General features: G+C 44.2%; 2 protein-coding genes across 4 annotated transcripts in view; both read right to left on the reverse strand.

Moving 5' to 3' along the window:
- Nucleotides 1-9,883: 9,883 nt before the first annotated feature.
- LOC121568260 (G-protein coupled receptor 4-like) lies at nucleotides 9,884-40,541 on the reverse strand. The gene is made up of 3 exons (XM_041878816.2): nucleotides 40,216-40,541; nucleotides 12,212-12,299; nucleotides 9,884-11,756 (listed from the first exon to the last, which is right to left on the reverse strand). The coding sequence occupies exon 3, from the start codon at nucleotides 11,556-11,558 to the stop codon at nucleotides 10,434-10,436; it is 1,125 nt and encodes a 374-aa protein (XP_041734750.2). The 5' UTR covers nucleotides 11,559-11,756; nucleotides 12,212-12,299; nucleotides 40,216-40,541; the 3' UTR covers nucleotides 9,884-10,433.
- Nucleotides 40,542-61,361: 20,820 nt separating this feature from the next.
- LOC121567423 (echinoderm microtubule-associated protein-like 2) overlaps nucleotides 61,362-72,089 on the reverse strand; it is a 26,327-nt gene continuing 15,599 nt past the window's right edge. For 2 of the 3 annotated variants that reach the window (XM_041877453.2, XM_041877455.1), the window contains 19 exons: nucleotides 70,803-70,825; nucleotides 69,826-69,955; nucleotides 69,226-69,375; nucleotides 68,208-68,277; nucleotides 68,022-68,036; nucleotides 67,769-67,879; nucleotides 65,690-65,785; nucleotides 65,319-65,453; nucleotides 65,091-65,190; nucleotides 64,748-64,902; nucleotides 64,363-64,488; nucleotides 64,006-64,137; nucleotides 63,683-63,750; nucleotides 63,416-63,504; nucleotides 63,128-63,225; nucleotides 62,936-63,023; nucleotides 62,745-62,840; nucleotides 62,228-62,358; nucleotides 61,362-61,987 (listed from right to left, as the gene is read on the reverse strand). In XM_041877453.2, coding sequence (XP_041733387.1) covers nucleotides 61,862-61,987; nucleotides 62,228-62,358; nucleotides 62,745-62,840; nucleotides 62,936-63,023; nucleotides 63,128-63,225; nucleotides 63,416-63,504; nucleotides 63,683-63,750; nucleotides 64,006-64,137; nucleotides 64,363-64,488; nucleotides 64,748-64,902; nucleotides 65,091-65,190; nucleotides 65,319-65,453; nucleotides 65,690-65,785; nucleotides 67,769-67,879; nucleotides 68,022-68,036; nucleotides 68,208-68,277; nucleotides 69,226-69,375; nucleotides 69,826-69,955; nucleotides 70,803-70,825 — 1,939 coding nt within the window. In that variant the 3' untranslated portion in view covers nucleotides 61,362-61,861. The remainder of the gene's footprint in view (nucleotides 61,988-62,227; nucleotides 62,359-62,744; nucleotides 62,841-62,935; nucleotides 63,024-63,127; nucleotides 63,226-63,415; nucleotides 63,505-63,682; nucleotides 63,751-64,005; nucleotides 64,138-64,362; nucleotides 64,489-64,747; nucleotides 64,903-65,090; nucleotides 65,191-65,318; nucleotides 65,454-65,689; nucleotides 65,786-67,768; nucleotides 67,880-68,021; nucleotides 68,037-68,207; nucleotides 68,278-69,225; nucleotides 69,376-69,825; nucleotides 69,956-70,802; nucleotides 70,826-72,089) is intronic. The other variant, XM_041877454.2, reaches the window with a different exon arrangement.

The raw sequence follows: 72,089 nt of genomic DNA on the forward strand, positions 1-72,089 counted from the left end.
ACTCTGAGACATACCAGAACCAGGGCAAATAGAAGGCCGCCTGTGAGATACTCCAGAGACTATGTTGTTTAATCTAAAAGGTTAGATATTTGTTGTATTTTCTTTGTATGAGGAGTCGAGGAATAGATCTGCTTATTGACTTTAAAGTTGATGCTTATTGAAGGTACTTGAATAAGAACACAGTTCTATGTTTTTGTTACCAATGTAATGTTTTCACTGGCAAGGGTCTAACCCCAGTTCTCCTGTTTATGAGTCGAGGAATAGATATCTTCATTTGTTGGGTAAAGGAAGATGTTACTAGATGTCGCTAAGCCAATAGATGGCTCTGCTGTTATGTGTATCTGAGTGTGATACTATATAGTACTAGTGAGCCAAGTGAGGCATTACTTACTATGCGCTGAATGGAGCTGTTTGCATGCTACAGAATAATGCTGAAGTAAAGACTTTCTAATCAACATTACCTTGCTCTTGTATAGAATAAACACCATACAAAACAAAGTTCAATGGTTCTGCGTGTTCTCAGTTCTCTCCTTCCTGAAGTCTCCCATTACTGCAAGACCCATCATTCACACCAATTTAATCAAGATGAAAGAAAGAAAGATTAATTAATCATCACCATGCAATTGCATTGTAAAGTCATCATTGGCATTTCAAAATGTGAGAAGACAGCTTTATAAGTCTTTATCAAGACATTGTCAATTTGTAATGTACTTAAAGAGCCATTGAACACACCGATTGGCATGTGTGTTTTTCTGTTGCTCATTAGAAAAACAAGATTTTAGTCTTGGAGGTGTTTCCTGACCTCAAAAGTTTATTTCCTCAAAATCCCCAGAATAAATGTAAGATAACTCAAGAAATCTGTATTAAATGTCTGTCTCATGGTCTATGCTATTGGATAGAGACCAATCACTGCAGCTGTTCATGTTAGTGGGCAAATAGACATCGTCAAATCAAAACCCAACCTTAATTTACCCGTTGTGACGCACAGATGTTCCAAACTCTGTTTTAGACCAGACTGACTTTATGACCAAAATTATCCTATTTACATTTTGTAGTCAATTTTGACACTAGAATAACTGTTTCTGACTCATATCGATGCCACATTTGTTGCTTTTTAAAGGCAGTCGCTCTTTAAGGCCATGCAGTACAGTATATGAATCCAGGCAGGAAGTAATTACAACAACACAAAGAGGTCATACCCATCTCCAAGCCTGTACTGTGTGCTGAAGAGATTGTCAAGACTTAGAGGGGCATACGTTTTCACATTCACTTTTGACATACAATTAGCCACACGAGTCAGCACAACTTCCAAAGCAAACCTGTTGATGAAAGTACCTTAGGTCTCACCAGTAAAACAGTCTGACCATTTCTTTGTTAGGGGATTTAGGCCTGTCGCTTGTACGCTTCGTCATCCTCCACCATTCACCCTCTCTCTCTCGCTCTCTCTCTCTGTCTCTCTGTATGTCTGTCTGTCTGTCTCTCAGGCCCCCCACTGGTGCAGTCACTGAGTTCTTGGAGGGTGTGTTTACAGAGGGGATGGGAATGCGGGAAACATGACCGAATCCTGAATCTGTCTCTGTCTCCCCTGGTCCCCCTGGACTCAACACTGTGGGACCAGCTGGAACCCCGGTGACCCAACAGTGTGACAAACCACGAGCCATCACCATGACGATGACACCAGCAGGAAGTGGGGATGCGCCCTAGAGCTGACTTCCTGCTCCTTCTCTTTGGCCCACCATCATTCCATAGACCACCAAGAATGAGCAGCCTACACTTTGTAGCTCAGTTGGTAGAGGGTTCAATTCCCGGGACCACCCATATGTAAAATGTATGCACACGTGACTGTAAGTTGCTTTTGATAAAAACGTCTGCTAAATGGCTTATTATTATATTATATTATTACACGACAAAAGGGTTCTTCAGATGTCCCTGTGGCAGAACCCTTTGAAGAACCGTTCTGAGTTCCAAGTTTAACCCTCTGTGGAAAGGGTTCTACATGGACAACAAAAGGGTTCTTAAAGGGGTTCTCCCATGGGGATAGCCCAGTGGGGAACAGTGAGGGCCTTCTATGCCTAACGATTTATAAAATAATTGTAGTTTTAAGATGTAAATGTCCTTTTCATTTATCTTTTATATTTTCAATAATACTTCAATGATTATATTATTATTTTTAATGATATTCTGATTTAATCTCTTTAGTTTGTGTTGGAAAGGGTTAACACTGAAGAGAAAAAAAAATATCCAATCAGGATTTTTCCTTGCTGGTCTCTGGGGAGATAAATCTAGCTAAGTCAGCCATTGGCTAGGCCCTCGGAAGCTAGATAAAAGGCATCTGACATTCAAATGTATTAGGGCAGAAGCGACTCGAAGGAGTCGGAGGTTCACTCCAAAAACTCTAGTCTGCACTCAACTCTGCAGATGTGGTATTGTGGAGTTGAGATATACTGTACTTGGCTAGGATAGCACCTGCTGCAGCCGCTAGCTAGCTAGACTGTGGGAAAACTACTGCTCGCTATTGCGCAGTGACCTGTCGGCCTTCGAAAAGGCAGACGATTCCATACATTTTTGTAAAAACAGTCCCACCCATTACAAGTCAAAATGTGATTGGTTGATTCCACTGTCACTCTAAAATTCTGCCTTAATAAAGTTGAATGGCAGATGCCTTCTATCTACAGTGCCTTCAGAAAGTATTCATACACCTTGACTTATTGCACATTTTGTTGTGTTACAGCCTGAAATAAGAATTGAGTAAATTTGTTTTTTCTCTCTCACAATCTACACACAATACCCCATAATGACAAAATGAAAACATGTTTTTAGACTTTTTTGCAAATGTATTGAACATTTCTAAAATATTGCTAGGCAGCCATTTTACATTTACATTTACATTTTAGTCATTTAGCAGACGCTCTTATCCAGAGCGACTACAAATTGGTGCATTCACCCTATAGCCAGTGGGATAACCACTTTACAATTATACTTTTTTTTTTTTTTTTTTTTTGGGGGGGTAGAAGGATTACTTTATCCTATCCCAGGTGTTCCTTTCAAGTCTTCAAGTCTTCATGTCTTGCCATAGGTTTTCAAGCCGATTTAAGTCAAAACTCTAACTAGGCCACTCAGGAACATTCAATGTCCTCTTAGTAAGCAACTCCAGTGTATATTTGGCCTTTTGTTTTAGGTTATTGTCCAGCTGAAAGGTGAATTCATCTCCCAGTGTCTGGTGGAAAGCAGACTGAACCAGGTTTTCCTCTAGGATTTTGACTGTGAGATCCTAAACTCCATTCCGTTTATTTTCAATCCTGAAAAACTTCACAGTCCTTAACGATTACAAGCATACTCATAACATGATGCAGCCACCACTACGCTTGAAAATATGGAGTGGTACTCAGTAATGTGTTATATTGGATTGGCCCCAAACACAACACTTTGTATTCAGGACAAAAGTGAATTGCTTTGCCACATTTTGTTGCATGTTGCAAAACATGTTGCAAACAGGATGCATGTTTAGGAATATTTTTATTCTGTTCAGGCTTCCTTCTTTTCACTCTGTCAATTAGGTTAGTATTGTGGAGTAACTACAATGTTGTTGATCCATTCTCGGAGTTCTCCTATCACAGCCATTAAACTCTGTAACTGTTTTAAAGTCACCATTGGCCTCATGGTGAAATCCCTGAGCGGTTTCCTTCCTCTCCGGCAACTGAGTTAGGATGTGTCTTTGTAGTGACTGGGTGTATTGATACACCATCCAAAGTGTAATTAATAACTTCACCATGCTCAAAGGGACATTCAATGTCTGCTTCCCCCCCCATCTACCAAAAGGTGCCCTTCTTTGCGAGGCATTGGAAAACCTCCCTGGTCTTTGTGGTTGAATCTCTGTTTGAAATTAACTGCCCAACTGAGGGACCTTACAGATAATTGTATGTGTGGGGTACAGAGATGAGGTAGTCATTCAAAAATCATGTTAATGCGTGTCCATGCAACTTATTATGTGACTTGTTAAGCAAATGTTTTCTCCTGAACTTATTTAGGCTTGCCATAACAAACGGGTTGAATACTTATTGGCTCAAGACATTTCAGCTTTTCATTTGTTATTAATTTGCAAAATTTTCAAAAAATATAATTCCACTTTGACATTATGGGGTATTGTGTGCAGGCCAGTAACACAAAATCTAAATGTAATCCATTTTAAATTCAGGCTGTAACACAACAAAATGTGGAAAAAGTCAAGGGGTGTGAATAATTTCTGAAGGCACTGTAGCTTCTGAGGGCCTACCAATGGCTGACCTAGCTAGCTTGTGTTTTCGTATTCTTATGATTGGGACCTACTGGCTTATTATGTCCACAGGAATGTGATGCTTATTCTTTAACATCATGCTGTGTGTTACTGCTGTCTATCTATCAGCCCTATGTGTTTTACAAAAAGGTGCGCTCTCCTACATGGAGTGCACTGCATATTACGGTTGTTGTCCTTTCAGCATCACAAGCCTGTCACACTCACATCCTTTCATGTGTCACTGTTGTCGCTTTTGGTGATAGTGTGATAGTGATGGCGTTAGGCTACAATAGGTTTTGTAAGCAGTGGGGTTGTTGTTGCTGGTAGCATTATCCGTGCTGGTGCCGTCTCTGTGTGAGTGGCAGTCCAAAGCGTGGCTCAGCATCAGGCCTGTTTGATTCAGTTGGACGCATTAATAAGTGATGCTATGTTTCTGTAATTTCTCTTGATTTTTGAGTTTGGTACAGCGTGTTGGAAGATTTTTATTCCCCCACTGAAGGCCTAGGTCCAATAGCCATGGTTCGCTACTGTGTAAAACCATTTTAGGTTCTAGGTAGAACCTTTTTTCTAAGAGTGTACAGTCTGTCTTGATGTTAAATTGCTTCCAAGGTCTCTGCTAATGCTATTCTACATTTGTACAAAATTATATTACATTTTGCCCATACAGTGCATTTAGCTAATTTAATAGGAACCACCAAACTAGATCACAATGAAGCATGCAGAAATAATTAAGCAATTTGTATTACTGGGTAAAGGATCCATTCTAATATCTGTCATATCAATAGAAAAATACATATTCTGTTATATGTAAATATTTTATACCTAAAATTATTCCACATTTCAGTCATGTAAAGAGACGTTATTCTAGCTGGATATCAGATTTCATGGAATGGATATGAATACGAAACCTTAGATTAAAAAATTGACATCTGGTGAAAACAACACAGTTTCCATAAATACAGCGCTGTTATCTTTTGACAGCACGTGCTGGAAAACAAACCCCTGGAGCATATTGGTGTGCGAGACTCAAGGCCACACTTTTTTGTTTTTACAGAGGATTTCACAAAATGCTGTGGTAAAGAAGATGATGATTGTGTGAATGAAAAAGCAAGCACAATGAGACAGTAATTACATAAGAGGTTATTTGTAGCTCTGCATGAAAATTCACAATATCACACGTCACTGCTTTAAATGTATCCACTGTGTATCATTGTGATATAGTAAACAGATTCACATATGGGGGCCTACTATATTTATTCAGAGAAAATTACTTAATTCCATCAGACCAACAGCACGGGGAAAAACACACTAAAAGTTGTGTTGACTTTGACACAACACCCCAAAAGGGCCTTTGACCATTGTTCAAAATCCAGTGAGACACGACAAAACCTGATTACGGTGCTCAACAGCACACCAGTTTAGCAAGACATCATGAAGGAAAGCAAAAACAGACATTGTTTTCACATTTCCCTGACCACAATCTTACCAGGCACACCTCTGACCAACCTGGACTCAAATTAGCATGATATGTCACGTTTGGTATGGTATGTATTAATTTGTAGATCCATTTCATATGATATGTTACAAATTACTATTTGTATGATGTGTTACGAATTGCAATTCGTACAATATGTTACAAATTTGCAATACGTATGATAAGTTACGAATTCCCATTTGTTGTGGCTAACGTTAGCTAGGTGGCTAGGTGGCTAACATTAATGCTAGCTAGGTGGCTAACGTTAGCTAGGCTAGGGGTTAAGGTTAGGTTTAAGGTTAAGGTTAGGAGTTAGGTTAAAGTTAGGTTAAAGTGTTAAGGTTAGGGTTAGCTAACATGCTAAGTAGTTGCAAAGTTGCTAAAAAAATTGTAAGTGGTGTTGCTAATTAGCTAAAATACTCAAGTTGTCCGTGACGAGATTAGAACATGCAACCTTTGGTTTGCTAGACGTTCACATTATACATCCACCCATCCACCCTCCTTTTGTTTGTGCCCTAAGTAACCTTCTGTCTTATGTACTGTAACCATACCAAACGTGGTGGAGCTTATGAATGTGCAGGCTCTATTTCTTTTATACTGACTTTCTTCGGCCCTGCACCCCACTAAAGGATGTGCGTTTGATCACACTTTACTACCATACCAAACATAAAAATATGATCCTAATTTGAGTGTCCCAGATTTTCGTTTACTATGTTATGTCTAGTCTATGATCCCAGGCTGCTCTGACAGTGTGTCCTACTGTACCATGCAAATTAATGGGTTCATTTGGGTAAAAGCTTACAGTAATTTCAAGCTTGGGTTCCTCAGAGAGTAATATAGTATACCAATTATCATATGCATGACAATCCCAAATACAGTAGTAATACACGACAAAGGTCAGTACTCTGTGTTAGTTATTTCTGATTGATATAGGAAAACTGGGGTACACTAACACCTTGTCTTATCACTGAGGATATCAATCAAATGAAATGCCTCCGTAGATAGTTTATCTTATTTTGTATCAGTGTCAAGCCAGTGATTTGGTTTGTGGGAAATGTCAAATGAAATTATAGTTCTGAATAAACTTGGGTTTATGATGCCAATGAATTAGCAATGGAAGACCTTGTTTCTGCCGTTTGTGTTTTATCTGTAGGTTGGCAGGATGCATTGGAGAGACCTGTTTGTGGTAAGATGAGTTGAAAGCAATGCAGCCGATTCTAAGCGGTGCTCACTAAAGCAAGGGGTGGGCTGTCATGCTAAGATTACACAAGCATAAGAATAGAGAAATTACTGTTTTGGCTACAGCATGGCCATTATTAAATCTGATTAAGAGGCCTACGCCAATAACAACAACAAACATCACTGGAATGGAATAGTCTAGGGATGTGATATTTTACTGGTCATTCTTTCCCAGAGTATTTTTGTGACAAGCTCCTTTAGAAATAACATTTTGTACAGACTCCAGGTAAACCTAGTGTATGTGGGCGGCAGGTAGCTTAGTGGTTAAGAGCGTTGTGCCAGTAACCGAAAGGTCGCTGGTTCTAATCCCCGAGCCGACTAGGTGAAAAACCTGTCGATGTGTCCTTGAGCAAGGCACTTAACCCTAATTGCTCCTGTAAGTCGCTCTGGATAAGAGCGTCTGCTAAATGACCTATTTATTATGTCACTTGCTTACGCCTCCTCCTGAAACTGCCACAATTGGGTGATTCAGAATCCATATAGCTTAATCTAATTTAAACACTATTTCGTATTTCCATATTGACTTAACAAAGTAGGTCACCAGGCTCGCTTTAATCCCATTAATATCAATGAAAACATAACCTGCCTCTCGGAGATAAGAAGCCCATTGTATTTGGACTATTGACGTTAATCATTTCCATGTCATTGAGCAACAACATTAAACCATGGAGGCAGAGTGAGAGGCTGCAGATGGCCCCAATCTGATCTGGGAAACATTTTACAGGCAGAGCTGTGATCACATCTGATTAGGAATCTCACTGGCTCATTAGCAGGTAAGCGGTGGTGATGAGGGTGATAGCTGCCTTGCCCTGCTTCCTTTAAATAGGCACATCATGCAGGTCTTGCAATGCCAATGTAGTGCGGACCTGGATCGCACTGTACGGTTTCCATTAGAAGGAATTACAGTTGAAGTCGGAAGTTTACATACACCTTAGCCAAATACATTTAAACTCAGTTTTTCAAAATTCCTGACATTTAATCCTAGTAAAAATTCCCTGTTTTAGGTCAGTTAGGATCACCACTTTATTTTAAGAATGTGAAATGTCACAATAATAGTAGAGTAGAGCTTTTATTTCTTTCATCACATTCCCAGTGGGTCAGAAGTTTACATACACTCAATTAGTATTTGGTAGCATTGCCTTTAAATTGTTTAACTTGGGTCAAACGTTTCGGGTAGCCTTCCACAAGCTTCCCACAATAAGTTTGGTGAATTTTGGCCCATTCCTCCTGACAGAGCTGGTGTAACTGAGTCAGGTTTGTAGGCCTCCTTGCTCGCACACACTTTTTCAGTTCTGCCCACAAATGTTCTATAGGATTGAGGTCAGGGCTTTGTGATGGCCACTCCAATACCTTGACTTTGTTGTCCTTAAGCCATTTTGCCACAACTTTGGAAGTATGCTTGGGGTCATTGTCCATTTGGAAGACCCATTTGCGACCAAGCTTTAACTTCCTGACCGTGCTTCACGGTTGGGATGGTGTTCTCCGGCTTGCAAGAAACCCCCTTTTTCCTCCAAACATAACGATGGTCATTATGGCCAAACAGTTCTATTTTTGTTTCATCATACCAGAGGACATTTCTCCAAAAAGTACGATCTTCGTCCCCATGTGCAGTTGCAAACTGTAGTCTGGCTTTTTTATGGCGGTTTTGGAGCAGTGGCTTCTTCCTTGCTGAGCGGCCTTTCAGGTTATATTGATATAGGACTTATTTTACTGTGGATATAGATACTTTTGTACCTGTTTCCTCCAGCATCTTCACAAGGTCCTTTGCTGTTGTTCTGGGATTGATTTGCACTTTTCGCACCAAAGTACGTTCATCTCTAGGAGACAGAACACATCTCCTTCCTGAGCGGTATGACGGCTGCGTAGTCCCATGGTGTTTATACTTGCGTACTATTGTTTGTACAGATGAACATGGTACCTTCAGGTGTTTGGAAATTGCTCCCAAGGATGAACCAGACTTGTGGAGGTCTACAAAAAATTTTCGGAGGTCTTGGCTGATTTCTTTAGATTTTCCCATGATGTCAAGCAAAGAGGCACTGAGTTGGTAGGCCTTGAAATACATCCACAGGTACACCTACAATTGACTCAAATGATGTAAATTAGCCTATCAGAAGCTTCTAAAGCCTTGACATCATTTTCTGGAATTTTCCAAGCTGTTTAAAAGGCACAGTCAACTTAGTGTTTGTAAACTTCTGACCCACTGAAATTGTGATACAGTGAATTATAAGTGAAATAATCTGTCTGTAAACAATTGTTGGAAAAATTACTTGTGTCATGCACAAAGTAGATGTCCTAACCGACTTGCCAAAACTATAGTTTGTTAACAAGAAATTTGTGGAGTGGTTGAAAAACGAGTTTTAATGACTCCAACCTAAGTTTATGTAAACTTCCGACTTCAACTGTATGTCTCCCTGACATCTCAAGAATACATACCCACCCTCTGCATGGAACAATGTGACAGTCCCATCGACACACCATAAATATTGCGGTCCATCAGCCAAACGGCGGGGAACACACTTTTTCTTGCCAGTGGAAACACCCATCATCCTCATAATCACATCAAGGAATGGTGTGATAGGCGGTGTGAAAGTCATTTTATGTGTGACTTTCAGATATGACAGACAAGACACAAGAAATATTGATGGGGACATTAATCATAAGGGTTTGTTATTCTATCAATTCAAATAGGCACCAACTGCAAGACAATATACAGTAGCTTCAAGAGTATGAGAATGAACATTGAAGAAGGACACCGACACAACACTGTTATCAGGCCCATGGTCAACACTCTAATGGTTTTACGGCAACACATCAACCATACAGAGGCCCCCCCTGTCTTCGGTTTCCTGACATGATATTTGTTCAATGTACTGTTACAGCAGACACAACACAATTGAAACGATGATATCCATAATTTATTTCCCATTGAAATTGATGAACAAAAACACGTAGCATTGTGCTTCACTCTCGGGCTGACAGAACACATTTAGGATCTTTGGAGCTGTTACAAGGCATCGAGCTCATTGAAAGATAAATGTAAACAGGTCAAATCCAATGTTAGATAACCTTGTCCCACCCAGAACACATACCTGCTATAGATGGCGAGGTGGAGAAAGAAACAGTTTGGTGGCAAACATCCTTAGTTTCACTTTGCATCACATCTATACCACTGAACTTACTGTTGTCTTTCTTACTGTCGTCACAATGTACTCATGGTCCATCTTGAATTGATTATTTTCGTCTATATCAAACACATTTCAATCACAGTTTACCATATGAGGTACATAATGAGGTGTCATCCCCAAAACTGATAAAACAGCTAAAACATTTCACATGAGCATTATCAAATCTCTCCTATTTTCTATTCTACATAAAATGTATCATCCCCCACTTCCCCATAGTCTTGTGTTTTCTCATGTCCACCCAATGGTGGATCAGGATGGCTGTTTATTTCTTAACACTGAGTATGGTCATCTGAAGGCACTCCTCTTTGAGGGCCACCAGCTCTGTCTTGTAGGTGCTGGCCTTGACTTCACTGTACAGGCCCATCTGCTTTTTGGTGGACAGTGGTGTCTCCAAGGTGACAGATCCAGCTGTCATTGCGTCAGCTGGCGAGGGCGAGTTCCGCTTGAAGACCCCCAGCAGGTTGGTGAGTGCGTGACCAATGTCATGGCGTGCGCCCTCGTTAACAAAACAGTAGAGGATGGGGTCAGCCACACAGTTCAGGCTGGTGAGGGCCAGCGCCACGTGGTAGGCTACAAACAGGTCCTCCTCTGCGCCACAGTCGCAGGGCTTCTGGAGGAAGAGGATGCTGCGAGACAGCAGGAGCACGTGGTATGGCCCGAAGCATACCAATACGATCAGGATTAGGCTCAGCGCCAGGCGCTTGATCTTGGCCTTCTCGTGGCACTCAGTGGACACATTGCCACGCACCGCCCGCAGAATGCCCCGGTACGCACCCAGCATGAGCAGCCAGGGCATTAGGAAACCCAGAAATGTCCGGTAAAGGTTCATGCCCGCCACCCAGTCCTGCATGGGGTACTTCTCGAAGCAGAAGGTGTGGTTAAAACGGTCCTGGAAGAGCTCGTCGTGGAAGAGGGGCGCAGAGTTGGCCACTATCTCGATGGTCCACACCACCGAACTGACCAGCACGGCGGTTTTGACCCGCCGGACCTTGGCGAACTTGAGCGGGTAGGCCACGGCCAGATATCGGTCGATGGAGATGCAGCAGAGGAAGGCGATGCTGACGTAGATGTTGGTGTAGAAGATGAAGCCGAAAAGCTTGCAGGAATTCTGGCCGTGAATCCAGTCGTCGTGCTGGAGGAAGTAGTCGATCCATAGGGGCAGGGTGCCGATGTAGAGGAGGTCAGCCACGGAGAGGTTGATCAAGTAGATGCCCAGCTCGTTTTTCTGCTTCACCTGCAAGTAAGCTGCCCACAGAGCCATGCAGTTTGTGGGCAGGCCCAGGACGATGACAATGATGTACAACGTAGGCTGGAAGTACTGGTCGATCTTTGAGTCGACATTGCAGAAGGATATGTTGCACATTGTCCTCGTATTCTGTAGGTGCATTGTTATTTTGGCACTAAGTATTTACAGGGTTAGGACAATCCAACATGTTGTTGTTAATGAGAATGAAAGAGGGAAAACGGCATTCTGTACAGTGACGTTTCCTTCTTGTTGTTGAGTAAATCCTTATATCCAGGCCTGAAAGCACACGTTTTCTCCAGGCGGGCTTCACATGTCAAACAGCCGTCTCCCATTTCACTGCTTTTTCAGATGAGGAAGAGACAAGAAGAGAAAAAAAGGAGAAGTGGTGAAATAAAACCCCTCTTATTGACAAAGAGCCAGGCCTCCACTCCGGCATAAGGACCTCATAAATCTTGGAGAGATTATTGACTCTGTACTGGTACCCCCTGTATATAGCCTAGCTACTGTTATTTTACTGCTTTAATTATTTGTTATTTTGTTATTTTTGTAATTTTTTTATTTGTACTTATCTATTTTTTACTTAACACTTATTTTTCTTAAAACTGCATTGTTGGTTAAGCGCTTGTAAATAAGCATTTCACTGTAAGGTCTACACCTGTTTTTGATTTATTTGATTTGTCCGGGGTCTGTCGCTATATGTGGAGAGGGAGGTGGGGAGGTTGATGGGGTGGAGGGGGAGGACGGGGCCACTCTGTGCTGGTGAGAGGTCTTCAAAGGCCAAACAACAAACACACTTCCTCCAAGACTGTCACTGACGATCCATGCCATGCACACAGCAGCAGCAGGCGATCTGTTAACTCAGGCCTCCTCGGCTCTGCCCATCTGAAACAGAAGAAAGGAGAGTGTGTGAGATAGTGTGTACTGCCAATTTCAATCCGTTTCAGTTTTTGCAACCCAATCGGTTTTTCACATACAGTTCATGTTTATGCACTTGGATTGAATTGTCAGATCCATACAATTCTCAAGTTACTCTATATTAGCTTTCTGTTTCCTATTATTTATGGCATGTAGTCTAACCTTGAACTTCCAATACTCCTCACCTCTGCTTGTTTTCACGTTGGAAAAAAAAAAATGAAAAGAATGTATGCACTCACTAACTGTAAGTCGCTCTGATAAGAGCGTCTGCTAAATGACAAAAAAATGAAAAAATGAAGCGATTTTTATATATTCTTAGATCATTCCGGTCTGACCAATGGTCTTTCTCACACTCATATGCTTTTACTCATAGTGTATGCTTTACACAACAGTATAATGACATACTTGATACAAAAGTGTTTACTTTTCTATTGAAAACACAGCAATCACCATAACCACATTCCAAGGTCCTCCTTCTTGAACAGAAATACGGACGGATTGGTCCAATTAGTCACAATTCTGATGGAAATGACATCACTAGTAGTATAATATTCTGCGGTGTTGAACAGCAGTTACAGTATGGCCCTGAAAGATACCATGCTAGTCTTTGTAGTGAAAGGAAGGATGGGCCACTCCTATGGTGACCTTGTCAAATACAGTTCAATGGGAACACTCCTATTGATATACAGCAGAATAACTGGGTCACAAAACAAGTAGTCAGCAAGCCATAATCAAAAGTGGTTCGTGCTACGGCTCCTGTAAGTACACACAATAGGAGAGATACAATTAGGGACCAATAATGTCAATCATTCTCATCAGTTCGCACGTGTGTCTGTGTGTGTGTGTTTGTGTGTGTGGTCTACGGGTACATTTATCCCTGTGAATATCCCCAAATGACTAGGGTATGGAAAAGTAAGAGAAAGGTCATGTTAATAATTCAACATAATTCTACGTACCCGGGTAAAACATGGTGTAATTCCACTATGTGTTGCATCCAGGTGTCATTTTCCTATCACCATTCAATTACAGGCACATTTTTTTTGTTTTCTTGTGGAATTCAACAGCATGCTTATAGCTATTGCACCCTAGCCTTCATACTTGCATTGTAAAATTATGTAAAGAATTTTCCCTCTGTTTATTGACTTATCTACCAAGGGGAGGAGCAGTGGAGAGGTGCTGAGTAGCAGAGATAGGCTAGAGTAATGCTGTAAGGAAAATAATGCAAGTAGGCTTTAATTCATCCTCAGAAATGTCTAATGACATTTCCATACATCAGCACCAGCACTAATATTATGATGGTGGGATTTTACATGCTATGCTGTTGGGGTTATTTTAGGTCTTGTTTCAAAGTTTTCACAGATTTAAAGCGTATGTGGATCTGGTTTCTTTCCAGGAAAAAAGTATGAGCAATGACACTGAAGAATGTGGTTTGTGCCTACTGTCAATTTCAGATGCTTATCTCAGAGTGTTTGCATGCAAGGGAGGAACCATAACACTGCAATGTCAACAACAATAAAATGTAGTTGTGATCTCTACCTGACCCTGAGACAAACTGGACTTAACATGCTTGGTATTTGGTTGACTTTGAAGTTAATCATGCACAGGTTTTTCTATTAATGTTCTTTAATGTAGCCAGTACGTTACACACCCTGGTGATTAGGATTTTTAATATTGTATTTTTACATTCTTTGCCTGGGTATATACATGTTCTGTACTTAGACTGTGTTGACTCTTCCTTCATGGCTCAGTGACCACACTGATGTTATCATCATACCTGCGATAGTCTTTTGAAGGTTGTAGGCGTACTGACAACATTCATCAGGTTCAACGTCTGCCAACAGTTCACTTTGGCTTATGAGCCTTCACCTGTATGATATAACTCATCAGAAGAGTGTTTTGTCCTGTGTCCTCCTACCTGGTCAGTCAAGCCCAGAGGCCTGCCTGGCTGGATGACCCCTGGAATTGTGCTCTGGATAAACCTGTGCCATATTGGACGTTATGCTAGCCAGTGGTTTGTGAGGGCTGGACATTGTTGGCCACACAGCCTATAGATTCCAGTGGGAGCAGCAGGGAGAACTAGGGGAGCCATGCTAACCTGGAAGACATTGTGCAACAAAGCGTGGTGTTTGATCAGCTGCCAGCTAGGATTATTGAAGCCACGCCACACAAAGCCCGCCACGTTGGCTGTCGCACCCAGCAGCCCCGCACAATGCATTTGCCCTTCACTCCCATAAATGTGCTTAGCTCACTCTTACAAATGTCATTTCCGTTCAAATGATTTTGGTCTGTAGCTCTTTTGTTTACTTTTGCCTCACGGATGTCCATTGTCAAGGGGGTATATGTTGGATGTCTTTGCCTGGGTATATTCAGCTATTGTTTGAGTGAGAGTGTGTTCTCACACCATAATACAGTGTGTAACTGAAACTAATTGAAAACATTAATGTGGATCCTTGATGAATGATGGATCCCAACTTAGTCTAATTTCACAATGTCATTGTGAGCCCCACCACGTCTTGGCGCCACCTTTGTGTAGAACTTATCATGATGTCCTAACTCACACAGAGTGCCGTTGGTCTGTGCCATTGTACACTGGTAATTCAAGCACATGTAGGTCACCCTGTATAATTACTTAATTAATTATAGACCAGACTTTTCCATAGAACTACAGCATAACAGGTCTCAAAGCGTGATTAAGTACAAGTGCTCACACAAGGAGTTCTAACATTACAGTAACTTCCCAGTGAGCATTTCTGGATGTTTAGTTGTTTAACCATGAAGAAAAGCTGATGGACCTAACATAGTGAGAAAGCTCTCACTCAGACACAAGATTACGGTGTGTTCAGGAGCATCAGAAACTAGCTGGCGGTTAGCCAAACACTCATGTTGACAGTGAAACACTGGAGTAAAAATACTACTCCTAAGAATTCAATGCATAACACAACAGCACAAGAAAATTCAGGACAAAGGAACCCATTAGACTCTATACTGTACCATCATGAACTAGTGAAAATGTTATATAGCCACAGGAAAACCACTAGGATACATCTATTGAGATTAGCATCTATTTGGTCAGCTTTGTTAAACTAATCCTAATGCCAATGAAAACAGAGATTGCACAGTATTGAACTCACTAAACACATCGGCCTTTCTTTGTTTCTTTTTTAAATGTAGGTTAGCGGAGCATTAGCTTCAGGAGTCACACAGCTGAAGCACAGCGGCCTCCATACCTCTGTGAGTTATTTATTTGATCATATCAGATAACTGTGATTTATTGTTCACATTTATATCTAGTTGACCAACCTTCATACGTTTCATAATGCTGACTTGCGATCTTTAGATTCAACAACAATCGCCATTTTACCACACATGAATAGGTACATTTGTTCAACTGAATTAGCAGTGTCCCCCGGCTAATGTTCAAACGGCACGTATACTTAAAACTGCCAGACACTGTTAAGCCTGAAAACCATTTACCATAATATCATAATTTGATCTATTTCAGCCTGGGAGAAATTGTCAGTCTTGCTTGGATTGAAACAAGAAACACATGAGGACGTGAGCCCCATTCAGACAGTTATATCTCCCATGGCGATTTTTGTTAGTTTTTATTTTATTTCACCTTTATTTAACCAGGTAAGCCAGTTGAGAACAAGTTCTAATTTACAACTGCGACCTGGCCAAGATAAAGCAAAGCAGTGCGATAAAAACAACAACACAGAGTTACATATGGGGTAAACAAAACATAAAGTCAAAAATACAACAGAAAATATATATACAGTGTGTGCAAATGTAGTAAATGATGGAGGTAAGGCAATAAATAGGCCATAGTGCAAAATAATTACAATTGAGTATTAACACTGGAGTGATAGATGTGCAGAAGATGATGTGCAAATAGAGATACTGGGGTGCAAATTAGCAAAGTAAATAACAATATGGGTATGAGGTAGTTGGATGGGCTAATTACAGATGGGCTGTGTACAGGTGCAGTGATCGGTAAGCTGCTCTGACAACTGATGCTTAAAGTTAGTGAGGGAGATAAGAGTCTCCAGCTTCAGAGATTTTTGCAGTTCGTTCCAGTCATTGGCAGCAGAGAACTGGAAGGAATGGCGGCCAAAGGAGGTGTTGGCTTTGGGGATGACCAGTGAGATATACCTGCTGGAGTGCAGACTACGGGTGGGTGTTGCTATGGTGACCAGTGAGCTAAGATAAGATGGGGATTTGCCTAGCAGTGATTTATAGATGACCTGGAGCCAGTGGGTTTGGCAACGAATATGTAGTGAGGGCCAGCCAACAAGAGCGTACAGGTCACAATGGTGGGTAGTATATGGGGCTTTGGTGACAAAACGGATGGCACTGTGATAGACTACATCCAATTTGCTGAGTAGAGTGTTGGAGGCTATTTTGTAAATGACATCGCCGAAGTCAAGGATCGGTAGGATAGTCTGTTTTTTTTCGAGGGCATGTTTGGCAGCATGAGTGAAGGAGGCTTTGTTGCGAAATAGGAAGCCGATTCTAGATCTAACTTTTGATTGGAGATGCTTAATGTGAGTCTGGAAGGAGAGTTTACAGTCTAACCAGACACCTAGATATTTGTAGTTGTCCACATACTCTAGGTCAGACCCGCCGAGAGTAGTGATTCTAGTCGGGTGGGCGGGTGCAAGCAGCGTTCGGTTGAAGAGCATGCATTTAGTTTTACTAGTGTTTAAGAGCAGTTGGAGGCTACGGAAGGAGTGTTGTATGGCGTTGAAGCTCGTTTGGAGGTTTGTTAACACAGTGTCCAATGAAGGGCCAGATGTATACAAAATGGTGTCATCCGCATAGAGGTGGATCCGAGCGTCACCAGCAGCAAGAGCAACATCATTGATATACACAGAGAATATAGTCGGCCCGAGAATTGAACCCTATGGCACCCCCATAGAGACTGCCAGAGGTCCAGACAACAGGCCCTCCGATTTGACACATTTAACTCTATCTGAGAAGTGGTTGGTGAACCAGGCGAGGCAGTCATTTGAGAAACCAAGGCTATTTAGTCTGCCAATAAGAATGTGGTGGTTGACAGAGTCGAAAGCCTTGGCCAGGTCGATGAAGACGGCTGCGCAGTACTGTCTTTTATCGATCGCAGTTATAATATCATTTAGGACCTTGAGCGTGGCTGAGGTGCACCCATGACCAGCTCGGAAACCGGATTGCATAGCGGAGAAGGTACGGTGGGATTCAAAATAGTCGGTGATCTGTTTGTTAACTTGGCTTTCAAAAACTTTCAAAAGGCAGGGCAGGATGGATATAGGTCTGTAACAGTTTGGATCTAGAGTGTCACCCCCTTTGAAGAGGGGGATGACCGCGGCAGCTTTCCAATCTCTGGGGATCTCAGACGTTATGAAAGAGAGGTTGAACAGGCTAGTAATAGGGGTTGCGACAATTTCGGCGGCTAAATTTAGAAAGAAAGGGTCCAGATTGTCTAGCCCAGCTGATTTGTAGGGGTCCAGATTTTTCAGCTCTTTCAGAACATCAGCTGTCTGAATATGTGTAAAGGAGAAGCGGGCACCCTCCGCTGCAACTTGCCCACGCTTCTCCTTTACACATATTCAGACAGCTGATGTTCTGAAAGAGCTGAAAAATCAGAACCCCTAAAAATGGCTGTCCAAGTCACACAGCAACCACTCAAACTACTCAAACTATTCCTTTTCGGACAGAAAAGTAACAATTTTGGTGAACTCTATGATGAACGGACAATTGAGAAGCTAGGGACACAATAGACAGTTCATAATCGATTTACAGTCATTTAGCCTGTGACGTTTTCATAGGGAAACTTTGAGATTGTAATAAACTTCTAAAGAATAATTGCTTTGACACAAGTGACATAGTGAATACACTCCAGGTAATATATGCTTCAAAGCACAGATCTAAGATCAGTTTTTCCTAGTCCATTCCTTACCTCAACAGTAGTGATCGACCTCACTCCAGATCAGTGCTGATAAGCAATCTATACCATCGCCGTACTGACCCAACATTACTTAATATTAGAAATGTTAGGGATGGTTGTTCCCTCCCTGTAACATAACCAGTTGGACAAGTGACATTACCAATTGGACAGTGTCGCAGGCATTCACAAGTCTGTGTTTTGGACAGGTGTTCCAGTGGACGGCCCAGTTGGTCCCAGTTTAATAATGAGCATAAACACATAGGCTTCCTGATGGCCTCGGCGATGACCCCTCTCTGTCAACTCCCGGAGGTCTGGTGGGAAAGACCCTGAGTTATTGAATCAGTTGCACAACAATAAACACGGTAGGGGTGGTGAGCACGGACCTGTCAGTCTTTCAATCAGCCCCCAGCAATGCCCGGGAGAGAGAGAGGCGCTTCTGTTTCCCCCTCACTTAACGAGAGAGAGCGAGAGAGAGAAACAGGAATGACGGGTCTAAAATTGAACTGCATGATTATTCATTCATTAGGGCAGATCAGTGAGAGGATACTATGAGATGGCTTGGCAGGTCTCCTAAACAGGCAACAAACAGAGGGGTCCGCTAAGGGTTATTTGTGTTCGACTGAATGCACAGAGCACAGGGAAAGGTCAAAGGGATCATGTTGTCTGCACCTCCCTGACTCTGGTCTCTGAAGAACTTGAACTTTTACTTTGTATTCTAATGGGAATGCATTCATTAGCAGTTCCACAAGTGTGAATAAGACATGGGTTCATCAGATAGTTATGATTGTGATATGATAATTATTCAAATAACCAATCAAAGCGCAAAAAATATCAATGTTAAAAACAATGTAAAACAAAATTGAAATGTACATTATTCTGGTATGTGTAATTTCATCCCCAAATACATATTTTATTACCCACTGGTTGGGCAGGGGGTCTGGGGGACCTACAAGTCTTGCCACAAAAAAAATTATATTGAAAAAGCGTTTTAATGACTAGATTACTAATCTACTCCCTTTCCTGAAAATCCCACCCCCAATAATTAATTGACAGGTCTGAAACCCTACCAACCCTGTGACTCAAAAATATCCTGCTCCTCCCCTGACAATCCCACCTACGGTGATAGATTGACAGGCCAAACTCTTTAAAATGTGGCCAGCATAACGCAAGACGATGAGGAAATGACATAGAAAATGGGAGCAATAAAACATTTGTTTTAAGAATTAGAATGTTGTACTTGGTAGGTTAAGAAAAAGCATTGATAAATTGCACATTAAGTTTTCATTTTCTTATTGTCACAAAAAAATGCAATCACAATAATGTAGTACAATTACAAATGTGAATTTTGATTTCTCTTTTAACAATTTTCTTTCTCAATATGACAGTTATCTGGTAGGGCATTGAACAAGAACCGTCAACTTGAAAATGCAAACTGGAGTTTTGCATTTACATTTGGTCACATAAAAATAATATTGCTAACGTATTATTAATTTTATCGTTATCATTATCAAATATGCATTTTTTTTGCCAGCTATATCTATACACATAAATTGCTGGCCTGAATCTGCAATAAAAATAATCAAATGTAGCTCTGGTATTATAGGTCATATTTGAACGGTTTGTGCTAAAGCAACCATCTCCAACCTACTTCATACTAAAAAATGTTAAGCAAGCTACTCATGTACAGCCTGCATATTTTCTTATTGTGTAGGCCTAATTTGATTAATAGAAACAATGAACAGCACTGCATACATAATGTAATTGTGTTTTGGTTCTTAAAACCACACAATTTGAACAAAAATCATTCTACTGTAGCCTACCTTATAAACCTTTCCTTTTTAAGATGAGGAAATAGAAATGTTTTACATTTTAACAAATATGTAGCCTGCAGTTACAGGACAAGGCTACTATAAATTATTTTCCAATTATTTTTAATAGTGGCCTTTTAAACAACACAGTAGGCTACATATTTGACATCAAAATCGTGAAGAAACAGAATAATCATGAAAGGTTTGAGGAATAACAAAAGTGTAGTCTCAGCAAGTACATTACTTGACCATTCCGCTTTTCCTCCGATATTTTTTGGTGCTGTTGTTTGAAGTGATGTCACATTACAGTGTCACCATTCATTTTTCAAATTAACTTGTCTAAGCAGCATACACATTTGAAGCAACGAGAGTAGAAATGGCTTATTTGGTCGATATTACTTACCGAGCCAACCAGAGCTGTTTAATCGAGATACAAATATCCTGTGCTTTTTTATTTTGTGCATAGGCGCATACAGACACAGCTACTGGGCATGCAGTTTTCTGCAAAGTTGCAACCTTTGGTAGGCTAAGCTACTCAGAGTCAGATGCTGCGATACAGCAAAGCCTAATCAGACATGCCAGGCTGATCATGGTTCATACAGGTGAAGTGAAATGATACAATGAATTTGCGGTGCATGTGTAGTCTACACTACATTTTAGTCATTTAGCAGACGCTCTTATCCAGAGCGACTTACAGGAGCAATTAGGGTTAAGTGCCTTGCTTAAGGGGACATCGACAGATTTTTCCCCTAGTCGGCTCGGGGATTAGAACCAGCGACCTTTCGGTTCACTGGCACAACGCTCTTACCCACTAAGCTACCTGCCGCCTAAAATGATATGTAACAAGACCCTGAGTGCATCGGACATTAAACAACGATACAAATGTAACAACAGCACAGCAAATGAAAAATATTTGTTATGTTTCTACGTCGAATTTTCAACGCAATTTCAATGTATACATCGTTGTGATGATTATGTTGAAATTAGATTGATGTAACAATTTTTATTTTTTCTGGGGGTAGATCAGCTTAATATTGCAGATAGATTGTAACTTCTATCAATGTAATTGTCTGCATCACTTCCAATCCCCCATGTTTTTTATATATATACTCCCCTTTATTACTTTTCAACCCCGCCATCCTTTCCCTACTTGGGGTAAATTAGTGAACAACAATGCCCAGGCCTCTACTTCCAGCCTATACTTACTATCTACACCTTATGGACACAGTCAATTTTACAATAATTCTATTTTATTTGTTTTTGCGCCTGAACTTCTTCTACTCTCAACCTCTCCGATCATTTTCATGATGTCCATCCGGTTTGCTTCTATATGTATGTTAGTCAGGTTAAGTTAATGTATTTAAGTTGAAGTTTTACCCTAATTTCAATGTTTACAACACTGGTTGAAATGAGATGAAAACAGTGCTGGTTGATGACTTTTTTCAAATCCAATGTATTTTCCACATTGATTCCACGTCACAATACATTGACAAATGACGTTGAAACAACGTTTATTCAACCAGTGTGTACCAGGTGGGTAGGTAATGACATTAGATAACTCAAGCTAGCAGCTGCTGCTGACATAATATCTAACCAACATAATACAGATGCTGCCACTCATACGTCTAGCTATGAATCACACATCTTTTTCACATCAAAATAAATTACATTTAAATTTTAGCAGACGCTCTTATCCAGAGCGACTTACAGTTAGTGAATCAAATCAAATCAAATCAAATTTTATTGGTCACATGCGCCGAATACAACAAGTGCAGACATTACAGTGAAATGCTTACTTACAGCCCTTAACCAACAGTGCGTTTATTTTAAACAAAAAAAGTAAGAATAAAACAACAACAAAAAAAAAAGTGTTGAGAAAAACAAAGAGCAGAAGTAAAATAAAGTGACAGTAGGGAGGCTATATATACAGGGGGGTAACGGTGCAGAGTCAATGTGCGGGGGCACCGGCTAGTTGAGGTAGTTGAGGTAATATGTACATGTGGGTAGAGTTAAAGTGACTATGCATAAATACTTAACAGAGTAGCAGCAGCGTAAAAAGGATGGGGTGGGGGGGCAGTGCAAATAGTCCGGGTAGCCATGATTAGCTGTTCAGGAGTCTTATGGCTTGTGGGTAGAAGCTGTTGAGAAGTCTTTTGGACCTAGACTTGGCACTCGGTACCGCTTGCCGTGCGGTAGCAGAGAGAACAGTCTATGACTAGGGTGGCTGGAGTCTTTGACAATTTTGAGGGCCTTCCTCTGACACCGCCTGGTATAGAGGTCTTGGATGGCAGGGAGCTTTGCCCCAGTGATGTACTGGGCCGTACGCACTACCCTCTGTAGTGCCTTGCGGTCAGAGGCCAAGCAGTTGCCATACCAGGCGGTGATGCAACCAGTCAGGATGCTCTCGATGGTGCAGCTGTAGAATTTTTTGAGGATCTGAGGACCCATGCCAAATCTTTTTAGTCTCCTGAGGGGGAATAGGCTTTGTCGTGCCCTCTTCACGACTGTCTTGGTGTGCTTGGACCATGATAGTTCGTTGGTGATGTGGACACCACATACATATATATATATTTTTACATATATATATATTTTTTATACTGGCCCCCCGTGGGAATCGAACCCACAACCCTGGCGTTGCAAACGCCATGCTCTATCAACTGAGCTACATCCCTGCCGGCCATTCCCTCCCCTACCCTGGACCAATTGTGCGCCGCCCATGAGTCTCCCGGTCGCGGCCGGCTGCGACAGAGCCTGGATTCGAACCAGGATCTCTAGTGGCACAGTTAGCACTGCGATGCAGTGCCTTAGACCACTGCGCCACTCAGGAGTCTGAAATCCGTAAGATAATAATCATCTTTAGAGGGATTACTTGCCTCTGATTCTAAACCCACAGGATGCAGCTGTACACTAGGGCTCCACATGGCCATCTCAAGTCCAACTGCCATTGGAAATAGTTATTGTGACATCACAACATACAGTATACTGTACAAATTGAAACCCTGATGAGGGAAGCATAGCTGTCAAACTTTGGGTATCTATTACATGTATTGTATAGGAGACATAAGAGTGTGGGGTTTTTATTTTCTTAATGTACTGTACCATAACACAGCAATGCTATCTACAGAATGTGGATAAGAGTTGAGATCTTCTTTAGGTTCAACACATTGAAGTTCATATGTTGTTGTACTCTCCAGGGAATCCTGCTCTTCCAGCTGGTGGAGAGGCCACACTGTACTGAGTCTCTGGTGTCACACAATGTCCTGTACTGAACTCAAATGAACCAAGCTAGCTGACTGCTGAGGGCATCTGTTTTTAAGAGTCTCTGTCACCACTGTTTGGAGTATGTTTGCCAGAGGCCAAACTCAGATGTGAAGATACAGGCACTTTGTGTGGCCTCACTGGCCTGGTGATGGCTTTGAAGTGATCTAATGTTCGCCTTTTTGCAACGGTCAACACAACATCTTTTCAAATGAAGAACTGCTCACAGCACGTAGTTTGGTTTGTCACAAGGAAGCAGAGCAGTCCACAACTCTACAAGCCCCACAATGAATAGATGTTCACATTCAAAATATTCATATAATGGAAAATTTGACTTGGCCTTTTTCAGGGCTGTGTAAGGTGACTTGGTAACAGGAAGTATATTATATAATGTGCCAGGTTTACATTCTCAAAAAAATGCCTTTAAAAAGGCCCAGTGCAGTCAAAAACATGATTTCCTTGTATATTTCCACACTATGAGGTTGGAATAATACTGTGAAATTGTGAAAATGATGATAATGCCCTTTTAGAGTAAGAGCTGTTTGAAAACACTGCCTAAAATTTCAACCTGTTTAGGTGGGATGGAGTTTTGGCCTGCCTGGTGACATCACCAGGGGGTAAATTAGTTAATAGACCAATAAGAAAGAGAGTTCCAAACCTCTCTGCCAATAACAGCTAGTTTTCAGTTTCCCCTCCCCACTCAGACCACTCCCAGACAGTCCTAGCAAAATTCTTATTTAGAAATTGCTCTTTGCTAAGAAGCTATTTCTTTTTTTCTTTTTTTTAAACCATTTTAATTGAAAACAATCACAGTAAGGTACTTAATTGTTACCCAGAATTGTGTTTTCATATTTTATTGTTTTATAGACAGTGATAGTCGGAAATGTAGGCTAAAGGGGAGACAGATACAGAGAGGAAGGACTGAGATGGGATTCGTACCCACGTCACCAGTGGTATATGGTCTAGAGTCTGGAGGACTAACCACTAGGCCAGACTCCTGCACAAACGCAATCCTTTCTTAACGTATAGGTGATGACAGAGACTTATCAATGGTTCACATCTAGTCTAACTGGATACCAGAGTTGACAATGAATATACTTCAAATGTTAGGCTACTCCTTTTACAAGGGAGTCATGATTATGCATTCTTTAGATTAGATTACTGATAACTAGGTGTTTGGATGCCTCCTACATCCTACCAGCTGGGGTTGTACAGGAACTGAAAAATGTACCTTATAAGAGAGATTGTTGAAAAAGTACATTACACGGCCAAACAAAACCGCAACTCATGACCAAAATATATGTAGCACAACAAGCAATCCTAACCCAGTACGGTGGGCAAGAGATAGTTATCACACTTGACATATGATAATCATAATTATCGTCACTCAATTTGACCGTACTGTCTTTAAGTATGAGTTGTTGACTGTCACAAAACCAAAGCTTTGTGTGTGTGTGTGTGTGCGTGCGTGCGTGCGTGCGTGGTGCGTGCGTGCGTGCGTGCGTGTGTGTCATTTCTATCAAATAGGAAGTGGTTGGTGAAAATATCAAGATGAGAAGTGCCCAAACCAAACCAGGAACAAGAAAATTCAATTCAGCGAGGAACAGCGAGAGTGAGATGGATAAGGCATTAAGACCAGGACAAGGACACATTCATTACCCAGTCTCTACTCTCCTGACAAAAGCAATGCTCTACTTTAGGCTGGCTTTTGATCATGGTCTCATCTGTTTCTTTTTGTTTCATCCGACTCACTGATCATCTGAAACGTGGACTCAATAGGGGCAGCAAATAAATCTTTCATGTGCATGAGATCCTGTTTCTATTAAAAGATAATTGGAAGCTATGTGTTTGCTGCTCAATAGACACCTGGTTTCAGTTCCTATTTCATCGATGTAAAGCAGCTCAGAATGGGCGTTGGAGGCATGATGACACAGTAAATCATTACAGCCTTGCTAACCATAGGGGTAGTCTAGGTGTCAGGGCAGTTATCACCGTCTAGACTATGTGGTGTGCTCAGTCGTCATCATGCACTTACAGTGGCTTGCGAAAGTATTCACCCCCCTTGGCAGTTTTCCTATTTTGTTGCCTTACCACCTGGAATTAAAATTTGTATCATTTGATTTACACAACATGCCTACCACTTTGAAGATGCAAAATATGTTTTATTGTGAAACAAACAAGAAATAAGACAAAAAAACTGAAAACTTGACCATGCATAACTATTCACCCCCCCAAAGTCAATACTTTGTAGAGCCACCTTTTGCAGCAATTACAGCTGCAAGTCTCTTGGGGTATGTCTCTATAAGCTTGGCACATCTAGCCACTGAGATTTTTGCCCATTCTTCGAGGCAAAACTGCTCCAGCTCCTTCAAGTTGGATGGATTCTGCTGGTGTACAGCAATCTTTAAGTCATACCTCAATTGGATTGAGGTCTGGGCTTTGACTAGTCCATTCCAAGACATTTAAACGTTTCCCCTTAAACCACTCAAGTGTTGCTTTAGCAGTATGCTTAGGGTCATTGTCCTGCTGGAAGGTGGACCTCCGTCCCAGTCTCAAATCTCTGGAAGACTGAAACAGGTTTCCCTCAATAATTTCCCTGTATTTAGCACCATCCATCATTCCTTAGATTCTGACCAGTTTCCCAGTCCCTGCCAATGAAAAACATCCCCACAGCATGATGCTGCCACCATCATGCTTCACTGTGGGGATGGTGTTCTCGGGGTGATGAGAGGTGTTGGGTTTGTGCCAGACATAGCGTTTTCCTTGATGGCCAAAAAGCTAGATTTTAGTCTCATCTAACCAGAGTACCTTCTTCCATATGTTTGGGGAGTCTCCCACGTGCCTTTTGCTTATTTTTTTCTTTAAGCAATGGCTTTTTTCTGGCCACTCTTCCGTAAAGCCCAGCTCTGTGGAGTGTACGGCTTAAAGTGGTCCTATGGACAGATACTCCAATCTCCGCTGTGGAGCTTTGCAGCTCCTTCAGGGTTATCTTTGGTCTCTTTGTTGCCTCTCTGATTGATGCCCTCCTTGGCTGGTCCGTGAGTTTTGTTGGGCGGCCCTCTCTTGGCAGGTTTGTTGTGGTGCCATATTCTTTCAATTTTTTTTATAATGAATTTAATGGTGCTCCGTGGGATGTTCAAAGTTTCGGATATTTTTTTATTACCCAACCCTGATCTGTACTTCTCCACAACTTTGTCCCTGACCTGTTTGGAGAGCTCCTTGGTCTTCATGGTGCCGCTTGCTTGGTGGTGCCCCTTGCTTAGTGGTGTTGCAGACTCTGGGGCCTTTCAGAACAGGTGTATATATACTGAGATCATGTGACAGATCATGTGACACTTAAATAAGGTCCACCTGTGTGCAATCTAACTAATTATGTGACTTCTGAAGGTAATTGGTTGCACCAGATTTTATTTAGGGGCTTCATAGCAAAGGGGGTGAATACATATGCACGCACCACTTTTCCGTAATGTATTTTGTAATTTCTTTTGAAACAAGTTATTTTTTTCATTTCACTTCACCAATTTAGACTATTTTGTGTATGTCCATTACATGAAACCAAAATAAAAATCCATTTAAATTACAGGTTATAATGCAACAAAATAGGAAAAACGCCAAGGGGGATGAATACTTTTGCAAGCCCCCTAATTAGGATTATGTCAGGATTTTGTCTTGGTAAAGATCTTAAGCGCAAACAGCCCCCTCTTGCCCTCAATTTGGCAAATCTGACCATAACTCTATCCTCCTGATTCCTGCTTACAAGCAAAAACTCAAACAGGAAGTACCAGCTCAAGCTATAGGAGTCAAACAGCTGAAGCACAGCGGCTTCCATACCTCTGTGAGTTATTTATTAGATCATATCAGATATAACTGTGATTTATTGTTTATTATATCTACAGTATTTGACCAACATTAATACGTTTCATAATGATGACTTGCGATTTATATATGCTGGCCCTCAACACGGGGGCCCCTCAGGGGCGTGTGCTTAGTCCCTTCCTGCACTCCATATTCACCCACGACTTCGTGGCCACGCACGACTCCAACACGATCATTAACTTTGCCTACGACACGACGGTGGTAGGCCTGATCACCGACGACAATGAGACAGCCTATAGGGAGAAGGACAACAACCTCTCCCTCAAAGTCTGGAAGACAAAGGAGCTGATCATGGACTACAGGAAACGCAGGTCCAAGCACGCCCCCATTCACATCGACAGGGCTGTAGTGGAGCGGGTCGAGAGCTTCAAGTTCCACGGTGTCCACATCACTAAGGATCTATCATGGTCCACACAAACCAACACAGTCGTAAAGAAAGCACGACAACATCTCTTCCCCCTTAGGAGGCTGAAAAGATTTGGCATAGGACCTCAGATCCTCAAAAAGTTCTACAGCTGCACCATTAAGGGCATTTTGACTGGATACATCACCGCTGCTTGGCAACTGCTTGGCATCCGACCACAAGGTGCTACAGAGGGTAGTGCGTATGGCCCAGTACATCACTGGGGCCGAGCGTCCTGCCATCCAGGACCTCTATACCAGGTGGTGTCAGAGGAAGGCCCTAAAAATTGTCAAAGACTCCAGCCACTCTCTGCTACCGCACGGCAAGCGGTACCGATGCACCAAGTCTGGAACCAACAGGACCCTGAACAGCTTTTACCCCCAAGCCATAAGACTGCTAAATAGTTAGTTAAATAGTTAACCAAATAGCTACCCGGACTATCTGCATTGACCTTTTTTGCACTAACTTTTTTGACTCATCACATAAGCTGCTGCTACTGTTTATTATCTATTCTGTTGCCTAGTCACTTTTTCCTAGTTATATGTACATATCTACCTCAATTACCTCGTACCCCTACACATCAACTCGGTACTGGTACCCCGTGTATATAGCCAAGTTATCATTACTCATTGTGTTTTTATTATTACGTGTTATTACTTTACCATGACAAAGTCTGACAAATTAAAAGGACTGACATATTGTGGAGGTCAACTACCTATACTAGCTCCAGCATCCCATTCCACAGACATTATGATGTGAAATACTGTACTGTCCATGAGATGAAGGGCAGGGTAAGCTGCCATCACCCTTGACCCCACGTTTGCGGTGCAAACCTTTGCAGCACAGTGTCCTTAGCTCCCTTCATCACCCCTGTGACTTATACAGCCAGTGACTGATGAGGGGGAGCCCAGCCCGTGTGCGTTGTCAGCAGCAGCAACCTTCACTTGGCCCTAAGCAGAGAGCAGGTATTTAATCCTGGCCTAGCAGGCTGCTCATTTCACGCTCGGCTGGAGAGCCAACGTCAGGTCTCTATAAAGCCCAGGGCAGGCGTCCTGCAGGGAAAATTAATGACTTCAATAAAAGTGCCACATTTTCCACTCAAACTCCCACCGGAGGGTTTTATTGGCTGAGCCTTAATTTGGCCCAATCAGCTTGATGTGCCGCAAATGAATGAATGCGTGTTGGACTGTGGCCACACTCTGAGCTGTAGACCCTTTACATTTTACATTTTAGTCATTTAGCAGACGCTCTTATCCAGAGCGACTTACAGTTAGTGAATATTTTTTTTTATACTGGCCCCCCGTGTGAATCGAACCCACAACCCTGGCGTTGCAAACGCCATGCTCTATCAACTGAGCTACATCCCTGCCAGCCATTCCCTCCCCTACCCTGGACGACGCTGGGCCAATTGTGCGCCGCCCATGAGTCTCCCGGTCACGGCCGGCTGCGACAGAGCCTGGATTCGAACCAGGATCTCTAGTGGCACAGTTAGCACTGCGATGCAGTGCCTTAGACAACTGATGTATCACCCTCTCCTCTCTCTGAGGTAGGGTGCTAAAGTACCAGTCACCTCCAGGGACACACCGGGGCATTCAAGTTGCCACAAATAAACAAGGTCTGGGGGATTTTTGTAAACACCAGCACTTTATGACAGTCTGAGTGATCACAGCTGAACATTCCTTTTGTTTTCTTTCTGAGTCTGAATTCAGGCTTTGAAATCCTCCAGGAGGTGCAGAGTCCCTGAACCAAAGTCCCACTAGTCACTGTTATCAGCCTGCTGGTTGACAGGCTTGAAGTGGCAGCAGACCCAGAGTACACAGTGGAAGAATGCCACTGACACTTCCTGGACAAATAAAACAGCTGCCCGCAAGATGAAATACACGGTGGTACTACAAGGTGAATGCCAGAGTGCAAATGGATCATTTCAAATCAAATCAAATCACATTTTATTGGCCACATGCGCCGAATACAACAGGTGCAGACATTACAGTGAAATGTTTACTTACAGCCCTTAACCAACAGTGCATTTATTTTTAATAAAAAAGTAGAATAAAATAACAAAAAAGTGTTGAGAAGAAAAGAGCTGAAGTAAAATAAAAGAACAGTAGGGAGGCTATATATACAGGGGGTTACCGGTGCAGAGTCAATGTGCGGGGGCACCGGCTAGTTGAGGTAGTTGAAGTAATATGTACGTGTGGGTAGAGTTAAAGTGACTATGCATAAATAATTAACAGAGTAGCAGCAGCGTAAAAAGATGGGGTGGCAGTGCAAATAGTCCGGGTAGCCATGATTAGCTGTTCAGGAGTCTTATGGCTTGGGGGTAGAAGCTGTTGAGAAGTCTTTTGGACCTAGACTTGGCACTCCGGTACCGCTTGCCGTGCGGTAGCAGAGAGAACAGTCTATGACTAGGGTGGCTGGAGTCTTTGACAATTTTGAGGGCCTTCCTTTGACACCGCCTGGTATAGAGGTCCTGGATGGCAGGAAGCTTGGCCCCAGTGATGTACTGGGCCGTACGCACTACCCTCTGTAGTGCCTTGCGGTCGGAGGCCAAACAGTTGCCATACCAGTCAGGATGCTCTCGATGGTGCAGCTGTATAATTTTTTGAGGATCTGAGGACCCATGCCAAATCTTTTCAGTCTCCTGAGGGGGAATAGGCTTTGTCGTGCCCTCTTCACGACTGTCTTGGTGTGTTTGGACCATGATAGTTCGTTGGTGATGTGGACACCAAGGAACTTGAAGCTCTCAACCTGTTCCACTACAGCCCTGTCGATGAGAATGGGGGCGTGCTCAGTCCTCTTTTTTTTTTTCCTTGTAGTCCACAATCATCTCCTTTGTCTTGGTCACGTTGAGGGAGAGGTTGTTATCCTGGCACCACACGGCCAGGTCTTAAGAGAGTTCTGGCTCTGGGGTGGAGGAGGTATGGGTGCCACCGGGATTTGTCAGTCCCTGTGTGACTTCCTGTTCTGTCAAACTTAGTATAGTTTATTAGTACTCTTCTGGGGGAAACAAGCCGCTTGCCATGAGGTCATAAAAGGTCAAACCAAACTCAATGATTGCAGATCAAAGCTCTAATTCATACTGTTTGTGTGAAGAGAGTCCTTTCTCATAATGCTGGTGACCAGTGTTGTCTGTGAGAGGGGCCAGGCATGCAGGCGCCTGGATAGAGAATGAAACCTAATGAGACATGACCGTAATACACAGACTATGGTGCTGTTGTGGGTTGATGAGCACGGTGCTCCCTAGTTCGTTTGTGTGTGTGTGTGTGTGTGTGTGTGTGTGTGTGTGTGTGTGTATTAGTAACCAGCTGTGTGATCCCATGGGAGCCCAGAACCAGAATGAGCTTTATATTATCACAAAGGAAGTGCGGGTCTGGTGCCCAAATTAACCATACATTACTTGATCAAAGGTCAAGAAAACAAGTCCCCAACAAGCTTTACTCTGTCCTCACATTGAGAAAATAGGGGTTTAAAAGGAGGAAAGAGGCCTAGCCCACCATTAAGGGTTTCTGTGAAGTGCCAGGGAATCTGAGGCAGTACTAACTAAAATTGAAATCCTCCAGTTTACAAGCAGCGTTCCCCCTGCCAGTGAAAATGAAATAAAAACACCCTCTGACAGGAATGATAGCCCCCGGCCCCTATAGAAATGGTCCCTCAATTAGATTTAGTATAGTTTAGTTTTCACCCAAACTAAACCAACCATTTTGCTATGCCAATCCACTGCCCCTCACTTTCACAATACAAATCATAATGTATGTCACAACAGCGCTCATGGATAAAGTACCCTGGATCTACGACTGCATTTTCCAACCACAGAAGAAGAAATCTTCCTCCTCTAACCCCAAAGGCTTTCTTCCTATATGATATTTCATCCACATGCACTTACATTTTCAGAGTGCCGTGTAATCGATGGCCTTCAGATTAGGCAAAGTGCTGGTAGCAGGTGCAGACAGAGTGCAGACCACTCAGAGGCTTATATTCCCTCTCTGATGTCTGTGTGAAAGTGCTGACAACCTGACGCCATCTCGAAATGTTTGTTGTCAAGAGTTCATCATCCCTGTCTCTGTAAACACACTATTCTGCCACAGCGTTCCTCTCTAGGAGGCTGATTCTTTGTTCTGGGGGCCATCGGAGACACATGTTTAAATATTTACACAAAGGTGCACAGAGACACGGTCAAAGAGGTTTTGAAATATCTGTTAGTATTGTTTCTTACATGGTAATCCCGTTTACATAACACATCTGAGACACTGAGAAGGACTGTACAATTCGATCAATCCCAACTAGGGATGCAAATTTCGGTCCATTTTGCTGCCGACTAGCCGACCCTCATTAACCGGTCACAAACGGTTAATTTTTTTATCCAAACAGTGGTATGGGGACGATTTTCTCTGGTTCGCCAGGAGGGGGGTGGAGAGAGGATGTAAAAACATCCTTGGTTGACAAGCAACCTTGGATGTTTAGGGGGGTGGGGGGGTCTTAGGGTATATGTCGTGGGGGGCGGGTGAGCAGATAGAGATATGGAGGGGGTGGGGAATGACAACCAACCTGTGTTGCTAGGTAGGGTGGGAAGGGATGCAAAACATGGTTTCCGGGTGGTGGTGGGGGGTCTGGTGCAACCAATTACCTTCAGAAGTCACATAATTAGTTAAATAAGGTCCACCTGTGTACAATCTAAGTGTCACATGATCTGTCACATGTTCTCAGTATATATATACACCTGTTCTGAAAGGCCCCAGAGTCTGCAACACCACTAAGCAAGGGGCACCACCAAGCAAGTGGCACCATGAAGACCAAGGAGCTCTCCAAACAGGTCAGGGAAAAATCAGAGTTGGGTTATAAAAACTTGAACATCCCATGGGGCACCATTAAATCCATTATTAAAAAATGGACAGAATATGGCACCACAACAAACCTGCTAAGAGAGTGCCACCCACCAAAATTCACGGACCAGGCAAGGAGGGCATTAATCAGAGAGGCAACAAAGAGACCAAAGATAACCCTGAAGGAGCTGCAAAGCTTCACAGCGGAGATTGGAGTATCTGTCCATAGGACCACTTTAAGCCGTACACTCCACAGAGCTGGGCTTTACGGAAGAGTGGCCAGAAAAAAGCCATTGCTTAAAGAAAAAAATAAGCAAACACGTTTGGTGTTTGCTAAAAGGCATGTGGGAGACTCCCCAACATATGGAAGAAAGTACTCTGGTCAGATGAGACTAAAATTGAGCTTTTTGGCCATCAAGGAAAACGCTATGTCTGGCGCAAACCCAACACCTCTCATCACCCCGAGAACACCATCCCCACAGTGAAGCATGGTGGTGGCAGCATCATGCTGTGGGGATGTTTTTCATCGGCATGGACTGGGAAACTGGTCAGAATTGAAGGAATGTTGGATGGCGCTAAATACAGGGACATTCTTGAGGGAAACCTGTTTCAGTCTTCCAGAGATTTGAGACTGGGATGGAGGTTCACCTTCCAGCAGGACAATGACCCTAAGCATACTGCTAAAGCAACACTCAAGTAGTTTAAGGGGAAACATTTCAATGTCTTGGAATGGCCTAGTCAAAGCCCAGACCTCAATCCAATTGAGAATCTGTGGTATGACTTAAAGATTGCTGTACACCAGCGGAACCCATCCAACTTGAAGGAGCTGGAGCAGTTTTGCCTTGAAGAATGGGCAAAAATCCCAGTGGCTAGATGTGCCAAGCTTATAGAGACATTCCCCAACAGACTTGCAGCTGTAATTGCTGCAAAAGGAGGCTCTACAAAGTATTGACTTTGGGGGGGTGAATAGTTATGCATGGTCAAGTTCTGTTTTTTTGTCTTATTTCTTTTTTTTTCACAATAAACAATATTTTGCATCTTCAAAGTGGTAGGCATGTTGTGTAAATCAAATGATATAAACCCCCCAAAAATCCAATGCCAGCTTTTTGAGAAGGTGCTCTCGCGCTGTCTGACAGGTAATAGGCTATTCCTCTCCTCAAACTAGGCTCTGTATGCTGTGCTCGTTTGATAAATAAGATGCATGACGACTAACTAAAATACCATTTAGTGGCCAATTTAATGCCACTAAATTATGCAAATTAACCTATAAACCGATAAGCATGACCGGTCAAATGCATTTTCGGGCCGATTAATGGTTAACCGTTAACACCCCTAATCCCAATGTTAATAGAGTCAGTTCAGCATGAATTACTTTTCTGAACTGAGCGAGCTGAAATGGAATTGACCCCTACCAAGGTACTAAACCTGGAATGTCAGAAACAGCAGCAAAGGTCATCAAGACTGAAAACCAGAGTGAAACCTTTAAAATTCTCTAATATGAAAAATCTGACTTACAAATGTCAAATATGGCATGGTATTGGTCACAGCTGCCATAAAACAAAAATGCACCTCAACCAGATGGGCATAACGAGGCTAGGCCTTTGATATTTGAATATACAAATATTTGCTTTGTTGCCTTACCAGTTGTCACGATCGTCGGATGTAGAGGACCAAGGCGCAGCGTGGAAGGTGAACATACTTATTTATTAAATGATACACGAACAAAACAACAAATCGATACGTGATGTCCACAGGTGCAAAACACAAACCAACACGGAACAAGATCCCACAAACACTGTGGGAAAACCACCTGACTAAATATGGTTCCCAATCAGAGACAACCAGCAACAGCTGATACTCGTTGCCTCTGATTGAGAACCACTCTGGCCAACATAGATATACAAAACTAGACTAGAAACAACGAGCACAAAACATAAACTCTACACACCCTGGCTCAACTTAAAAGAGTCCCTAGAGCCAGGGCGTGACAGTACCCCCCCCTAAAGGCGCGGACTGCGACCGCGCCTAAACATCACCGAACAGGGGAGGGCTGGGTGGGCATTCCTCCTCGGAGGCGGTTCCGGCTCCGGGCTTGACCACCACCCTCTACTAACCCCCCCCGTAGTGCCCCTGGTCTGGTCTAGCCCCACTGGCTGGAGCTGGACTGGACTTCGGTGGAGCGGATTGCTCAGGCTCCGGTGTGGAGCAGCTGACCGGTACCTGACCAGGCACCGGTGAAACGGGCACGGGCTGGCGATGCGCACCACAGTTTTGGTGCGGGGAGCAGGAACAGGCCGGACCAGGCTGGCGACGCGCACCATTGGCTTGGTGCGGGGAGCAGGAACAGGCCGGGCCGGGCTGGCGACGCGCACCATAGGCTTGGCGCGATGGACAGGAACAGGCCGGACCGTACTGGGAACACACACCACTGGCCTTACACGGGGATCAGGAACGGGCCGGACCGGACTGGCAACACACTTCAGTACCTCTCGCCGTGCCTCTACATTTTCCTTCCCTCTATACACCAATGGCTCCCGTAACCCGGTGGCCTTCTCTCCTCGTCCACCAACTCGCCCCTTATCTGCCTCCAGTGGCCCCGTCGTCCCTGCCATGTGCCCCCCCCTAAAAATTTCTTGGGGGTGCCCCTCGCCTGTCCGACGATCCAAAACACAAACCAACACGGAACAAGATCCCACAAACACTGTGGGAAAACCACCTGACTAAATATGGTTCCCAATCAGAGACAACCAGCAACAGCTGATACTCGTTGCCTCTGATCGAGAACCAATCTGGCCAACATAGATATACAAAACTAGACTAGACACAACGAGCACAAAACATAAACTCTACACACCCTGGCTCAACTTAAAAGAGTCCCTAGAGCCAGGGCGTGACACCAGTAGAACACAAATAAGCACGGGAGATGTAACTAGATGGATTGTTGCAATGCAAATTCCAGTTAACTTTATGAGGGTACAGCAAATCTAGGGATATGCCTGAACAATGGGGAAATGTGTCCCTTGAAAGCATTTGCAGCTTTTACAGTAGCATAGGAGCTCATACTTTGTGTGTGGATTGGATGTAGAGTTAGGATGGCAAGTAGGTATGTGGATTGAAAAGTTTCAATGCATCATCATTAAGCTGAAAATCCAACTCCTTCCAAAGGAGAGCTGAAAACACGTCAAAAGCCTTTTCATAGCATATTCTCAGTGAAACGTCTACCTCAGTGACCTGCACCACAAATTAGAGACTACAGTCCAATGACAGTCCAATGACACCTAAGCAGGCAATCCAGCTCTGCCTGGAAAACAATATCCAATTAGACCAAGCTGTGGTGGGGCCGGCTGAGGCTCCCCACTTATTATTGGGCGATAACCACTTCACTTGTCAGGCTATTAAAGGTGCACTGTGCAGAAATCTCTTCGTCATTTCCAGGTTTCTAAAATTATAATAGTTCACCTAATTTCAGTTTATGTGACAAAACAAGAAAGTATAGCGTAGAGAAGAATCATTGTACCATCTAAACCGCTGTGAAATATATTTTCCATAACTACAAATATTGTATTTTCAGCTGTTTGAAGCTGGTGTACAAAACCTAAATTAAAAGTCGCAAAAACGAAAGCATAGAAATAGCGCACATAGAACAGATCTACCACTTCTTAGACTTACTTTCAATGATAATGACAGAATTTGGTCAGGTTGCCCAAAAAGTTACATTTGCAGCTTTAAGTGTCCATGCTTATCACCCGTCCCCCGTGTGAGACTGTGAGCAATTAAGTGGCTCTAGCTCGGCTAGATTAAACATGTGAGCGCTTCCCTCTACAGTGACCCTGGATACTGAGGACCCAGCCCCAGAGAGACAGGCACGCAAGCAGGCAGGCAGAGGAAGGAGAACTAGCTACTGAACCCTCATAAGTGGTTGACCTTGAAGAGACCAACCACCAGCCATTGTGAGTGGACATGATTTAATATGATGCCATGAAAACACAGTCAATGAGGCGGTAAAACCCTCCACAGCTCCAGTTCAGTGGGTACAGTACACTACAGTAGGTACGGTGCCAGCGTGCAACCCAATACACAGCGAGTGCTAAGAAGGGTACTGTACTGTAACTCACCAAGTTAAAGGGATAGCATTTTTACATATTTAGATATTTGTTTCCAGTCTATGGACAAGGAGTGACTGCAACATTGATCCCACAATGCTCATGTTGCTAATTGTTTGCAGTGTCTAGTTTAACAAAACCAAAGTGTGGATTGCAGTCATTCGTTGTCCATAGACCGCTTTCAAAGTAAGGAAATAGCAAAATTGCTGATCTATCCCTTTTTAAGCTGGGATTTGAAAGGATGTACCCAATTAAACGTATGAGGTATTGTGGAGAGTATCAGTGGCGCGTATTCATGGATGCCAAGGGAAGCCAGGCTTCCCCCAAAAATGTTTTTATTAAATAATTTAGTGTTCGTCTCTCTGTGTTTCATAATTGTCTTTCAATTCGCAAGAGGCTGAATATATCTCACTGGAGAAAGCATCTGAGCGAGCGAAACAGTGCCCCTCTGTCTCGGTAGCCCATCTATCTGATGTTGTCTGGTCAAAAAGAGTATGATATTGTTGCCGCCCGTAGCATTGCATGCAAGGGAAGCCAGCAAGCATTTGGCCTCCATTGGTAATAAAAGGATACAATAATAGCCAATCAGATTTGAGCTAAACTGAGTGAGCTCAACTGTGAATGGTCCTGGCGCACCAATAAAAAGTGTCAAGGGTAGCCAGTTTGGATTTGGCTTCACACCAATCACATCACATCAAAAGCCAAACGTTATTGACAGAAACAAACTTTAATTGTTGCATCTCGTTGTGTTGTTGTCTTCCAGTGGGCATATATTGCGAACGTCTAGCAAACCAAATGTTGTGAGTTCGAATCTCATCACGGACAAGTTTAGCATTTTAGCGAATTAGCAACTTTCAACTACTTACTACTTTTTAGCTACTTTGCAACTACTTACCATGTCAGCTAACCCTTCCCCTAACCCTAACCTTAACCCTTTTAGCTAACCCTTCCCCTAACCCTAACCTTAACACTTTAACCTAACTCCTAAACTTAACCCTAACCCCCTAACCCTAACCCCTAGCCTAGCTAACGTTAGCCAGCTAGCTAACGTTAGCCACCTAGCTAGAATTCGTAACATATCATACGTTTTGCAAATTTGTAACATTTGTACATTTCGCAAATTCGTAACATATGTGACCTGTTTCAGGAATGTCGCGCCATTTGAACGTAAACTTATTTATTTATTTATCTAAATGCTTTTGTTGGCAGAAATGCCTTCTGGAACATGTGAACTTTCATGTGCCTTAATAAAAAACTTGTATGCCATCTGTAAATACAAATAAAATTGTTAAATTACGAGCCTAGTTGGTTTAGCCACAGAAAAAGACAGCAACCTTCCCGCTAGCCATGATTGGCTGAGATAATGAGTGGGCTGGACATGCCGAGAGATCAAGTTTTGAAATCAGTGGAATTAGAGTATGATAGCTAAGGAGATGGAGGAAACACCTGTCTCTGGATTACATCTTCAAACTAAGAGCAACCATAGCATCCATGACAGAGAGGGAGAAGCGTCCATCCATGTATATGGGTAAGATAGTCTAGCTAGCTACTTTTTAAGATATTACATGTTTCTAATTTTGTCAGAAAGTCGTTTTCATTTCAAGTTAAAGTGTACTGTTAGCTAGCTAGCTAACGTTAGCTGGCTGGCTCGCTAGCTAACGTTACGTGTATGATCTGTGTAGTAATATTATTCATATCTCAGAGCCATTTGCTTTGCTAGTTATAGCCTAATGTTAGCTAGTTAACATTGAACCTGGTTGGTTAGCTACCTGCAGATTCATGCAGGGTAGTAACGTCATGAGTTGGGATTATGGTTCATTGTTTAGCTAGCTAGCTAGCTACATGTCTTAACAAAAGACTCCACTATGCAAGTAACCATTTCAATAGAATGTTCATGATGTCAATGCGACAACTGTTGATAGACGTAGCTGGTAAATTCACTCTGGCTATCTACTCCGATTTCAGAGCACTCTCGTCTGAGTGTGCCAGAGCGCAGAATAACTGACAAATTTACGAACGCTCAACACCCATTGAATATGGCCGGTGTCAGTAAACGTTGGCAAAAAAGCATAATTAAATTGTTGCCAGCAGCACAGTTGCAGTCACCAACGCTCTGGATAACATAAAAACAGCCTAACTAGCTCTGCTAGTTTTTTTCTCAAAAGTGAGGTTACAAGTTTATCAACTTTCAAAGCAGAATTACTTTCCCATTGTTCCTCAACTGTAGTGTATGATATACCAATTTCTAGCTCTGAATCACTACTTTTATCCAATGTAAAAAACACAATTTCAAATATTGCTACATAAGACCGAATCGAGCTGGTCGGTCACATATTGTACATTTTGCAAATTCGTAACATATAATACAAATTGTAATTCATAACATATCATACGAAATAGGTGATGGACATCCACAAATTAATACATACCATACGAAACGTAACATATCCTACTAATTTGCATGTTAAGAATTTACGTACAGAATAATACGAAATGCTCTGAGACCATGTTGCAGCCAGCGTCATGTAACTGTATGCTTTGTGGATTCCACCAGACAGATGTTGCTCTCTGGTTTTGTGATGAAACAAAGGTGTGGTTGAATTTATTCTGCCACTGTGTCTTCTTATTGTCTCGGCCTTAGGCCTATATCACGATGGCAACTTGCAAGGATTATGAACTAACAGGTTCTCGAGCAAAGAACGCAATTATCACATAGGTTGTCATATGGCTTTTTTTCTGGCTTGGTTTCCCCACTGATTTTACCCACGCATCGCTTCTGGAGAGTATATACCTGTAAAGGTCTAGAATGTTTGGAAGTGAGCATTAGCAGTTAATTGCGGCGGGTTGGTAAGACGACACCGTTAAAAGCCAGGGTAAATAATTCCAGAGCTTTTAGCACACCACGCTGTTATATGTGAGTCTTGAAGGTCAGCAGCTCAAACCGTTAAAGGGTAATCGTTTCTCCTGGTTCGGAAATCGGTATTAGTTTAATACAAAACAGAGAGTCTTCAAAGGGTGAGATTCTGCTGTAAATCCTACAACCATCAATGCAGCCAATAAGGAGGAACAGACGTTACATTGTGCTGAATGTTTACAGAAAATTGGTCCATTAATACTCAATCGAATATTTTTTGTTATAGCAGGAGAGCAATTATCTTAAGGACTTGCTTTCAATTAACTGTTTTGCTACTGTTATGGGAACTTTAAATAAAGTTACTATAAATGTTGCCAATATAGTCGTTTCATTTTCACGTTTCACTAGACCCCTCAACAATTGTAAATGGTATCTTATCAGGAATTCACATTATTACGTTACTTTCGACAGGTCTACCCTAAATATATATAGAAAGATAGAAAACAGAGAGATCTATTAAAATAAAAAAGTCAATGATAAATGTAATTCTGGTACAAAACACACGCCTAAAATAAATGCCCATCCTTTCTCAAGCAGGTGGTAACAGGCGCGCTCACTTCTACATTTTCGTCATTTACTAGATGCTCTTATCCAGAGCGATTAGGGTTATGTGCCTTGCTCAAGGGAACATCGACAGATTTTTCACCTAGTCGGCTAGGGGATTAGAAACAGCAACCTTTCTGTTACTGGCACAACGCTCTTAACCACTAAGCTACCTGCCGCCCTAAAGTATACATTGGCATTTATAGTTTACATTAAAACACGGTGGAACACTTACGTTCAGGTACGTTCGGTGTCAATTTAAATCCACGATATTGTCCATAGTACAACTGATTCGTTGAGTAAACTGTGTAATCCTCACTCCTCATTCCTCCGAGAGAGAGTCCGGCGCTGTGTAGAATTCTCCTTTGCTCACCTCATGTGGATGGCGCCACTGGGACAGTGCACTCGCCGTACGCGTCTGCATTCTGCACACTGTAGTCTATCTGGCAGAATGCTTCATATTTGCCATCAGTTGTAAATCATTGGACATTACATTTCTTTAACTTCTGTGGAAACCCCAAACAAGTAAGAGCGCGAGAAAGAGTGCGTGCGTACATGAGACAGCGTACATGCCCGCGTGTGTGAGAGAAAGAGAGAGAGAGATATTAAATGACTGTCATGAACAGGACACTCAGTGCATTCGGAAAGTATTCAGACCCCTTGACTTTTTCCACATTTTGTTACTTTACAGCCTTATTCTAAAATCGATTAAATAACTAAAAATCCTCATAAATCTACACATACTACCCCATAATGACAAAGCGAAAACAGTTTTTTTGAAATGTTTGTAAATGTATTTAGAAAAAAACAACAGAAATACCTTATGTACATAAGTATTCATACCCTTTGCTATTAGACTCGAAATTGAGATCAGGTGCATCCTGTTTCCATTGATCATCCTTGAGATGTTTCTACAACCTGATTGGAGTCCACCTGTGGTAAATTCAATTGATTGGACATTATTTGGAAAGGCACACACCTGTCTATGTAAGGTCCCACAGTTGACAGTGCATGTCAGAGCAAAAACCAAGCCATGAGGTCTAAGTAATTGTCTGTAGAGCTCCGAGACAGGATTGTGTCGAGGCACAGATCTGGGGAAGTGTACCAAAACATTTCTGCAGCATTGAAGGTCCCCAAGAATACATTGGCCTCCATCATTCTTAAATGGAAGAAGTTTGTAACCACCAAGACTCTTCCTAGAACTGGCCTCCCAGCCAAACTGAGCAATCGGGGGAGAAGGACCTTGGTCAAGGAGGTGACCAAGAACCCGATGGTTACTCTGATAGAGCTCCAGAGTTCCTCTGTGGAGATGGGATAACCTTCCAGAAGGACAACCATCTCTGCAGCACTCCACCAATCAGGCCTTTATGGTAGAGTGGCCAGACGGAAGCCACACCTCAGTAAAAGGCACATGACAGCCCGCTTGGAGTTTGACAAAAGGCACCTAAAGACCATGACCATGAGAAACAAGATTTTCTGGTCTGATGAAACCAAGATTCAACTCTTTGGCCTGGATGCCAAGCGTCACATCTGGAGGAAACCTGGCAGCATCCCTACTGTGAAGCATGGTGGTGGCAGCTTCATGCTGTGGGGATGTTTTTCAGCGTCAGGGACAGGGAGACTAGTCAGGATTGAGGGAAAGATGAATGGAGCAAAGTACAGAGAGATCCTTAATGAAAACCTGCTCCAGAGCGCTCAGGACCTCAGACTGGGAGGAAGGTTCACCTTCCAACAGGACAATGATCCTAAGCACACAGCCAAGACAACGCAGGACTGGCGTCGGGACAAGTCTCTGAATGTCCTTGAGTGAACCAGCCAGAGCCCGGACTTGAACCCAATCTAACATCTCTGGAGAGACCTGATGTGACGAGGTGTGAAAGAAGGAGTCAGGCACAGGAGGTAAAATACCGAAGTCCAGAGTTTAATCCGTTTGCATAAATCAAACGCCCCATGCGTCAAACGAAACTGTACAAGGGAAAACATCCACCGTGGCAATAACACAGTGAAATGTAGCTTAACCGAGCTACACGCTCTCACAACAAAACAATCACTCACAAAGACAAGGGGAACAGAGGGAACACTTATACACATACTAAGTAGGGGAATGAGCACCAGGTGTGTGTGATTGACAAGACATGACAAGTGGAGTGATGAGAATGGGATCGGCAGTAGCTAGTACTCCGGTGACGACGAATGCCGAAGCCTGCCAGAACCAGGAGGGTGGGCAGCCTCGGCGGAAGTCGTGACAGTACCCGACGCGCGCAGCTCCAGCAGTGCGTCGACCCCGGCCTCGGGGACGGCCAGGAGGACGCGGAGCTGGACGAGTCGGATGGCGACGGTGGAAATCCCTCAACAGGGAGGGATCGAGGATGTCCCGCCTTGGGACCCAGCACCGTTCCTCTGGACCGTACCCCTCCCACTCCACGAGATACTGAAGGCCCCCCACCCGACGCCTCGAATCCAGGATGGAACGGAGGCGTCGGAGGTGGAGGAACCTCCCGTACCTCAGACTCCTGGAGCGGACCAGCTACCACCGGCCTGAGGAGAGACACATGAAACGAGGGGTTAATACGGTAATCAGGGGGGAGTATCAACCTGTATGTCACCTCGTTTATTCTCCTCAGGTCTTTAAACGGCCCCACAAATCGCGGGCTCAGCTTTCGGCAGGGCAGGCGGAGGGGCAGATTCTGGGTCGAGAGCCCCAGACGTTCCATGAACGCCTTCCAGACACTAGACGTGAACTGGGGACCTCGGTCGGACACTATATCCTCTGGTACCCCGTAGTGCCGGAAGACGTGAGTAAACAGAGCCTCTGCAGTTTGTAGGGCCGTGGGGAGTCCGGGCAGAAGAAGGAGTCAGCAGGACTTTGAAAAGCGGTCCACAACGACCAGGATCATGGTGTTACATTTAAATTTACATTTACGTCATTTAGCAGACGCTCTTATCCAGAGCGACTTACAAATTAGTGCATTCACCCTATAGCCAGTGGGATAACCGCTTTACAATTTTTTTAATTTTTTTAATTTTTACCTTGGGAGAGGGGAAGATCAGTGAGAAAATCAATACTCAGGTGAGACCATGGTCATTGTGGAACTGGTAAAGGTTATAGCTTACCCGCTGGGAAGTGCCTAGGTGCCTTACTCTGGGCGCACACCGAGCAGGAGGAGACATACACCCTCACGTCCTTAGCCAAGGTAGGCCACCAGTACTTCTCGGTCAGGCAGCGGATTGTACGACCGATACCTGGATGACCAGAGGAGGGTGACGTGTGTGCCCAGTAGATCAGACGATCACGGATAAGCGCAGGCACGTACTGCAGCCCAGCTGGACACTGCGGTGGAGATGGATCTGTGCGTAATGCCTGCGGTATATCTGCGTCCATCGCCCATACTACCGGCGCCACAATGCATGAGGCCGGGAGTATGGGGGTGTTGTCTCTGGGCCTCTCCTCTGTGTCATACAGCCGAGACAGTGTGTCTGCCTTCACGTTCTTCGTACCCGGAATGTATGAGTGTGTGAAATCAAACCGAGTGAAGAAGAGGGCCCACCTGGCCTGGCGAGGATTCAGCCTCCTCGCTGTCCGAATGTACTCCAGGTTACGGTGGTCTGTCCAGACGAGGAAAGGGTGTTTCGCCCCTTCGAGACAATGTCTCCACACCGTCAAGGCTCGGACAACAGCCAACAGCTCTCGATCACCAACGCCGTAGTTCTGCTCCGCCGAGCTGAGCTTCTTAGAAAAGAAGGCACAGGGGCAGAGCTTGGATGGCGTGCCCGAGCATTGGGATAAGACAGCTCCTATCCCTACCTCGGACGCATCCACCTCCATTACGAACGGTAGTGATGGATCGAGGTGAGCCAGTACCGGGGCTGAGGTGAACAGACCCTGCAATCTACTGAAGCAGACCAGCGGAGCCGGTACGGCCCACCCTTCAACAAGGAGGTAATGGGAGCTGCGACCATGCCAAAACCCATAATAAACCTTCGATAGTAGTTGGCAAAGCCAAGGAAGCGCTGCACCTCCTTTACCGTGGTTGGAGTCGGCCAATTACGCACGGCTGCAATGTGGTCTCCCTCCATCTCCACACCTGTGGTGGTAATGCGATATCTGAGGAAGGAGATTGACTGCTGGAAAAACTCACACTTCTCTGCCTTGGCATAAAGATCATTTTCCAGCAGTTGGACCAGTACTTTGCGAACCAAGGACACATGCTCGGCGTGCGAAGCCGAATACACCAGGATGTCATCAATGTAGACCACCACACCACGACCAAGCATGTCCCGAAACACCTCATTCACAAAGGACTGGAAAACAGATGGAGCATTCATCAAACCGTAGGGCAATACCAGGTATTCATAATGCCCCGAGGCTGTGCTGAATGCTGTTTTCCACTCATCCCCTTCCCGAATATGCACCAGGTTGTAGGCACTACTGAGGTCTAATTTGGTGAAAAAACGGGCCCCATGCATTGACTCAATCACTGAAGGAATGAGGGGAAGAGGATAACTAAATCGTACCGTCACATTATTCAGTGGTCGATAATCAATGCACGGGCGTAAACCGCCATCTTTCTTCTTCACAAAGAAGAAACTCGAGAAGGCAGGTGAAGTGGAGGGACGTATATACCCCTGGCGCAGGGACTTGGTGACGTATATTTCCATAGCCTCCGTTTCAGCCTGCGACAGGGGATACACATGACTCCTGGGAGGTACAGCGTCTACCCTAAGGTTTATCGCGCAATCCCCCTCCCAATGAGGTGGTAATTTAGTCACTTGCGTCTTTGAAAACGCGAGTGCCAGGTCATGGTATTCGGGGGGAATGCGCACGGTGGGGGTACCATCTGGGCTTTCCACCGTGGTCGCACCAACGGAAACACCTAGACACCTACCCGGACACTCACACGACCACCCCGTAAGAACCCTCTGCGGCCATGAGAAATTGGGATTGTGAAGGGCTAACCACAGGATACCCAAGACTACAGGGTAAGTAGGAGACTCAATAATCATAAAGGTGATCTCCTGCGTAATCATGGTGACTGGTACAGTAACTTCCTTAACCAACCCGGACCCTAATGGTCGACTATCTAGTGCTCTGATGGGGAGTGGAATGGTTAGGGGAACCAATGAAATGCCTTGACGGTGTGCAAATGCCCTGTCCATAAAATTCCCAGCTGCGCCTGAATCGACTAGCGCCTTACACTGGGAACCTACCAAGTGATCTGGAAAGGAGATAGATAAAGTACAGCGCGCCGCAAAGGGCTCTGAACATGTTTGGGTGTTCGTTACCTGGGGTGATGCGTGAGTACCCTGCCTACCGCCTCCAGACCCAAAAGAACGTTGACTGTGACGTGAGGTGGATTGTCACTTCGTGCCACCAGAGTGGCACTGTCACTGTCCTCCTGCGCTCTCTCGACCGGCGGCTCCCCCCAGCTCCATCTGCTCGGGGTCAGAGTCGTTCGGAGTGGGAACTGGCAGACCCCTACCAGGATGTCCTCTGGCTGCTAGCAGATTGTCCAGCCGGATGGCCATGTCCAACAGTTGGGAGAACGATAACATGGCATCCCGGCAGGCTAGCTCCCGTCGGACATCCTCCCTTAGGTTGCACCGGAAATGGTCTATCAGGGCCCGCTCGTTCCACCCAGACCCCGCTGCCAGCGTCCGGAACTCCAGCGCGTAGTCCTGAGCGGTCCTCGTCCCCTGCCTTAGATGAACCAGTCGTTCGCCCGCCTCAAAAACGGCCCGAAAGAGGCGCGCAAACTCCCCGTAGTTCACCAACGTGGTACCTCCCTCGTTCCATACCGCGTTGGCCCACTCCAGGGCTCTCCCACAAAGGCAGGAAACGAGGACGGATACCTTCTCCCGCTCCCGGGGCTCCGGCCTGATGCTGGAGAAATACAACTCCAGTTGGAGTAGGAATCCCTTACGTTGCACCACATTTGCATAAATCAAATGCCCAAAGCGTCAAACGAAACTGTACAAGGGAAAACATCCACCGTGGCAATAACACAGTGAAATGTAGCTCAACCGAGCTACACGCTCTCACAACAAAACAATCACTCACAAAGACAAGGGGAACAGAGGGATCACTTATACACATACTAATTAGGGGAATGAGCACCAGGTGTGTGTGATTTACAAGACATGACAAGTGGAGTGATGAGAATGGGATCGGCAATAGCTAGTACTCCGGTGATGACGAACGCCGAAGCCTGCCCGAACCAGGAAGGGGGGCAGCCTCGGCGGAAGTCGTGACACCTGAAAATAGCTGTGCAGCGACGATCCCCATTCCAACCTGACAAAGCTTGAGAGGATCTGCAGAGAAGAATGGGAGAAGCTCCCCAAATATGGGTGTGCCAAGCTTGTGGCGTCATACCAAAGAATAATTGTGGCTGTAATCGCTGCCAAAGGTGCTTCACCAAAGTACTGAGTAAAGGGTCTGAATACTTATGTAAATGTGATATTTAAATTTTTTACTTTTAATAAATTAGCAAAAAATTCTAAACCTGTTTTTGCTTTGTCATTATGGGGTATTGTGTGTAGATTGATGAGGGGGAAACAAACTATTAAATCAATTTTAGAATAAGGCTGTAACGTAACAAAATGTGGAAAAAGTCAAGGGGTCTGAATACTTTCAGTATGCACTGTAAATTATTGTAAAGTAATAGTCAACACCAATGTGAAATGAAACCTGTTGAAATCATGGCCCATCTTTCTGTACATCACACTAAAATGCCTCCATCCTGGCAACAAAGTCATTACAGTCCATTGAAAGAGCCTTCTTCCTCATTTTATGGTGCATAGCTCATTTCAGGGAAATTCATCATGGGGGAGGGGAGAGTAGGCTTACAGGATGACTAACATTTTGTTAACTTTTCATCCACTGAGACAATATATTCCAGGGGCACAATTTTCACTGGGGACGGTGGTCATGTCCCCCCCACATTCTGAAATGGCTTTTTTGTCCCCCCCCCAGTTTTATCATTGCAATGTGATACAAAAAGCGGCAACGGTGTGCTTTAGGACCATGCGGACGCCTCCGAGTGGTCAGGTAGGCTGTTTGGAGTGTTCATCTGACTGGATTTAGGATGGCACGGACACCACAGAGCAGGCTGACATGCTGTGTGAAGCGCAGACCAATTTCTTCATCCTATGTTTATAGCCTACCTTTTAGGAGTACGATTTGCAAGCAGAGACAAATAAATGGGAAATCAATATTTATTGAAAATGAAAAGGCACATTGCCATTAATTGGAAGGTTGGTTATCCTCCCACAATGTCAAGTTATGTATCACTAGATTTGATTTATTACAAGATTAAGGGTATACTGGGCAACTTCCATTAGGTCTGGATGCCTTATATGGAATACAGTACGACTAAAGAAGTCTGTGTTGAAAACATGCCCACGTCAGGGGAGATACCTATTTAGGCAATCCCTAGCTGCTGTGCTGCTCAGTCCTGGCGCTGGTGGTCTGCCATCCTGTGGGTTGTCAGTCTGGCCTTGGCCTAACCCACCCGAAACCAATAATATATTTTCACTAAGATCCTAAAGCTGAGTGGGGTGTGTTGGGTTGGGGCGCTGCAGGGTGGAGGACCCCGAGAGACAGGATGGGGCGACCCAGCTATATTGTGTGCAAGTAAAAAGAGCTCTACAGTACTATTAGTACTCCCTGCCGCTGGAAAACATCCCCACAGCTTGATGCTGCCACCATCATGCTTCACCGAATTGATGGTGCCAGGTTTCCTCCAGACGTGACTTGGCATTCAGGCCAAAGAGTTCAATCTTGGTTTCATCAGACCAGAGAATCTTGTTTCTCATGGTTTGAGAGTCCTTTAGGTGCCTTTTGGCAAACTCCAAGCGGGCTGTCATGTGCCTTTTACTAAGTTTTGTTACCGTCACAGCCAAGGTGGGGTTTTGGGGTGGATCCCGGGGCATAGTTTTGAATGATAACAGTACTTCATATTCATAATATTGGAACATTTACAGGTTCACCTCAACAGGGGGATACTTCAAATAAATTGTTATTCCAACACTTACTGTATGTAATGAGGTGGTGGCAGAGAGAGAGTGATAGTGATTAAATTGCTGCCATGAACAAGACATAAATGATTATAAAGTAATGGTCAACACCATTACTTTACAAGGGATTGAATGTGAAATGAAACCTGTTAAAATCGTGGCCCATCTTTCTGTACATCACACTAAAAGGCCTCTATCCTAGCAACAACAGTCATTACAGTCCATTAAAAGAGCCTTCTTCCTCATTTTACGGTGCATTGCTCAATTTCAGAGAAATTCATAATGTGTTACACCAGATGAACTCAAGAGATAAAGAGATGGAGAGAGAGAGAGAGCAGGAGGTGTGTACCCCACCCTGCTGCCAAATGCACTGCACAAACAGCTCTGATAAAACCAAACCTCCAAAGAGACACAGAGATAGATAGCCAGGGCCCACATAATTAGAATCTACAAGAGAGATAAAGGCAAGGTTTGTCAAATGCAGGTCTGGTGTCATAGTAACATAACTACAGTAGCCTATGGAGCAATGCATTGTAGCCTATACAGATTTCCAAGTCAGATCAGATGCTTATTTGCTAGATGCAAGTTTTTCCACCATATTTGTTTTAATTATTTTCTATATTCAATATGAGCTCCTCCCACCAAGTCCCCCAGTATGTTCTGGACATGAGTCAACACTGTGACAGGAGGAGGACATTGTGTCCATGACAAAGAAAATGTCATGAGCCCTCTCACTCCACCGGGTTACCACCTTAATTTGCTTCCACTCTGCTCACCTCCCTCTCTCTACTCAGCCTAACTAGCTCCACCTGTCCCTGCTCTGCTCGGCTCTAATTACTCTGCCAGCTGCGCTGCATTACCCACTAACCTCTCCCAGTATTTAAGGCCCTGTCTTTCAGCTCTCCGGTGTCAGATCGTCTGCAAAGCTCACACCCGGAACCTGTTTGCTCGCGCTTCTGGCTCACCCTGGTTTTGTGACCCCGGACCTGCCTGTTTTTTGGATACTCTTCTGCCTCAGGAGATCCAGACCTGCTTCTGCCATTACGACTCCTGACTACTCTTCAATCCCGGTAACTCTGACCAGCCTTCTGCCTTGCTACTACGTATTTTGGATTTCCCTTGAACTGTACTGCTGCCTGGTTTCATTCCGCCCTGTTGTGTCTGTGTCTCCCCCCAGGACTTCTGGACCACCCACCACCGGCTTCATAGGACGCATCGCTGCCACTGGGGGGCACAGACCCAGCGCATTGGACGGGATCCCTGTTACCCCTGGAGCCTTCATTCACTCCCTACTTCCCTTTTCCCTTAAGTTTAATAAACTTTCTGGTGTGACGCAATTGTGGTCCTCTGGTCGTCTGTCTGAACCGTGACAGTACGATCTGACCATTATGGACTCAGCGCACACTTTCCCGACATGGAAACCGATGAGCATGAGCAGCAGTTCCAGCAGCAGCAACAACAACTCGCCATGATCATTCAACTCCTCACCAACCTTACCCCAGCCAGTCTGCCCACCAGCCCAGCCCCCGAGTTACCTGCCCCGGTCATTGCAGCCGCTGCTCCGGAACCCAAGATTGGAAACCCCGAGCGGTTCAACGGCGATTCAACCCAGGTCCGGCCATTCCTGACTAGCTGCCGACTTCAGTTCTCCTTGCAGCCAAGGACCTTCGCCACGGAGGGGGGCTAAAGTTGGGTATGCCATCACTCACCTGACGGGCCGAGCTCGACTCTGGGGAACAGCAGAGTTCGAACGTCAAACCCCCGCATGTGCAACCTTCGACCTGTTTGCTGAGGAGATGCTGAAGGTGTTTGACCTGGATTCACCCACCGCAGAGGCGTCTCGTGAACTGTTCAGTATTCGACAAGGCAGACGTACAGTCGCAGACCATTCCATCGACTTCCGAACCCTGGCTAGACGAAGTTCTTGGAACACACCATCGTTGGTGGACGCGTTCTTCCATAGTTTGGCTGACTATATCAAGGACGAGTTGGTCTCCCATGAACTGCCTTCCACTCTTGATGAAGCCATCGCACTGACTGTCGGGATCGACAGAAGGATACAGACCCGTCGTCGTGAGAGGGGGCGCCAAGGTCCACCTACTACCGGCATTCGGAGAGATCCGACTGGGCTCCTGTCATCTACTGCCACTCACCCAGGTCAGCTTGATCAGTCTGAGCCTATGGAGATTGGGCGAGCCTCCCCTCACTCCTGCAGAGCGCCAGCGCCGCTTCACTTCAAACCTCTGCCTCTATTGTGGAGGTGATGGACATCGTGTGGTAACCTGCCCTTTAAAGGGCCGAAGCTCACCGGGCGTAGGGGGAGTCCGGTTGAGTTCAATGACCATCCAGTCCTCCGACCGCAAACCCCTGCTGCAAGTTCACCTCCGCCTCTCTGACTCAACTCACACCCTGGCTGCTCTGGTGGATTCTGGCGCCCGAAGCCAACATAATGGACATCAAGCTGGCACGCCAACTGGGACTGGAGAACCTCCGTTTGACACCTCCTATTCCTGCCCGGGCACTGGACGGACACTTACTCGGATCGGTCACTCATGTCACGGCCCCGGTCTCGATGGGTCTGTCCGGAAACCATCAAGAAACTATCCAGTTTCACCTGCTCCCCTCTCCAGGCCAACCCCTCATCCTGGGTTACCCATGGCTCCGCCCGGCACAACCCTCAGCTCGACTGGGTGACCGGGGTGATCAGGGAGTGGGGAGAGGACTGCCACCGAACCTGCCTGCTTGCTGCCGCACTACCCCCTCGGCCAGTACCTACTAACTCCGCTCCTGACCTCTCCAATGTCCCAGAATGCTACCATGGTCTCAGAGAGGTGTTTAACAAAGCAAGAGCCACATCTCTGCCCCCTCACCGACCGTACGACTGTGCCATCGACCTCCTCCCTGGAACAGCTCCTCCAAGGGGTCGTCTTTATTCGTTGTCTGCTCCTGAAAGAAAGTCCATGGAGGACTACATCAATGGCTCTCTGTCCGCAGGATTAATCCGTTCATCTTCATCTCCTGCTGGTGCTGGCTTCTTCTTTGTGGGGAAGAAGGACGGATCTCTTCGCCCCTGCATCGACTACAGGGGACTCAACGACATCACAGTGAAAAACCGTTACCCTCTGCCTCTGCTCACCTCTGCTTTTGAGTTGCTCCAGGGAGCCACTGTTTTTACCAAGTTGGATCTCAGAAACGCTTACCACCTAGTGCGGATCCGGGAGGGAGATGAATGGAAAACCGCATTCAATACACCAACAGGCCACTACGAGTATCTGGTTATGCCTTTTGGCCTCACCAATGCTCCTGCTGTGTTCCAGGCTCTAGTGAATGATGTACTGCGGGACATGTTAAACAAGTTTGTCTTCGTTTACCTGGATGACATCTTAATTTACTCCAGAAACCTGTCTGAACACACCCGCCATGTCCAGCAAGTCCTTCATCGTCTTCTGGAGAATTCCCTCTACGCCAAGGCAGAGAAATGTGAGTTTCACGTCAAGACAGTGGCCTTCCTGGGGTACATAGTGGCAGAAGGAAGTATCCAAATGGATCCTGCCAAAGTATCAGCAGTCACTTCATGGCCAGTTCCGGAGAACAGAAAGAAGCTGCAACAGTTTCTGGGGTTTGCTAACTTCTATAGGAAGTTTATCCGGAACTACAGTACCGTTGCTGCCCCTCTCACTGCTCTAACCAGCACCAAGCAACCCTTCACCTGGACCCCAGCAGCCGACAAAGCCTTCAGTACCCTCAAGGTGAGGTTCACCTCCGCTCCCATCCTCCAGATGCCTGATGTGGACCGGCAATTCATTGTGGAGGTGGACGCCTCGGATGTGGGAGTTGGTGCTGTGATTTCTCAGTGGGCTGCGGAGGATAGGAAGCTCCATCCCTGTGCCTTTTTCTCACGTCGGTTGTCCCCCTCTGAGTGCAATTACGACATAGGGAACCGTGAGCTGCTGGCTGTGAAACTTGCCTTGGAGGAGTGGCGTCACTGGCTGGAGGGGTCCACCATTCCATTTCTCGTTTGGACCGATCATAAGAACTTGGAGTACATCCGCACGGCCAAACGGTTGAACTCCAGGCAGTCCCGCTGGGCCCTGTTCTTCACCAGGTTTAATTTCACTCTGTCATACCGGCCTGGATCACGCAACACCAAGCCAGACGCCCTCTCCCGTCAATTCCAGAAGGATGACACCCCCTCCAAGGACCCTGTGTCGATTCTGCCAAGTCCCTGCATCGTTGCAGCTCTGACCTGGGCTGTTGAGGAACAGGTGCTGGAGGCTCTCCGTAACCAGCCAGGTCCCAGCACTTGCCCAGCTGACCGCCTTTTGTCCCCCGAAGACCTGAGGTCCCAGGTCATTCAGTGGGGACATGACTCCCGCCTAGCTTGTCACCCTGGCTCCACCCGCACTTACAACCTGCTCGCCCAGAGGTTCTGGTGGCCCTCTCTGAGGAAGGATGTACGGGAATTCGTCCAAGCCTGCCCCATCTGCAACCAACACAAGTCGTCCTGCCAGCCCCCAGCCGGATTGCTGCAGCCCCTGCCTGTGCCCAGACGTCCCTGGTCTCACATCGCCCTTGACTTTGTCACGGGGCTGCCCCCTTCAAGTGGCATGACCGTTATTCTCACCATCGTTGACCGTTTCAGCAAGATGGCACACTTCATTCCCCTCCCCAAGCTCCCAACCGCCAAGGAGACCGCCCAGGTGGTCCTGGAACACGTCTTCCGGATCCACGGACTGCCAAGGGATGTTGTTTCTGACCGTGGTCCACAATTCTCCTCCGCTTTTGGAAGGAGTTCTGTCACCTGCTGGGAGCCACAGTCAGTCTGACTTCCGGATTCCATCCCCAATCCAATGGGCAGTCAGAGCGGGCTAATCAGGAGCTCGAGAAGGCACTGCGATGCATGACTTCACGCAACCCCCCACTCCTGGTCGCAGCAATTGACATGGGTGGAGTACGCACACAATTCTCTGACCTGCTCTGCCATCGGTATGTCCCCTTTCCAATGTGTTTATGGATACCAGCCTCCTCTATTTGCCAGCCAGGAGGAGGAGGTTACTTGCCCATCTGCACTTGCTTTTGCCCGTCGATGTCGCCGCACCTGGTCACAAGCCCGAGCCACACTCCTCAGGTCCGTTGCCAGCTACACTACCGGGGCCAACCGTCGGAGAATTCCTGCTCCCACCTACCATGTTGGTCAAAGGGTGTGGTTGTCATCGAAGAACCTGCCACTCAGGGTGGAGTCGCAGAAGCTGGCACCTCGGTTCATTGGCCCATTCCCTATCATAAGAGTGATTAGCCCAACTGCTGTCCGGCTCCAACTGCCTAATTCCCCTGAGGGTGCACCCCACTTTCCATGTGTCTAAGATTAAGCCCATCCATGAGAGTCCGCTGGTCCCTGCTGCGCCTGGTCCTCCTCCTCCACGGCTCGTCGATGGTGGTCTGGTTTACACCGTCCGCCGCCTGCTTCGGTCCAGACGGAGGGGTAGGGGTCTCCAGTACCTCATTGACTGGGAGGGCTATGGACCTGAGGAAAGGACCTGGGTGCCAGCTAGTCGGATTGTGGATAGGACTCTCATCACCGCTTTCCACCAACGGCATCCTGATCAACCTGCAATCCGTAGGGGCCGCCCCAGAGGGGTCCCTAACCGTCCGGCCCGCTCGGCTTCCTGTCCTGTGCCTGATCCTGTCTCGGGACCTGTCCCATCTCCCGACCACGGCCCTCCGGCTTCCTCCGAGGATGAGGACGTTCACTCGGACCGTTCGGAGGAGTTCTAGCCCTCCTCCGGCTCCCCTCCTCCCGCCCGGCGTGGTGTTGCTCTTGGGACTTCTGGGGCCGTCCCTTGGGGGGTTCTGTCATGAGCCCTCTCACTCCACCGGGTTACCACCTTAATTTGCTTCCACTCTGCTCACCTCCCTCTCTCTACTCAGCCTAACTAGCTCCACCTGTCCCTGCTCTGCTCGGCTCTAATTACTCTGCCAGCTGCGCTGCATTACCCACTAACCTCTCCCAGTATTTAAGGCCCTGTCTTTCAGCTCTCCGGTGTCAGATCGTCTGCAAAGCTCACACCCGGAACCTGTTTGCTCCGCGCTTCTGGCTCACCCTGGTTTTGTGACCCCGGACCTGCCTGTTTTTTGGATACTCTTCTGCCTCAGGAGATCCAGACCTGCTTCTGCCATTACGACTCCTGACTACTCTTCAATCCCGGTAACTCTGACCAGCCTTCTGCCTTGCTACTACGTATTTTGGATTTCCCTTGAACTGTACTGCTGCCTGGTTTCATTCCGCCCTGTTGTGTCTGTGTCTCCCCCCCCCCAGGACTTCTGGACCACCCACCACCGGCTTCATAGGACGCATCGCTGCCACTGGGGGGGGCACAGACCCAGCGCATTGGACGGGATCCCTGTTACCCCTGGAGCCTTCATTCACTCCCTACTTCCCTTTTCCCTTAAGTTTAATAAACTTTCTGGTGTGACGCAATTGTGGTCCTCTGGTCGTCTGTCTGAACCGTGACAGAAAAGAAATGAACTTACCGGTATCCATTTTCAGTTCACACACAATACAATAGTGTAGCCTACAACAATTACTACATTACTCAGAGCCCAGGCATGGGCTGATTTCTGCACTAGAACAATCTCCACCAAGAGGTTTTAGGGGATCTCAACTATCTCGTTCACTCTCAACAGAGTTCAGAATGCGCAGCCATTCAATCCTGTAAAAGCCTGAACTTGCTACCGTTACAAGCACTGGGCCAAACAGTAAACAAATGTTGGGGACTGCAGAGCTTCAAGGCACTGCAGGATACACACTGAGTGTACAAAATATTAAGAACACCTGCTCTTTCCATGACATAGACTGACTAGGTGAATCCAGGTGAAAGTTATGATCCCTTATTGATGTCACTTGTTAAATCCACTTCAATCAGTGTAGATGAAGGGCAGGAGTTAGGATAATGAAGGATTGTTATCCCTTGAGACATGGATTGTGTACAGTGGGGGAAAAAAGTATTTAGTCAGCCACCAATTGTGCATGTTCTCCCACTTAAAAAGATGAGAGAGGCCTGTAATTTTCATCATAGGTACACGTCAACTATGACAGACAAATTGAGATTTTTTTTCTCCAGAAAATCACATTGTAGGATTTTTTATGAATTTATTTGCAAATTATGGTGGAAAATAAGTATTTGGTCACCTACAAACAAGCAAGATTTCTGGCTCTCACAGACCTGTAACTTCTTCTTTAAGAGGCTCCTCTGTCCTCCACTCGTTACCTGTATTAATGGCACCTGTTTGAACTTGTTATCAGTATAAAAGACACCTGTCCACAACCTCAAACAGTCACACTCCAAACTCCACTATGGCCAAGACCAAAGAGCTGTCAAAGGACACCAGAAACAAAATTGTAGACCTGCACCAGGCTGGGAAGACTGAATCTGCAATAGGTAAGCAGCTTGGTTTGAAGAAATCAACTGTGGGAGCAATTATTAGGAAATGGAAGACATACAAGACCACTGATAATCTCCCCTCGATCTGGGGCTCCACGCAAGATCTCACCCCGTGGGGTCAAAATGATCACAAGAACGGTGAGCAAAAATCCCAGAACCACACGGGGGGACCTAGTGAATGACCTGCAGAGAGCTGGGACCAAAGTAACAAAGCCTACCATCAGTAACACACTACGCCGCCAGGGACTCAAATCCTGCTGTACCAGACGTGTCCCCCTGCTTAAGCCAGTACATGTCCAGGCCCGTCTGAAGTTTGCTAGAGTGCATTTGGATGATCCAGAAGAGGATTGGGAGAATGTCATATGGTCAGATGAAACCAAAATAGAACTTTTTGGTAAAAACTCAACTCGTCGTGTTTGGAGGACAAAGAATGCTGAGTTGCATCCAAAGAACACCATACCTACTGGGCTGTTTTTCTGCAAAGGGACCAGGACGACTGATCTGTGTAAAGGAAAGAATGAATGGGGCCATGTATCGTGAGATTTTGAGTGAAAACCTCCTTCCATCAGCAAGGGCATTGAAGATGAAACGTGGCTGGGTCTTTCAGCATGACAATGATCCCAAACACACCGCCCGGGCAACGAAGGAGTGGCTTCGTAAGAAGCATTTCAAGCTCCTGGAGTGGCCTAGCCAGTCTCCAGATCTCAACCCCATAGAAAATCTTTGGAGGGAGTTGAAAGTCCGTGTTGCCCAGCGACAGCCCCAAAACATCACTGCTCTAGAGGAGATCTGCATGGAGGAATGGGCCAAAATACCAGCAACAGTGTGTGAAAACCTTGTGAAGACTTACAGAAAACGTTTGACCTGTGTCATTGCCAACAAAGGGTATATAACAAAGTATTGAGAAACTTTTGTTATTGACCAAATACTTATTTTTCACCATAATTTGCTAATAAATTCATAAAAAATCATACAATGTGATTTTCTGGATTTTTTTTCTCATTTTGTCTGTCATAGTTGACGTGTACCTATGATGAAAATTACAGGCCTCTCTCATCTTTTTAAGTGGGAGAACTTGCACAATTGGTGGCTGACTAAATACATTTTTTCCCCACTGTATGTGTGCCATACAGAGGGTGAATGGGCAAGACAAAATATTTAAGTGCCTTTGAACAGGGTATGGTAGAAGGTGCCAGGCGCACCGGTTTGTGTCAAGAACTGCAACGCTGCTGGGCTTTTCAACAAGTTTCCCGTGTGTATTAAGAATGATCCACCACCCAAAGGACACCCAGCCAACTTGACACAACTGTGGGAAGCATTGGAGTCAACATGGGCCAGTATCCCTGTGGAACGCTTTCGACACCTTGTAGAGTCCATACCCAACGAATTGATGCTGTTCGGAGGGCAAAAGGGGGTGCAACTCAATATTAGGAAGGTGTTCCTAATGTTTTGTACACTGTGTACATCATGCACCGGTTAGCAGCCATTCAATACAGAAACATCAACATTCCACTTCAAAAGCACACCTGTGCGTATATGGATCCCCTGTAGTGTCAATTAATTATTGTTTTGGACATACATTCCTAGCTGTGTCTTTTTGTCTCTTTTTTTTTGTAACATTTTCCAATAACACACTCATATTGTAAACAAAATGTTGGACAGCACACTGCTGCATCACCATGCTTTGATTCAGGTCAGCCAGATGCCTTTAAGCATTTTTTTATTTTATTTTTTGTATTTTATCAATTTTTTTGTATTTTATATATATTTGTTTCTATTTATTTATTTATTTATTTGTCATTTAGCAGACGCTCTTATCTGTAATCATAAACAACAAAGAGCACATGTTGAAATGATGCTGTAGTCTCTTGTACAGAGATATACTGACCATGACTTCATTACATAGACCGACTGCTATGTTGATGAAAAAAAAGTTAACATAATTAAATATGTAGCATCTGGATATGTGAAATATTCCCGGAGAGGAGACTGGTACGTGTATTCTGGAGAGAAATTACCCTCCGTTTCCTGTCCTTTGTACTGGGCAGAGCTCACAGGATAGAGGATATCAATGGCGAAATAACTGAGCTATTTGGAGTTCTGATATAACCCAGACTATAGTATTGATAGAAGGTCTATTGAAGAGGTCACAGTGAGAGTGATTTACACCTAGGTATAAAATTATATTTACACGTACAATTTGGTAATGACTTACATTAACTGTATAAGAAAACAAATATGTCATTAATAAAGCGTAAAGCTTTCCACATTTAAAGAAGGGACTTTTTTTCCCAGGCAGGTTTCTACAAACATTACCTAAGGATTTACATAGGAAATGTATCTGTATATCCTGAAGCATACGTTACACATCTTAATACTATACATAAACATTACATTATTGTGTCATGGAGGATTAAAGCCTTATACATAGAGAAGGGGATTTTTCACCCAGGGCAGGTATCTTTCCCACATGATGACAACAACATTCCTGCTCACAGTATCTGATGTGGAAATACAGTGGGGTCTGAAATTGGTCAAAGATCATAACCCCAAGACATGCTAAACTCTCACCATTACAAATAACAGGGGAGGTTAGCATGTCTTGGGGGTATGATCTTTGACCCGCCGTAACTTTCACACTCATCATTATTCACGATTAATTCAGGATTATTCATAATCATTGTAGCATCCACATTTATTTAGAAGTATTTAGTAACAAATTATATTCTTATTTACAATAAAAATGACTCCAAAACAACACAATAGATTACTTACCATTAATTTCTATTGGGCATAAAATAATCTGAAACACAACCAAAACGAACTGAAAATGCATCCAACAAGTTTGTGGAGTCACAATTTTGATGTAGTCATTGCGTGCTAGGAATATGGGCCGAAATACTAAACTTTTGACTACTTCATTTATAGGAATCTTTAGAGGGGCGTCAATCATTTTGACCCCTACCTTTGAAAAAAAATATATATTACTTGTTAATAAAAATGTATTTCTCTGCGCAATTATATTGGTATCAAATAATATAATTTCCCAATGTTTTTGAGAGTACAATATAGCTCAGTATTTGAATTATTTACTTTATACAGTCATTATTGCTCATCTTTATCAAGGCTGTCAATAATTTCAGACCCCACTGTAGCCTTTCCATCTCACTGGTCACTCGGGTGTGTTGTAGAACCTGTATCCCTGCATCTGTCCACATGACCTGTGAGTCTACGCTGTGATGGTGTGAGATCCAATTAGTCTTTCATCCAGTCTGCTGGGATGTTAGGGCTATAAAGTAAAAGAGAGAATGTTTATGGGCACCTAAGTGAGTGCACATCTATAATTCACAAGCAAGCCACGAATGGAAAAGTAATCACAGTGTATCTCTTCTGCATATCCAGCTGGGGAATGATTCATAATGGCCAACATAAATACTGCACACAAGACCAGAGAGAAAGACATGTAGTATCAGCCTTCCCAGTCTTGTGTATTGGAAAGTGATCAATTAAATCCTTGTTGAGAGTGGAAAAGGGGATGTCTTCTCTCCAGTGTGGTGGGCTAAGGGAACACAGTGTGATCAGAAGCATGGTGAACAGACTCAGCACAGGCTAGACGTGTGTCAGAGAGTCAAATAGATGTCTAGCATCATTTTATGTTCTATGGGAGACCCAAGTCAAACTCTTCCACCCACTGCGGTTTTACTTGGAATCTGTTTTGGCCTATCTGCTTATTTTGTGTCCTGAGTCACCATCACTAAGGGGAAACATCAAACAGTTGTTCCCACTTTCCTACTAAAAATTACTTTGTTTTAAGAGGATTCATTCCATTCTAATTCTATTTATACAGGGAGATCCAAAAATGTATATGGATACATAAATCACAAATATTCTTGGTTCAAGAGACAACCCGATTAATGATTCCTCTGAATTGGCTATAGACTTGAATTACTACTGGGCATCCTATAGGCACCACACTTTATATATCTTGATATTGGACTGGAGACATTACCCCCTTTTGGCCATTCTTATGTCTACAAATGTTAACCCATCAATTCTTCATCAGACAGGCACCTTGCAGTGAGATTTAAAATACACTTTTTCAAAAGAATTCAAAAGAAACAGGGACAAGCCAATTGCAGTGAATTGAGACAAAAAGGTGTAGCATTTCATTTGTATTCTTATATTTGTATTCCTCAGTTTTTAGATTTGGATTCTTGCCTAAACCTGTAATATTTTATGTTAATCAGAGACTGTTTAGTATTAGAGCTAAATATGGAAAAAACTTTTTTGGTAATGAGCCTTTCTGAGACATCCATCTGTCTTTCTGAGCCCATGGTCCTGACAGTAGAGAAAAGCAACTCAGATTTATTTACACTGCAAAAAGCTAAATGTAAGCAATCTTATATTGAGTAATAAAATCACTTAAAATGAGTGGGGTGGGGGGGTTTCTTACAAAGCTAATTATCTAACCTCATTGGTAGATCATTTTGCTTATTTTAACCCTAAAAAGGCTTAATACGAGTAATTTATCTTATTTCAAGATATTTTACAATATATTCTACCTTAATTGTAGAGGTAAAATATCTTGAAAAATATCCTGAAATAAAATACATTTGTTTTACTTGATTTACTTGATTCTGACAGCTGATAAGCAGCAGGCACTTTAAAACATTTAGACATACTTTATAGTAACCAAATTACTCATGATTGCTAAATCATCGTTTACACCACAAAGAATGTCATTTTTGTCATCAACCTTAGAGGGAATTTCTATGGGAAGAGATGGGGAAAAAGATCTAGACTTTCTGTAACTGAAGTGGTTCTATTTTGAGCCTGGGCTTTAATCTTTGAGTGAAAACACAGCAAAAGCCACTCAACAAGCAGCTGCTCGGCACAGCTGCTGGAAGTCTCATCCGCCAAATTCCAATCGAGAAATGTTAGCAATATGGTTTCATATCCCCCAAGAAGTCGATATTATTACCCCCAACATCAGTGACTGTGAGGACCAGGGAGGGAGCAGCTTGAGGCAGCCTGGAAAGAGGCAGATTAGTGTTCCCACACACCAGGGCTTCGACACAGCCACAGCAGCTGTTGCCCAGCAACCAATTACCAAAGATATGCACTTCGTCTTTGAAGATTAATATCCACTAACCTCCCTGCTTGAGCTTGGGTTTGTAGAGATCCGTTTTACATAATACAGTACAGCAGGGTTTGGTATATGTTCACAGTCAATGCACTTGCACCACCATTTTCTTGTTTGTTTTCAGTAAAACATGGGAATGTTTGATAAATGATGAGTGAGGTATTCTGAATAGTTGACAGATTAATTTTAAGTGGGACAGCAATTACTTTGATGCAAGTAGGATTGCGGAGGTTTTTGGTGCAAAACACTCCACAACAAAGTACTTGAAATTGTATTCACCAACTATGACCATTTCAAGTGTTTTGAAGTACTGAGTAAAATAGGATTGCAAATGGTCAGTGATAAAGAACATTGTCTGTTTACCTAGGGGTTACAGGAAAAAACATGACTTCATCCATATGATTGAACCACAGAGGGCAAAACAAACAGGATCCTGAGGAGACGTTAATGCTGTTTTGGAGGATTACTATGACCTTCCTTCTTGCTAATCAGGCACGTGTTGACAGGTCACCACCACATCAGCCTCATGACCAATAACAACAGGTTAGGCCTTGACCCCCTTTAGACAGCATGTTGACTGTCTAAAGAGAACAGTGGCAATACACAGCAGGGGTCACTTGTGAAAATACAATTAAGTATGTATCATCTTGGCATGTGGAAGAAGCCTAGGGTGTAAATTGGAAACTTCTGTATGTTTCATTGACAGGAAGGGATATGAGTATACTGTAGTAGATGATCAACTACATACCGGTGGCTCCAAAGCAAGTCAGAAGACCAGAAATGTTTGCAATTGTACATTACATTCAACATTTTTATTTTAGCGCTACATTTAAAAGTCACAGTACACCATTTGAATCACTGCCTTTGGTAGATATCTCTTTAAATACAGTATCAGAGAGTATTCAAATATGATTGGGTTTGAAACTTTATTAACAAAACGAAGGCAAAGCACAGCTTAAGCTCACTCCTAAATATGTATCAAGTGCTAGGTGCCACGCCGCCACACCACATTACAGTCAATATTAGAGTACCACAGCCACTCAGATATACCTCTATAGACCTTTGCAACATAAATAGCAGCTACAACTGTGTTTAAATAGCCTTAAATAGTCTCGACATGCTTATTCTCTGAAGTCAGTGCCCCACCTAGTGGCACCTCAGGACAGTACCATCAAACAGAAGTGCAGAGAGGAGAGGGTTAAAGGTGGGTGTTTTTATAGGCACAGCATTGCTGCCCTCTGGTGGGCAGGAGGTGATGGTGGAGACTGATGCAGCAGGGTTGTCTAGACGACCACCCACTGGAGGATGCTGGTGTCCTTCCCTCCAGTGGAGATCAGGTGACTGTCATCGTGGAGAAAGGCAACGTTGGTCACATGGCTGCTGTGGCCACTGTAGGTATGGCTTGGGGCCTGCATGGCGTGACAAGGAGGGAGAGGAAGGGAGACAGACACAAAGAGAAGGTTAATAATTCATCCATTGAGGGGAAAATCCTAACTTCCACTTAAGTAAAAAATTAGATTTATTGGAAGTTAGTATGTCCCCCCTGAATGATTAACTTACATATGTTTAGATGCAAACAGGTTAACTTAAGTGGATGAGAAAACACTGTAAAATAAACTTGTATAAGATGTAAATGATAACAAGCCTACCCTTGGCTGGAAGCAGGGGTTGGAGAACAAGTGCACTTTGCCAAAGTCGTCAGCAGAGGCCAGCAGGGAGGAGTCATGTGACCTGCACACGGCGTTGATGTCGGTGCCGTCAGCACCGTCGGGCCAAACACCTAGATGGAACCAGTGATGTAGTGGGAAAAAATAGGTGGGTAAACTGAACGCCAGTCTCGGTTAAAAAAGTCATGCTTAAGTTCCTATACTTTCAATTCATTCTTCCGCAAAAGGTGGGTAGACTGTTTACTTGCGAACCAAACCAGCCCAGAGGCAGGAAACAAGAGACTTACTTGATAAAACTACAAAGACTAACAGCTCCATTTGAAAATGATTGGACTGCTGTCACAATTGGCAATTGCTAGAGTGACCTGAACCGACTGTACAAAGAACTCTGTGAGTTACAGTTGAAGCATATACGTTTTGTTTCTTGGATTTATAAAGCTACAGTCTGGTTTTGCCATCATTACCCATATCACAATTGAAACAGGAAGTGGTGACTCACCAAAGACGCTGAAGCCTAGAACACAAGTGGAGGTTGCCCACTCCACATTACGAACTAGGTCCATGCTCGTCACATGTTTGCCGCTGGAAGCTTCCCCTTTACCACAAACAGAAGATAAGCTTGAATGTACCACAACACTACATAGACTACAGTTATAGACAGAGTTATCTGTTTGGACAAAAGAGACTCACAGAATAGGATCTCGTAGTCTCCTGAGTTGGTTACAATGTATTGGCTGTCGACGGACCAATCCAGGTGGGTGACAAAACTAGAGTGACCCTATGAGAAAAAATAAATAAACAAAATCACAAAGATGTTAGGGTAATAGTTCAGAAAACAGAGGGATTTAATTTCCTATAATTGGGATTGTCTTTATTACTTACAGTGCATTTCCCCACGCGGCTGTACTTCTTGCCATTCTCCGTAACGGCATAGATGTAAACAAAGTTGTCATGGGAACCTATGGCTAGGAAGTTGCCATCTAAGAGCAGGAGAGTTAGGTTAGTTGTGAATGTAGGAGGAGATGGATAAGAATACTGTACAATCCTGTACTGTTTTGTTCAGACAGATGGTCAGCCATTTTCAGAGATTTCACTTATTGGAGTCATTAACAATGTGTATATTTAAGGCGGGATATATGATATTGTAAATGACGGTCTCTTGTACAGTACCTGGGGAGTACTTGACATTAGAGATTATCTCGTTGCCATCAGTGTGCATGAACACCAGGTCTCGGGTGTCAGTGTCCAGCACCAACCACCTACAGACACAGACAGGATGAGGAAGTATAGGTGAGATCATTTGATGGTGTCCTTCCCCTGATACTATGTAATCAAATTCCATACCAAATCCTTCATCCTGTCTAAATGAATTGGGGACATTGTCCAATAAGAAATGATTGTCAAGCCAATGTTTGAGGGTCTGAGGATGTACAGTACCTTCCTGTCATGGTCCCCACTGCCAGCACAGCTCCACTGGGATGGAACCCTGCAGAGCGCCCTGGGTCCTGGAGGATGGAGAGAGACATGGAGGATCAACAGGGCTGCATGGTGCCCATCACATACAAGACACTAAGTCAGGACGCTTACTATGGACTGATGTAAATTCACTAAACAGCTAGATGTTTCAGGTGCCTTTGTCATTACAGCAGGGTAACCAAGTGCAGATTTGGACCAACTACGTCAAACTACAACTCTCTTCTTGAAGCTGGTGTATATTCAAAAGGAGAGTAGCTACAGAGAAGAGTCGGAAGATTGAGCACCTCGATGGTCTTGCTCCAGAGAGGCTGATGGGAGTTGGTGTCCCATAGGTGGACAAGCTTGTCCTGGCCACAGGTCACAAACTGCTCCATAGAAGGATGGATGTCCAGGCCCCACAGCTCATCTGTGTGACCCTGAGAGATGGAGAGATTAAGAGAGGAGGCAAGAGAGGTGAGATTATAGAGAAAGGGTATTGTGTGTACAGAAAAAGCAAAATGGAGACAGATGAGGAAGAACGGTAAGAGAGGAAGGGATAGAAGAGAAATACTGGGGTTATAAAAACAGGTAAAAACAGATATATACTTCCTACTTATTTGTAGGACATAACTAGTTACAGGGGCAATTGAGAGGTTGTGTACCTGTACTATAGGGTTGAGTGTTTCAGGGAATGAGCCTGTAAGGATGGCGTTCTTGGTGGTCCCCACTAACAGCTCCCCCTGCTTCCCCTCAGTCACGGATCTCACTGGCCCAAACGCCTCAGGCACCTGAGAAAGAGCACACACAACATCAACAAGCATAAAACTATACATCTCATCTGTCATTCTCAAGTTGCATTATGACAACCCAAAGAACATCTATACAGTTAACAAACACTTGGTCTTTGTAACCGTCACGTGCTAAGGAAAAAGTAAAGGGAAGCGATGACCTCAGCCATTTTGATTTTGGTTCATATAGAGTACAGCATGTCCTTATCTGCATACGGTTTACTCATCCTTCTGAGTCATTCACACCCTCTTCTCTCACCTCCATCTCACTCTGCTTGTGATAGTCATGGTCCCAGAGCACCATCCTGCGGTCCTTCCCTCCACCTGACACCAGTGTCCCGTCCTTCAGCACACACAGGGAGAAGATCCCGCCCTCGTGGGCCCGCGCCACCACCTGGCTGATCCGGTTCCCACCTGTCAATCACAAACCGCTGTCAAATAATATGCTTCGAGGAGGGACGTTTGGCGTGGACTTGTGTGATGTGTACTTTATTCATAATAAATTGCTTTCATATAAGTAAAGAAATGGATGTGTGAATTGAATGACTGGTTGCAGAGCACTGAGTTAAAGTGGCTGAGAAGGCTGTTGTCTTCAAACAGACCTTTGGCCCAGACGTAGATGTTCCCACTGGAGTCTCCTGTGATGGCGTCTCCGTTCTCAGCAAAGGCCACACACAGCACGTACTTGGGCTTCTCGTTTTTCTGACAGAAAAGGTTTAACAGTTCTGTTATAATTCAAGAATTACTTTGTGTACACAATATCATATTTTTTACAGTTACCAGCTGTAACAGGAGACAGAAGTTAAGTTGTTTTTCGGTCGTCCACATACGTCGAACAGCCCCTGGCGCTTGGTGAGAGTGTTTCCCTCCATGGTCCAGAAGTTCAAGTGGGACTTCCCACAGGTGACGATCAGGTTGGCGTCCATTGGGTGGAAGGCTGTGGCCAGCACTGAGTCATTAGAGCACTGGAGGGGATGACAGGAGAATTAGACCCCTGAACTGGCAGACGATGGTGACTGACTGCACCACAGACTACAACACTTACTTATACCCAAGCCTACACTGTTGACGCCTTCACTTTTCTTTATTGATGATTTATGATCAATCATGACTAGTCTTTATTGCAGTGATATACCATGCAATACCAAGGAAAGCAGCTCTCCTCATGCATACTGTAGTTTAGTCTGTGAGACTTCATCACCTTCACATCCGCAAGCTGCTTCTCCTTCTGCCAGTTCCACACAGACAGGATGTGGTCATTGGCATCATCGACGGCACAGAGATGAGCACCACCATTCTGTTGAACGACAGGTATTTGTCAGTGCCATATACATCATGTAAATAAATGGCTCCGTTTCAGTCAATTTATGGATATTTAACATATACAGTGCATTCGGAAAGTATTCAGACCCCTTGACATTTTCCACATTTTGTTACGTTACAGCCTTATTCTACATTGGATTACATAAATGTTTTCCCTCATCAATCTACACACAATACCCCATAATGACAAAGCGAAAACCGGTGTTTATAAATGTGTGCAAATGTATTACAAATTAAAAACAGAAATATACATTTACATAAGTATTCAGACCCTTTGCTATGAGACTCGAAATTGAGCTCAGGTGCATCCTGTTTCCATTGATCATCCTTGAGATGTTTCTACAACTTGATTGGAGTCCACCTGTGGTAAATTCTATTAATTGGACATGATTTAGAAAGGCACACACCTGTCTATGTAAGGTCCCACAGTTGACAGTGCATGTCAGAGCAAAAACCAAGCCATGAGGTCGAAGGAATTGTCCCTAGAGCTCCGCGACAGAATTGTGTCGATGCACAGATCTGGGGAAGGGTACCAAAGACTTTCTGCAGCATTGAAGGTCCCCAAGAATACAGTGGCCTACATCATTCTTAAATGGAAGTAGTTTGGAACCACCAAGACTTCCTAGAGCTGGCCTACCGGCCAAACTGAGCAATCGGGGAAGAAGGGCCTTGGTCAGTGAGGTGACCAAGAACCCGATGGTCACTCTGAAAGAGCTCCAGAGTTCCTCTGTGGAGATGGGAGAACCTTCTAGAAGGACAACCATCTCTGCAGCACTCCACCAAATCAGGCCTTTATGGTAGAGTGGCCAGACGGAAGCAACTCCTCAGTAAAAGGCACGACAGCCCGCTTGGAGTTTGCCAAAAGGCACCTAAAGATTCTCAGACGATGAGAAATAAGATTCTCTGGTCTGATGAAACCAAGATTGAACTCTTTGGCCTGAATGCCAAGCGTCACGTCTGGAGGAAACCTGGCATCATCCCTAAGGTGAAGCATGGTGGTGGCAGAATCATGCTGTGGGGATGTTTTTCAGCGTCAGGGAGACTAGTCAGGATCGAGGGAAAGATGAACGTTGCAAAGTGCAGAGAGATCCTTGATGAAAACCTGATCCAGAGTGCTCAGGACCTCAGACTGGGGCGAAGGTTCACCTTCCAACAGGACAATGACCATAAGCACACAGCCAAGACAACGCAGGAATGGCTTCGGGACAAGTCTCTGAATGTCCTTGAGTGGCCCAGCCAGAGTCCGGACTTGAACCCGATCGAACATCTCTGGAGAGACCTGAAAATAGCTGTGCAGCGATGCTCCACATCCAACCTGACAGAGCTTGAGAGGATCTGCAGAGAAAAAAGGGAGAAACTTCCCAAATACAAGTGTGCCAAGCTTGTAGCGTCATACCCAAGTAGACACGAGGCTGTAATCGCTACCAAAGGTGCTTCAACAAAGTACTGAGTAAAGGGTCTGAATACTTATGTAAATATGATATTTTATATACACATTAGAAAAAAATTCTAAAAACCTGTTTGCGCTTTGCCATTATGGGATATTGTGTGTAGATTGATGAAGGAAAAAACAATTTCATCCATTTTATTTTTTTTATTTTTTTTTTATTTTTTTTATTTTTTTGGTAATTTAGCAGACGCTCTTATCCAGAGCGACTTACAGGAGCAATTAGGGTTAAGTGCCTTGCTCAAGGGCACATCGACAGATTTTTCAACTAGTCGGCTCGGGGATTAGAACCAGCGACCTTTCGGTTACTGGCACAACGCTCTTACCCACTAAGCTACCTGCCGCCCTTTTAGAATAAGGCTGTAACATAACAAAATGTGGAAAAACTCAAGGGGTCTGAATACTTTCCGAATGCACTGTATGCTGGCTATTGTCATGGAACATGCTTTCAAAGTAATAATGAATTACTTTCTCAAAGTTAGGTCTGTAATCAGGTTGTGAAGGCCTTACCGACTTGGAGAAGGCCACACATGTGACCGCCCGGTCAAACACGCCTATCCCAATGACATGCAGGGTATTGAGACTGACCGAATCCCACACACGCACATGAGGAGGCAACAGCTGAGAGAGAGAGAGTGGGTGTGAGAGAAATAAAATGGTCATGCATTACAGTGAAATATATATATAATATATGTAAATAATATACAATATAAGATGGTCATAAGAGGTCATTTCTTCAGAAAGTGTCCATTTTAAAATGTACCTTGCCCTCTAACACCTGATAATGAAATTAATGAGAGAGAGAGAGAGAGAGAGAGTGGGTCTGAGAGAGAAATTGGAAACACTGCAGTCATGTACGTACTACTGTGAACCACAATACGATTCCCATAAGAGATCAGAACAGGTAATTCCTTCAGAATTGAAGAACATTTTTGATTTTAAAATGTACCTTGCCATCTTTGGAGGTTCCAGCTACTTGTCCAGTGGCTATGGTGACCATGTCTGGATGGATGCCTAAGCTGCCGGGAAGAGAGCACAGTGACAGTGATTTACATTTACGTCATTTAGCAGACGCTCTTATCCAGAGCGACTTACTTATTTGTTTTCTCTAGTGGCACAGCTAGCACTGCGATGCAGTGCCTTAGACCACTGCGCCACTCGGGAGACATGTGGTGAGTCATAAGTTCAAGCTAACCTTTCCCACTGTCCTCTGGGGACTTTGTTTTTCAGTCTCGGTAGACGGCATTACAGCCTGTTGTATAAGTCAACACATTTATTAGGCCCTTTATTAAAGACTCATGAAATAAACAAACACTCAATGATACTTCAACAAGCAAATAATGGGCCCTACAACAAATACATACGGTATCAAGAGTCCTTGAGGAAGTGTTGTGATGATACATCATATATATATTTAAGGTACATTTTACATTATTATAGCCACACTGAAACATTAGTCTACAATACAAATGAAAGAGTATGCTGGTCAGGCATATCAAAGAGTTGTCTATAGCCCAACATGTATGAAAATGATACTGTGCAAGTAGGACATTATAGTAGGACCATATACCAGCCCAACCTTTGTTTGCACAGGAGACACTGAGCCTCAAACAGGACCTAATTTAAATAAAGTTAGTTTATCATGAATCAATGTGTCATTCAAGGAAGTTCTCTTGGCACAGGAAGCCTTGTAAATTGCCCCGATTTGAATCAAATGATAGCTGGTGATTATCAGATGAAACTGTGAATGCTATCTAGTGAGTAAATCACATTTAGCTAAATTAATTCCAAATGAAACATCTTGCCCTTTGCGAAGCCTATCACGTGCATTGCTGCACCATCTGGAGTAAAATCTAAGGCTAAGAAGAAAAGGTACATTTCCTGAAGAAAAGTTGTGTGCTTGCGCCAGTCATCTAAAAGGTTATGGTAGTGGGAGATGCTGAACCAAGCACACTAGCTAGCCTTACCATTTGACATCGTCATTGTGGCCCAGGTAATGTCTCTGCTGCTGTTCCTCCACGTTGTAGAGCACCACCACAGAGGCATTGAAGTAGACTATCTCCCCTGTGGGGAGCAGGTAGAGGTTGGAGCGGCAGTCTCTGCCCCTGTACCCATACCTGGACGACCGAGGGTTAAGGACCACAACAGTAACCCTGTCTGAACAACCATAGTGTTGAACAGTAGGAGGCTGATGCTATCTCAGAACTCATGGAAGGGAAGTACAATAAAACCAAATAAGTTAGTCTCCAGAGGTGATCAACTACACAAAATAGCAATGTGGTACTATATTCTTGTGTGATGACAGTAATGCAACACTGAAATGTCCTTTCTCAAATGCGCATTATGCTTCCATAGCCATTGTCCCCGACCGAGCTTTCCCAGGTTCATCTGGGGTGTAATCATTAGTCCAACCCTAGCAAACGAAAAAAAAAAAGTGCAACAATAACAAGTTTATATTGGAAAAATCCAGTTAGGTCCCTCCCTGTTTTGTTCTGTTTAGTTCCTAGTGAATACACCCCTGTATGCCTAGCAGCACTACTCTCTGTTTGTCAGTGACAGAAGGATACACCCACTGCAGTTTGAGCTTGTGCTCAGGCAGCACCCCCTTGTGGTCCAGGCTGTAGCTGTCCCTCTTCTGGTCAGGCATGTGCATGGTGACTGGCCGACCCCTCAGGAACATCCTCACATAGCCATCCTCTGATACAGGAGAGGGGGAGAGATAAGAACATGAAGGAAGTTGTTTTTTTATGGTGAAACACTTCCTCTCTATACCATTCCTTGCAAGCATGATCGCATGTACGGTAGGTAGTGAAATGTCAAATCAAATGTAACAGCCTTTTGAACATAAGCACTCAAACAAAATCTGTTCCCCACCCATGTAAGAGGGAGGATTTGTGCATTGAATCACTGAAGCAAAAATATATAGCTTTAGTGTATGTCATTTCAAACTGTTCTGAAGCTTTGCAGAAAAGAAATGATGTTGAGGCACTACAATTACTCAATGTACCCCATTATACGGTCTCTCTTGGCTGACATAACATCATATAAAAACTCATTGCGGTTATGGTTTGCATTATAGTGCTGAAGCTGCTGTCATAACGTGAGTCAATTGAGCTCATTAATGGAACAGTGTGCTGTGCTATCTGTCTCTTACCATGCAGCTCTGTGGTCCCTAATCATTTACCCAAGTACTCACAGAGGACAAGGGAAAATGCAGGTAATTGGCTTGTTAAAAATGAATGCAGCCCCCAACAATAACAGACAGGCTATTGGTTGTTGTTTATTGGACATTTTCATGCTTAACTTCAGTGCTCCTGTTTCATGGATTTCCATGTAGTAACCTGGGCAACGCTTACTTGTTACGGGGGTTGCATTTCAAAATGCTCAGTGCCTGGAAATGATGTTTTTGTTTGCATGTAATTCATATACTATAATGAATTATCTTGCTAAGGTACACTGTATTCTTTAGTCAAACTGAGGTATAAAAGGGTGCCGAGGACGGTAAAGGAATCACACACAGGCCTGTCGCTGTGCTAACACGTACCTGCATTGACAGCGCATTCTTTGCTGAAACAAGAAAAAGATAAGAGTCAGTGGATTGTTATACACGTCAAGGTGATCGTTATGACAAGACACTTGGTGGGAGTCGTTTTGATGTTTTTAACTCATGGTGTTGCTGCAATGGACAAAATTATTCAGTGACCTCATCCTTTATTCCTGACCTCCTACTTTATTCCTGAGCCCATCTACCAGCTCCACAATGACGTTTAGCTTCATCCAAATGGTACTGCAATATTAAAAAGTAGTAGTTCATACTGTAGAGCATATAGACTACATAAACATATTAAATATAGTATTCACAGATGCAAACACAATGCGGAAGGGAAAATACTGTATTCATGAGATACGGCTAGCCGAAAATACAACTGGTGCCATGCCAAGAAATGAAAAATAAGGAGAGTTATTATGAGCGAGAGTGGTAGAGAATGAAATAAAGAGCGAGAGAGTGACAGACACAGCACGACAGTCAATATCCTATAGAGTGGCCTCTCCAGCACTACCCTGCATCAGCTGAAAAGTAATGAGTTTCTGTCAAGGCCACCGATAGATTGCCTAGCTAGGACAGTTTGAGAGTACCATGGCAACACAGTCACAGGAGTGATGATAAGAGAGACTCTAGGAGAAACAATCCCTCTCGGTTTGTAGGGAACATGAATTGCATGAAATAGCCATGATGGCCATCTTAACCATCCGAGAGTATAGAGCAGTAGGTTATTCAGTTTGGAGGGAGACTGTGGATACAATTACAATACTACTGCAGATTATTTTATTTGACAGCTTGTTTTATTCATTCTTGCTATTCAAACTGAAAATGTATTGTAGTACATTTGGGCCAATACAAGTATGGATTCTCTCAAGGCACAGCACATCCAATTTGGATTGACAGACTGAAAACATAAAAGTGAAAGTAAGCAGAGAGGATTTCATATTTCTGTCCTTGGCAGAGCATTCATCCACTACAGTGTATTATATCTGGAGACTGGTTGTTTGTGGGACAACCACAGAGACAGCCGGGGAAAAGCGCTCTTTAAAGTGGCCACATAAAGACCGGTTTGTCTGCCTGTGGCTTTCAAAAAGAGGAGAGGCCCTGTTGTGTCCAATGTGAGATGCTGAAAGATCCAAAGCCACTAAGGCATTTACTTAGTAATTATTTATGAACCTTGTGTTTGTTTCTTTTCAATTCATTAAAACAAGCAGCAATCTGTACCATTTGGTACAAGATAGTTACTTCAAAGAATTCAACATAATAAGTAAGTACCAGAAAGTACTC

Source organism: Coregonus clupeaformis, chromosome 6 (assembly GCF_020615455.1).
Source record: "Coregonus clupeaformis isolate EN_2021a chromosome 6, ASM2061545v1, whole genome shotgun sequence".
In the NCBI taxonomy this organism is placed as follows: Eukaryota; Metazoa; Chordata; class Actinopteri; order Salmoniformes; family Salmonidae; genus Coregonus; species Coregonus clupeaformis.

Excerpts from the sequence above, each read along its gene's own strand:
- LOC121568260 (XM_041878816.2), bottom strand. The coding sequence starts at position 11,558 with ATGCACCTACAGAATACGAGGACAATGTGCAACATATCCTTCTGCAAT.